The sequence below is a fragment of the Glycine soja genome, chromosome 13, assembly GCF_004193775.1.
Source record: "Glycine soja cultivar W05 chromosome 13, ASM419377v2, whole genome shotgun sequence".
Lineage (NCBI taxonomy): Eukaryota > Viridiplantae > Streptophyta > Magnoliopsida > Fabales > Fabaceae > Glycine > Glycine soja.
Window position 1 is genome coordinate 30,315,609 of NC_041014.1, and position 60,695 is coordinate 30,376,303.

A 60,695-nucleotide genomic window follows, 5' to 3' on the forward strand; every position below is an offset into this window, starting at 1 on the left:
AAAATACTAAAAGTGTATTTTAGATGAATTTTACTCTATTTATAATTAAATGAACAAAACACTTTAAAATATTAATAAATTATTTTTTAATTGAGTTAAATGAGTCAATTTAACTCACCACGGGTTCAATCCAATTGAACCGGATCATAAATAACTCAGATTAAATTTTAGATGCAATTGTAAAAATCTTCCTTTTTAAATTCCACTCAACCCAAATCTGTGATGACTTGAATTTACCCATTAGTTTAGATTCATTTTAACAGGTCCAACAAAGGATACAATATACAATAAATTGCCGTCGAGAGGATGAATGAGAGAATTGCACCCATTAACCAATGCCAAGACATTCGCACGCGACACTTTTTGACAACTGCGATCGCTGTATAAAGCTGTTCCCAACCATCCTTCTTTCCCTTTCAACATTATTTTTCTTATTTTTAATTCGGAACACAATTAAGCTTATCGGGAGAAGCACCCAATAACGTGCCACCACCTGTCACACAAACGGCACGGCACTAGTCGTCGTTTTTTCCACTAATTAACAGTCCTCCAAATTTTTTAAATATAAACCAAAACCGTTGGTTAATTATTACCAACATTCAAATCATTCACTGATTTCACTCCCAAACAAACAAAGAAGAAGTTAGATTTGAAATTGAAAGAGAAACAAACTTGGGATATAAGAAGAATGGCTAGTGGAGGAGGCTATGGAGACGCGAACCAGAAGGTAGATTACGTGTTCAAGGTGGTGCTAATTGGTGATTCAGCGGTGGGGAAGTCGCAGATACTTGCACGCTTCGCGAGAAACGAGTTCAGTTTGGATTCAAAGGCCACAATCGGCGTCGAGTTCCAAACGCGCACTTTGGTCATTCAGCACAAGAGCGTAAAGGCTCAGATCTGGGACACTGCCGGCCAAGAACGGTTGCTTCTAACTTCTCTTACAACTACATATACACTATCCTCCCTTATTTTCTGCATCTTTCATTCGTTTTGCTGTTTTTTTTTTTCTTCAATTTTTTGTAGATCTTTGTCTTCTTCTGTCTTCGCTTCGTATTGTATCTGTGTGCGTTGCTGTGCTTGATAATGATATGTCTTTGATTTGAACTTTATTTAGTTACTGATTAGTTCGAAAGGTTAACTTTGAGTTAGATGTTAGATTTGTTTGCTTAGTTGATCTACTCGTCTCATCGTGGATTCGTGGTTTGCGGAAGAAAACATACTCGGTTCAGTGTTTAGTATAGTTCAGATTCGTATTTTCGGTCAACGTCGTTATTAGTAGTATTAAATGGTCAAACCTAGTTTGACTTATAATGTTTTGCATATGGAGTTTAATTTTTCCTTGTGAAAAATTTGTTGTGCATTCTACTAATTGCATGTTGACATATCCTTGAAACAGCTTAACTGATGACAACAAGAGGTCAAAATTAAGACCTAATTTTTATTTTTTTTTAATCCGTGGGGTTTTCAACAACTCATGTACCTTTGCTTAACCAACTGAGTTAGACCCCCTTAACAATTAAGACCTAATTTGATATCATGCCACCAACCTGGATAACCTTTTTCTTACACAGCATTAGTGTCTCCGGTTTTGTCAAGGTTTTCTTTCAAATGATGAGTGTTGATGTGCACTGTGATTAATGAGAAATTATTACATGGTCCAAGACACTCTTTAAATGACACATAACCAAGTTTTATTAACTTTTCCACGTAAATTGAAAAATCCAGTTACATTTCACATGGAGATTAGGAAAGACCATAGACTCTTGATACTCCTGGACCATGTAATAATTTCTGGTAATTAACGCAGATCTAAAGCATGAAAAGAAATAAGAGATGGTTGCTACATATCAATCTAGCATGCTACTTAGCAGACTTAGATTACCTGGGAATAAAGAGAATTCTGTAGAATGTTATTCACGTGTAAAAATGTGTGGTGCCAGATTGCCCTTTTACAGTTTGCACAACTTTTTATAGGACATATTAAGAACTTCACTGCCAAGTAAACATTCTTTTAGAACTTTCCTAGTCCATATAGTGTGCCAATAGAACTTTGGTACTATAATAATCGGATTAAATTATCTACAATAACCTAATAAAATCCTTTAAAATGATTCCTCTGTAGTTTTTTCTGATAAAATCATCAAGTTTCAAATCAAATCATCATTATAGTTTACCAAACTGTTGTCGTGCACTGCATCATTTTATACTGGTTCCATGTCCAATGCATACAGCTTGACTAAACATAAGGAAAATGTATTGACAAATTTCCCATTTCGTAATTTGTGAACTGAAATAATGGCAGATGCTATGTTATATTCCAAATGAGATACAAATGTCATATTTGTGTCACTTCAACTTTATATTTTGCATTTACCTGATGGAAAGCCACATGGTTGGATGTGTCCATCATCCTTTATAAGCTTATTCTTGCTTGGAAGTTTCTTATCATTGTCATTGTTGGGTGTGTTTGAAACTTGAAAGTATGTAGTACTCAATAACTCTTTGTCATAGCTATTGACAAATCTAATTCCTTTATTACTGTGCTGTACTGTTAATGTTTATCATTGTCATTGTTGGGTGTGTTTGAAACTTGAAAGTATGTAGTACTCAATAACTCTTTGTCATAGCTATTGACAAATCTAATTCCTTTATTACTGTGCTGTACTGTTAATGTGTGTTTATCTTTAGATTGAGTCTATACTTCATTCTTTACACTGAATACTGATTGCAGTCTGCCCTAATAATATATAATTGGTTTATTCTACAGATACAGAGCAGTTACAAGTGCATACTACAGGGGTGCTGTTGGGGCAATGTTGGTTTATGACATAACCAAACGCCAAAGCTTTGATCACATACCTCGTTGGTTAGAAGAATTGCGTAACCATGCCGATAAGAATATAGTCATCATTCTTATAGGAAACAAAAGTGATCTTGAGAACCAGCGCCAAGTACCCACAGAGGATGCAAAAGAATTTGCCGAGAAAGAAGGCTTATTTTTCCTAGAGACCTCAGCACTGGAAGCAACTAATGTTGAAACGGCTTTCATGACTGTTTTGACAGAAATATTCAACATTGTCAACAAGAAGAACCTAGCTGCTGGTGATAATCAGGGAAATGGCAACGCAGCATCTCTGTCTGGCAAGCAGATAATTGTTCCTGGTACTGCACAAGAAATCCCCAAGAGGAGCATGTGTTGTCAGTAATCCTGACTTTATTTATAATTTGTTTAAATTTACTAGATTTCCATGGTTCTGTGTTCCTATCACCAATTTTTAATGATTTGGTGCATTTCATTTTGTATATTTTTACATTATTTGAAATTATTTTGCATGAGTTGCTGATTAAGGACCAGCAGAGGGAAGTAATTACAATTTCCTTGGTACAACGTAGGAGACAAAAACTTAAGTGTGTTTTAGATATTTTTGGTGCTATTTTTTAATTAAAATTTAAGTTTTATCTCATTAATCAATAATCAATGCTGAAAATAAAAATCCAACTTTGTTTGATATGAAATAGAGTTGATTATATAATGTCATGCCCAATGCTTAATATAGCTTGGTACCTTGATTCCTGCTGCGACCCTATTGCAGATCTGAACTTGCAGTAATAGTTAAAGTTTCAAGTCATTTTTCATTATTTTTCATTGATAATAATGCTTTCTTCTTTAAAGAAAAAAAGGAGTATACAAAACCTATCGAAAGATTATTAACTTTTCGAATAATTATTTTAAAATAATTTAAATGATAATTTAAGATTAGATGATAATATAAAATTATTTTACACCACCAAGTATATAGATATTAAATTCTTAAAAAAATTATTATTAAGATTGTTATATGTTTTGTGCTAGGAAAAAAACAAAAATGATGTATTGCATTAATCAAGCTTCATCAATCTTTGGCATTATTTTTTGTTACATATTACAGGATTCATCAATCTTGTTGCATTGATATACATAAGGAAAATGTCCTTTATCGAGGACGGTATATTTAGATTAATTAGTATGTTTAATCCCTGTAAAGGTACAAGATAAATATTTTTTTGTATATAATTATTTCATTATATAAATTAAAACTATTTTATTATATTTGTTTAATGATTTAAATTAATATAAAAATATAGAAACCTTTAATGTGATTCAAATGTAAAAATAGCAGCGATTGCAATTATAATATATAATAATATTTTTAAGATAATAGAAATCCATAGAACTTAAGTAAAACAAGATTTAACTTGTTTAAAAATAATAACATACTGGTAACGATTAAAACCATTTAATTTAAACTTAAAAATAATAGTAATCATTAAAAAATGACTAAGTTTAAACGCAAATATATGATAATAATTTAAATTTAAATTTAAATTTGAAAGAGTATATAATTTTAAAAAATCAATTCCACTTTCATAAATAGTATAAAATCACTATGCAAGAAAGAGAAAATATAAAAAAATTAATTGAAAGAGTGGGTAGGGTTAATGAAAATCTTCCCCAAGATGAGAATTCTCAAATTTTATAACAATCTTAGGCTGTGTTCAGCTAACGTCCTGCCCATGAAAATTATGGACAACCTGTATGCAACTCGAACTCTAATATTGAAAATGTCATGTTGATGCTGCTGGTTTCAGTAGAATGAGACGCATCTCTCGTGTTTAAGCAATTCTGCTAAACTTACTAGAAGCTTTGGATATTGATACAAATTTGAGCAAAGCCTGCTAACTTGGATACAAAGATTGGACGAACAAAAAATTGGAGAGAAAAAAAAACAAACTCAAAAACTTTCACGGGTGGAGCAAAAGCCTTAAATTTCTCTAAATGTTCTTATAAGGATGGGAGTTAGGAGTGGGAACCATGACTAAAATGTAATATAAATATACGTTAATTATTAATTTTTAACAACCAGTAATTTCAACATCTTCATTTTTACCGTTTGATTCATGTGCTTCATCTACCTTGTTATCATGCATGGAGGAGTCCTTTTCTGTTACTGTGTCTAGACACATTAAAAGCCTTTCGAGCAGCTCTTGGCATTCCAATGCACCAACCATGATAGTCAAACTTGCTCTACCCTTCCAGCATCCAATGGCTATTGTTGAATCATCCACTTGGAGGGGCCCTGTAGCAGCTCTGCTTCCTGCAGAAAAATGAGAAGACACGTGTAAAGAGTCAATTTAATGGGCATTTACTCTACATCATGGTGGTGCATACTGCATACCTTCACCCAGAACTACAACACAACAACCAGGCATTAGGTTTGCAGCCTTTTCACCAAATTCGGCATCCACAAAATCTGCAAATTTTACAGTTCTATACTGCAGAAGATGCTTGAAGTCTATAGCAGATGCACTAAGAATCTGTTTGGAGATGTGAGGGAGAATAAGGGGCAATCCTTCAGAAGTGATCCGGAAAGCACATGGTGCAGACCTACCTTCACATGATGTCTGTCTTTCCTGTATGATGAGGGCAAGTCTATCACTTATTTGCAAGAAAAAAAACTAGTCAAAGAACTCATTTCTTGCTGACAGTCAAGGGCTGACCAATAAACTATCTAGATATTATATTACAATAATCCTATATCAATTATATCATGTCAAAATGAAATCACACAGTACAGTAGTTTACCATGATTCATATCCCATAAAATTCAATATGAATTCCAAACTGAGACAAGAAAACCAGAAATAGAAACAGTTAACTCCACTCAAAAGTCATGCGTACTACTTCAATATCTATAGTCTATACACTATAATTTTGTTAATATAACACAGTCTGACTAAATTTATTTTTGTATATTAGATGGTAACCTTTACCCCCACAAGTCTCAACTTGATCTGTCCTTAAAGGTTATTGTTCTCTCTACTGCATCAGATTTATTTAAAAGGATTTCACTCCTCTGAAAAGAGAAAGTAAAGGTGTATCCATCTTTTCATTTGAATTAAACTAAATTACCTATTGAATTTAACTCATTTTAAATTAACGACAAATACACTATTACTTTCCCACTTTACGCATGTTCTCACTTTAAAGGAGTCAACTTTTATTTAAAATAAGGAACCAGTCAGCCAGAATTATAAATAAATCAACTACAAAAGTTATAATAACAACAACACTTTAATTCAGAAGAAAATAACTTACAAAAATCTTCAGGCCAACAGAAGTTATTTTAAGTTGCTGCCCAACTGAGAAGTTCAACTCCAGAGCATCTTTGACTGACTTGGAGATATAGTAAATTCTTTTCACGTGACTTGTATCACTGTTTCTTGTTACAAGGTGACCATTGAATGGAAACTGCTCATCAATACCATAAAATACCTTTATGCTGTTAATAACTACTTCATCTTTGAAGAAGACTACAGGGTCAATGCCTCTCCATTTGCCTTGAATCTGTAGTTTTCTTTTGCCTGGAGTATTCTTTGTCATGTTTTCCACATTGCAGGGATCTTGGGCTTCCTTCAAATTCACTTCTTCACATGTAACAGAACTAACTTTCAAATCTGTCTTGGGTCTATTGTCATTTATATTAGCCTCTGAAATTTCTTCAGGTGTACTTTCCAATGGATTAACCTGCAATTCTTGTGCATCCTCATTGCCCTGGTTTGCTGTGTCATCATGTTTATCAACTTCTTTTCTAGGTTTTACCTGAGTTGCTGCAACTATGGCAGGAAAAAGCACGTGTCAGAATACACATAAATGTAAAATGACTACTTGAAGGAGTTATTCCCAGTATTCACTAGAATTCCTTGACTATCTTTGTCAGGATTTGATAGAGAGAAACAACTGAAAACATATAAGAGATTACCTGGCAGAGGAGAAACTTTCTGCAATACAGCAATAAAGAAGGCTCCGGTATTCTGATCATGAGGCACCAACCTCATGCACCGCTCTAGTGGGAAATCAGAAACTTCCTCAGTAAATTCATGCATCACAGGATTCTCCACTGCTTGAACATCATCTTCAGAATTTCCATAAACATCATCTATAATAATATCATCTCCAATGCTGATATTACAATCACTATCATCCTTATAGTTTCCACCATTTGGAAACATGCTGGGAAAAACTACATTTCTACGAAGCTTGGGAACATCTTTGCAACAGAAAAACCACTTGCCCTTGTCACATACCTGCACATCCAAACTCACACCTTCAGATGCAAATGCATACTGCTGCATAACAACCTTAAACCCTTCTAGACTACTACATTTGAATTAATTAAACAATAATCAAACAACTGCAGGAAATGCAAGTTCGAGTTGGGTAAACATAATAATCTTCTATTCGGAAAGTTTGAAATTCAATGTTTTACCATGAATGCGAACATGGGTATAACTTGATGGACATCTCAATAATCAATTACAAAGAATTAACAACCAAAACACAAATAAAAAATAAGCCAACCAGCACAATAACAGTCCAAGTCCATCAATTGACAAGGAATAACACCTTTTACTAATGAAGTATAACATTGGTTATCACTTGGGGGGTGGGGCACAGACAAAACATAGACAACCCCACTCTCAGCTTTCCTTCTATACCCTTCCAGATGACACAACAAAATTGAAATAGTTTAATTCATAATAATAAGTGATGAAGGCATTATCTCCTCCTAAACTCCAGAAAGATGAGTCATGCTTGATGTCGCCACGTGTAAGCCAATATATCCATTTCTAGACATTACATGTTTTATCTTCAAAACTCTACAACACAAGGGAATAAATAGTCACAGAAAACACAAACCTTCCATCTCTTAAGACCTGGTCGGCGAATAAGTTGGGGAAGCTCACTAGAGACATCTACAAGTTCAATGGACCCTCCACCCCTCCGCAAAACCTGCAATTGGTAAGTAAGGGGGAAAATTAAATTAAGCCCAACCCCTCACTGTATAAAATACTGAAAGGGCTACAAGCAGCAAACATAAACCTTTTTTTTTACATAAGGAAAAACTCTGACAGTCTGACCATTTGTCAAATAAAAAGAAAACTCATAGTGTTGAATAAATAAAAAGAAAATTTTATGTTATATATTAATTGTAAAGTGGCAATGTCTCAGGTGGAGTTTGTCCTTCATAATCACAAGCTACAACCACAACTGCAGAAAGCTTTGTAGTAATAACAAAGAATGGACATCAATTAGTAAACAAGAAATAGGAATGAGGCAAATGCCAGTAGAAGATAGATACAAACACAAGTAAATTATTGATAGCTAGCTCCAGTTAGCTTCCATTAATTAAATTACACATTGTTATCAAATACTGTCTTCAAATCAAGGTCCATGTTTCATAAAAAGTTAAAAACATGTTACCTATCAGATATCTAAGAAAGTTACCAATTGATCCCTGATACAACTAAACTTAGTATTTAGACAGTGCAGGGGCTGCATCAATGGAAGAAACAAAATTACATATAAAAGCATGAAATTATTTACTTGAAGTTATGAAAATAAAGCACTTTGATTAAAAAGCCCACAACTGGACAAACTAGATAGCATGGCAGGCACCAAATATAATCACAGAGCTTTCAAGGATGATTACCTCTGCAACAACAGCTTCATTCTCAATAGGATTCATTGAGCAGGTTGAATAGATCATTTTTCCACCAACTTTAAGTAAAGATACACCTGATAACATCAAAAGAGCAATTGAGTTTGCCAGAACTATCTTACAAGCTAAGTCTCATGCACCCTAGTTCATGTATATTCAGCTATGATAATAAATAGCAGTAGCTTGATCCTTGTACCATCTAAAAAAATTTGAGCCAGGGAAACAAGAGGCCATCAGTTTAAACTACAAAATACAAAATGATTTGGTTGTGTAAAGATTATGCTTTACCCACCTTATTTGTCTTACATCAATCACATCTTAACAGAAAACATCAAAACCAGCCTAAAAGAACTACACCCTGAAATCAGGTAGAAAATAATCAAAATGCAGTAATGTACCTCGCATAGCAATTAGAACTTGTAGGTTATGAAGCCCATTCCCTGTCCCTGCGTTCCTTTATACAAGAAAATCAGTCTTAAGCAGTAAAAAGAAAAAAGGTGGTTGAAGGGAAAAAAATAAAAGGCGAAGAATGGGAACAAGGAAGGAATGAAAATTACCATTTCCTCCAGAGATCAGGTGCCTTTCGAAGGGTGCCATCTCCGCTGCATGGGACATCACACAGAACACGATCAAATAATAGCTGATCTTGCTGATCTGGCTCCATTTTATCATAGTTCCTGTTTAAAAGACATCCTGGGAAGTGTTGAGCTTCGTGATTGGTGACGATTAGGTTGGCTGTGCACATCCGTTTTGTTTGGTGAATGAGAAGATTGCATCTTTGGATATCTAGATCATTTGCTATAACCTACGTATCAAACAAATACAAATCAATAAAGTGTATGAAACTACATGAGGACAGGTAATATTTCAAAACTATTAAGCCTGAAAAACCAAATAAGGTTTAGATAATAACATTATATAAAGACACGAACCATTCCATCAGGAAGAGATCCAGCTTTAGTTAATTTGTGTAAAATCTCGAGCAATTGGAATGTTTTTGAACCTGGTGCTGCACACACTGAATAAAAGCAATGAAAAAGGAAAATCACTAGAAGCACTGAAATTTGCATTGCAAGCAAACAAAATAGCACAACAGATGGTAAAATTTAAAAATGATAAAATGTACTTCAGTACAGCACAAGTTGCTTACTATCAAGTACAAAATGATTTGAATGTACATCCAAGAACAGAGGAGGTGCCTGTACAGCAAACAAACATTTGTGTGCACAAGTTAAATTCTTGAATGGTAAGTTCCTAAACTAAAATACATTCACTAAGCCATCCAACTTTCTAGAACAAATGGTAATCATTTTGTATGAGCATGAAAGACAGTGTGTAAACTGGCCCACCATGCTGACAACTTCCTGTCTTGTAATATTTCCAATTTCATTTTCCAGCTTTAAGAATTCATGAAACCTGAGATTAACATAACCAAAAGCAGGAATTGACATATTAGTACTAAGAACCAACTTATATGCATAATTAATTTCAATTAATTAATTGTTTGACAGCAACATGCATTCTGATATAAGGCAAAATCATAATTAAATGTGACTAATCAGTCCTGCAAGACTCATAAGCATATGGTCATATCACAGTTAGCTAGTTAACCAAACATCATGTGATAACAATAATTTATCAGCATAAACTGTTACTTAGACTTAGAACTACATAATCTAACACCAAACAAGATGAGCATCAAAACTTATTTACCTCCCAAGTGTTTGATTCTTCCTGAGCTGCTTACGGGAGAAATTCGAATGCCAAGCAAGATTCTCGGGATACCATGGCAAAGGTATAATAGCCTCCGTATCTTCCCCTTCCGCAACCTATACATAACAATTCAGGACCAAAATACAAAGACCGATATACTATGACGCAAAAAATCAACAGCAGAAGCATAATTATGATGAAATTTCTGTTGATGACTTACCTCGGCCTGAAGAGAATGCACAAAATCATTCTCCAGTTGGGACCGAATATCTGCAGAAAATCGGCTACTGGAAATCACCAAATAAAAAGAAATTAAGAAGCCGAAGCAAGCATCAATGTAATTTAGAATTGGACGAACGAGTCTAGATTCAAACGGATTTGAACATCGTTACTACGCACGTGCAATTATTTTTGTATTTTTTTGAAATTCTGCTACAGATTTACAGTGAGTTAAATTAATTAGTTTCGTATTGAAGTTCGTTAGTAGTAGATAATTGAGCGGATGACTCACACAAGGTCAAAATCGAAAAGCAGTTAAAATAAAAATAGATAAAGAAATACGTGGAATTGATTCTGAATGCTGCGGGCAAAGGAGTTCTGAGAACTTGCACGAATGCATCCCATTCTTCTGAGGAAACGATTCCCTGCTCCTGAAAAATTCGAAAAGAAAAGAAATGAGCAAATGAAAGAGAAGGAGGAGATAGGAGGAATAATAATAATAAAAAAGTGTGGAAATAGTAAGTTGGAAGCGTTTGGTTTGCCTTGTAATAGTGATCGAAAGCGAGGTTTTGAGTGGCGTAGGGATTGCAGATAGGAATAGGATTTTCGGAGGAAGGATCTGATTTAGAGCGTTTGGAAGATGTCCAAACATTCTCTCTGTTCTGCTGGAAATGCTTTCTTTGAGTGCGACTCTTCCCTCTTTTTCCTCTCCCCATCGCGTTGCTGTTGCTGTTGCAGTTTCAGAGCACTACACCACTGGTAGTAGTGGTAGCCGATTATTCATCCAGGGTCAATGAGCGGCTAACACTGAATGGGCTTGGACCTTTCTCCTTCAAACTCTTATTAAGTTATAACTTCGTCTTTTTTTTTTCGGCACTTGCTATTTACATCATAATTACCCATTATAATGTTATTCCAGGAAGACATTTTCAAAAAGGAAAGGGATTCAAGGGCGTACTCTTTAAGGAAAAAAGATAAAAGATAGAATGGACAATTAAATTAGATGTAGATTTAGAAAGGGGATATGGCAGTGTAGTTAGATAAAATGGGCCAGTAAATAGCAAGTGCTTTTTTTTTAAGGCTAAATTATAAATTTGGTTCCCCTAGTCTAGATTTTGATTTCCTTATAATTATTTTAATTCACAAATTTAATCTCTAATTTTTTTCAATCCCGTTATTTCAATTTCCAATCCTGAGAAGTTAATTGCTTACATTAACCGTCACGACTTTTATTGGATGTTGACCGTCATTTGTCATATTAAAGTTAATTTCATGCACTTAATTAACATTACCATCCAATAAAATCATGACATGTGTCACGTTTTTAAGGAAGCGAACAAAATTTGATGGTATTCAATTATGATTTTTTATAACTTATAAAAAGTCTTTTGGTATTTAAAAATATACAAATTTTAATTGATTATTTTTAAAAAAGATTTCGATGAGTATTATTTGATTTTTTAATATAAAACATCTATAAAACAATTTCATCCAATCAGATTTTGGTAGATTTTTTTCTTTCTTTTTCTATTAGTTACCAAACTTTCTTTTATTTCATCACGCATACCATCTCTTCTCTTTAATATTCTTCCATATGTGTGTCATATATATTTCTTCTATTCTTTTAGAATAAAAAATGTCAAATATATTTCCCCCTCTTCACTTTTTCCTTTATTTTTTAAATTAAATTAATGTTTATCTTATGTGCTAAGACTAATTATGTTTTCCTTATACAGGTTATATCCATCACCTCTTGACATAATGTTTTTGTGGTTCTTATCTTTAATTTTGTCATTCACATAACTCAATAATCTTCTTACTAATTTTTCACTCTCACTACGCCCTTCTAATATATGCTTATTATTACATTCATTTAAATATATCATTTATTTATCATGAAATAATTGTAGTAATAAAAAAAATCAGAAAACCAATGTATAATTTTAAATTTGTTGTTAAAATCCAAAAGTGAAAATGAGAAGATATTATTATAAAAAAAGTTAGTATATTAGGACATTTAGAATCAATATAACTATTAAAAATTTGAAAAACTTTTACATTTTTTTATCCAAATTTAAAAAAAGTATTTTTAAAATTTTAAATAATTCTTTCAAATCTTATATTTTTAAAATTTCAAAAAACTCTTTCAAATCTTATAAATCTATAAGTCTTTTCACGTCCTTATGATATACATCTATTAAAATTTCTACTATCATAAGATGTTTTATACAGAAATATGATAAATCATAATATTCTTAGGTAATCTTAGAATTTTTTCATACTAAAACAATCTTTTAAAATCATAATTCAATATACCCCTTAATTTATCATGCATTTATTTTAAGTTTTTAAGTTTTTCCTTTATTTCTTTCATTTGAGAGCCTTTTATTTACAATTTTCAATCTTTAACAAAATCCTATATCCTCTTTTTGTTACGTTCACCTACACCAAACTCTTTAAGTTATAACTTAAACCCATAGTCAAAAAGCAAAATTCCTTTTCTTAGTACAAGACGTCTGATTATCATTCTGAAATAATGTGCTAGTCGAAAACCCAATTCGGCCAGTTCCAAATTTTCTCACGGCATCTTGTTTATTATAAAAGAAGATTATTTTATAAAAGCATTTTTTGTTTATGGGTGTGTAGAACATTACTCGCGGTGCCTATTATGTTTATTTAATTAAAAGTGCAAGGTGAATCTTTTTATCTGATCAAAGATTAGATTATATTGTAAGGCAGTCAGAGTGTCAAATACAATATATCATCTAAATTATTTACAGTAGCAGAACCTCATGGCTCGTGTTTTGCTATAATCAAGTCGAGAGATGATATATAGGATCTTATATATCATATAATCCTTGAAACACCTATTATTTTTCTTTTCTTTTCACCAAGATCATATCACTTATGATTGGTGTCTACCTAACATTTTCCATCTCTACTGGAACCATCTATAGTTCATAACCTGGGAACCTAGAGCTGTCGGGTGCAAGTAGATCAAACCAGAGGCATACTGTCCCAGCAAGTCCTTGGGAAAGTGAATAGCCATTGGCAGAAGCCAGAGATTTTGCATTATCATACATGAAGGAAGCGAATGACTTTGCTCTCTCTTCGTATATGCTCTCTTTAGTGAGTCTGTAGAGGGAAAGGAAGGCATAGGCATTTCCAGATACCCCATCTGCAAGTCCCACCTTCTTCACCAATCCACTCTTCCATACAACTTCTCCTGCTTCTATTGCAGCATCTCGTAGTTCTCTGTCATTTGGAAATACCTGCAAAGCACACATACATAACCAAGTTGGTGTCATTTTTCAACCATTCACATTGATACTTGAAGCACTAGTTCTGCAATGTGTCTGTCTAATGAAAATTGGAAAAAGCAACAAGTTGTCTTTTTAGCATTTTTTGCATTTTTTGCATTTCTCCTCTCCTTTTGGAGAACTGATAATGTTGTTTCTTATAGAAAAAACTTGGTACAATTATTTAAGAGCCAAAACTTAAATATAGTTTTTTAAGTGCTTTTAATATTATTTTCTAATCAGTAATAGAATTTCACCTTAATAACCTATGTTAATTTTTAATGTAAACTCTTATTGTACACATAATTGAAGTAACAAAAAATCACCATTAAGCACTAGTTATCTGGGTAAAATTTTGCAAAGGTGGTGATTAAGTACTAATTATTCAAGTAAAATTATAATTTCAATTAAAAAAACTACACATACACACAAGCAATGAACCAAAGTTTTGTCCTTTTTTTAACCTTTTAAGACACATGAATAATGAAGCATATTGGAATAATTTGTTCTGGAAAGTAATTAACCTGTGCTGCTTTAGACAATGTGATGGCCATGCCAGTTGCACCATGACCCCATTGCACTAACTTATCCCTCGGATTCCCTTCACTGGAGGGGTAGTTTCCACTGTGAGGGAAACGCTTACTCATGAGGTACCTCAAAGTTCCCTTGACATCCTCAGCATCCTCTCTAGGAAGTGGAAAATGTAGCAGCACATGAAGGATACCAGCAAGGCCATTTGCTGCACCCAAGTACCTAGTTCCATGCCATCTATACATCAATGGACAGTCTTCAACATCAGATGCTCCTGCTCTACCACCCGCCAACACTGCATCAATAATAGGCATCAAAATGTCTTTGGGCACTGCATCATCTCCTAGGTGCTTGTTCACAAACAATGCACCCCATAAGAATCCAGCTCGTCCATACAGAAGATCATATGACATTCCAAAACCACCTTCCTCTGGTCCAACTGGTAGGGCTCTCTCTTTTGCCACCTACACATTAATCCCATCATAAATGGTAATGAATATTGTTGTTGTTAGGGGATGTAAGACAGAGTGTGAATGCTCAGATTTTTGTAGATGAAAAAAAACTTCGAAAAAATCCTAGTATAGGCCCCTACTAGTTCAACATCCGTTTGCCTGATCTTAAGATTCCAACAAATTTGAAAGCGCTCGTCTTTCGCTTGTAGCTTTTTTATGTGAACAAATTTGAACCACGAATCACTTAAAGCAGGCCCCATGAAATGTATAAACAAATTTGTCAAAAGAAAACAACGGTTCAAGTGAATGCCTTTGATTTTCAAACATGTGCTCACACAAGAGGAAAGAGAATAGACAGCACAAAAAATACAAACAACAGAAAATAAAATATACACGGACATTCCTAATATATATGCAGTTATGCACGGTGTAACCTTTACAAACCTTTACAAATCAAGTTTGTTAGTTTTTATCTTAAAAGTTATACAAAATATTTTTAGATTTAGAATACATAAACAATTAAATTTCATATAAAAGTGAAAAACTAACTATGACAATTAAAATTCGAATTTTTCTTTCATTCCATTTTCTTATTTAAATTTCAATTTTTTTTTAGCCTTTCATAAGTTTTGAAATCCTAAATCTCAATGTTATAAAGAGTGCAAAACTCACATCAGAAGTTTATAACTGTTTCATTAAAAAAGAAAATCAATAACAAACGCAAAAGGCTGCGGTGGGGATTATCCAGACAGAGACTGCTGAAGCAGAAGGAAAATCTTCAATGTTATTCAATGCAAAATTAATTACTTGCATACTAAGACTGTGACAATATATATAGACTATAGAGTCAGCAGATTATGATGGGGAGCCAAAATGTGGCCACATGGTTCATTAAGAAAACAGAGCCAAAACATCTATAAATATTACCTCAAAGAATAGACCCAAAAACAGGTCACGCTTTGGAAGGTCCTCCATGTAATTGGCAACGACAGCACCAAGCGCATAAACGCCTCCTCTACCACACAAAAAAGTCACGTGCCTGCTACAAACATTATATCTTCAGGTTAGAGTATGTGACTTGAAGATTATGTTTTTTAAGAAACTGTATGTCTTTGATTCGAACAAAGGAACGCTAACCAACAAAAAATGTATGAAACTACTACAGCACGAGTTTAGTGAGTGTTTGTGTTAACAATGAGATGCCCCTCCAACGTACTTTTGCAAAAGAATCCCTTTGTTATTTATGTGTTGAATATGCATTCGAATACACGTAACCACAATTTAACTTAATTTGCACACAATCACTGAGTTTAAAATTAGACGAGCTATTTTTCTTAATCTCTCTGTGTATGTGTCGACTACTATTATAGAAACACCTTATAATACGAAAAAAAAAAGTTATAACTTATAAGTATCTGTTTGTGCAAGAGAAAAACAAAAGGAGTGATATAAGAATAAAAGAAAAGCATGAAAATTTGGATCTTTTCAATATTTGGAATGATTTAATAAAATAAATAAAAGATAAAGCAAGTTATTTTCCATTTTTTTCCTTTTACTTTCACTTCTTTTCTTTCACTTTCTTTTCTAAACCAAAAATATCACAAATAAAGATAATTCAATTATACATGGATAGTAATGAAGATTATATATTAATTAGTAGACACAAAGCAACTTAAAAAGATAATATGTAAAAAAATATAATCTTAATTCATCACAATAAAAGTGTTCCCGTACGAATTACTAAAAACATAATTAAGTTAACGCATATGCTACAAATTCATGAGTTACCCATACAAAGTTACTCATGTATTTTATTTTTTCAATTTAAAGGTTTTAAGAATTAATTTAATATAAAACAATCAAATATTTCGTATGATAATAATATCCGTTTCATGTTTGAAATGCTAATAACATATTTTCAATATATTTATATTATTTTACTAAATGAGTACTATACGTGACATAGACTCATCAAAAATAAAAAAACTTAAAGCTTATTAAACCCATTATTAATTTAATAAAGTTTATAATAAATGCATATTAAAAAGTTCAGCGAGAATTTCTTCTGTTGGCATCACATATCATCACCCTAAAATGACTAGCTAGCTGTTTTTACCAAACTAGACTGTGACTAAAGAGCGACCCATATTCTCATATCTAATCGAATCAGCATGACAAAATACGAATCTCGCAAAATTTCCTGAAAAGAACGCCATGCCATCGTAATCTCTCACGCTCTCAAACTCAAATCGAAATATCAATTAATCAAAATAAAGTCTGAAACTACAACCATCCGTAGTCATATGGAAAAATAAAACTTACTAAAATGAATGAATTTTAATAAATTTCAGCTAATAGTGTTAGAGAAACAATTGCTACTATTATTTAGCAACATTTCTCAGAGCTAAATTACTAAAAACAAAGGTTAAACAAAATATTTGAATTATCTGATCCGTTTTTTTTTTATCATTCAGAAATTAACAAAGACAAACTAGGCAGCAAATAATTAGATGTATTTTTGTTTAGAAAAATATTACTAGTAACTAGTAATGTAAGATAAATATCTGGATTTTTTTAAAAACTTATTGAAGATACCTGAGGGAGGCACGTGCAGCGGTGACACACGTGTCAATGATATCGCTGCATAATATCAAGTCGTTCCGGCAACCGGTAACCTGGTACGACCGCAAGCAAGTGAAGGCGGTGCCCAACAGACCCGTGTACACCGTCGGATCAACCACTTGATCTCTCCGGTTCCAAGTCTCCTCCACCACCTGTACCAATAATTTCACTACTTTTAATTTTAAAAGGTTTATGTTCAACACTACAATGCCTTCTAGATCTATCTATAATAGTAAATGTTACAGTGTTACACATATATAAAATGCAAAGAAAAAAAAGAAGAAAAAATGAAACGAACCTTGTCCTTGAGGGAAATTGCTGCGCTCAAGAATGTTTCAGTTTCACTGGGAAGTGAAAGGTTTGGAGACGGCAGATTCATGGTTTCCGTGATGAAATCCGAGGGTTCGTGTTTCCCCTCGTCGCGTCCACCTTCAACCACTGAAGACGTCATTGTCCCTCTAAAACTCTCAAATGAAAAAAAAAAAAAAAACCAGAAGTGAAGTGTTTGTTGTTGGCAACAAATTACAAGAAGCAGAAGAATGAATATAGAGAGAGGAGGCACCAGCACGATGATGCTATTTATTATGGATTTGCTTGCTTACAACTTACAAGTTACAACTATTCCTCAGCTTAATGAAGGCGCAAACGTGTCGATCAGTGGTTCTATGTGGTGGCGGTGTATGGAGAGACCGTACGCCAGCTAGCCACGTTTGCAATTTTTGTTGTGATGGAGTGTGCCTAGAAGAACATGTGAATCACATGGCGTTCTGGGTAAGATTTTTCTCCCATAATATGGGCGTGGGCCGAGAAAGCAGAGAAACCGAGTCCATGCCCAATAGTACTTTTTTTTTTTGTTATTGAAAAGTTTACTTGAATTGAGTACCGTGTGACTCTCAAGAGACGGAACAAGTCTCAAGAGTAACAGAATAGTTATAAAAATTCTTATATATGATGTTCCCGACACAAAACAAATGAATCAGGTATTCGTCCATCTACCAAAAGATCTTTTATTGTGTCGGAAGGTCTTTAGAGTCGAAGGATTATCTGTTTGTTGTTTCTTGCTGAGAACTTGAATGCGTGAGTATCCAATAGATTGAAGGGGAGGATACCTGCAAAAGTTACTTCGATACTTAAGTGAGGGTTTAGCTCAAATCTATTAATGATATATAATGAGTAGGTGAGAATGACTTTGTCCATTAACTGGAGGGATTTATCCCTTTTTATACTAATATTGTTGGGCCTGAGATCTATGGGTTTCTCACATCATGTTTACCAGTTGAGTAATACTCCTCCTAATCATACTTAGCTACTTCTATTGGTCTACGAATTTAATGATGATAATCATTACCGAATGGTGCTCATTGCTCGAACATGCTGAAGGTCAAGATGTATTGTTCGAGAGATGTGGATAAGTGGCCAAATGTTGTATTCGGTTTGGGCGTGTCAAGTGCCCCTTTGTCTTGGTCGGGTACTTTATCTAGTATACTAGCCCCTTTTTGGCATCGACTGAAAAAAGGGGCTTTATTACATGTAAGGACGGTTACCTTCCTTAGCAGTTACGTGCTTTTATTGAAATGAATTGAGCATTGTATCGTGGACGTAACAATTATTACCCACGCCTATTCACCTTCCCACATTGGACATCCAAAAGTCGCGTGTTCTCAGCTGTAGATTTGTTTTGATCAAACGGTGGGGAAACTTCCTTGTTTTAGGCCCCACTCCTATAAGTAGGGGGAGGTCCCCCCCCCCCCCCTCCCCTCTCACTCTTTGCTCCTAATATATGCTTCTTTACTATGAGTCAAATAATGCTTTTTCGCTTTTAGTCGAGTAATGTAACCAATTTTTTTGTGAGGTATGTAATAATGGTGTCAGTTGAAGCTTCATCATCAAAGGAGTCAGTTGGAAGCGAGTCTGAGGTTCGAGGGTTTCGCGACGAGGTTTTTGATGTGTCGTCCAACTCTCACTCCCTAAGATTGGCTTCTTCTAGTTCTGTTGACCTTTCAACAACCTAGGGGTCTAGCGACCTGTCAGTTTTTTTAAGTCAGCTGCCACCCAATGCGGTTGAAAAGGTGAGTGAAAGCATCACAACCCTAGTGGTTGTCACCACCTCCAGTGTTGAAGGAGAAGTGTCTGTCTCCTCCCATCATGCATCCAGAGTATATGTGGGTTGACGAAGAGGTAGGTACCTACTTCTCGTGTTACAACCACGAATTGGACTTGATCAACGTCATTAGTTGGTTGTTGATCAATGACATGACGGACCTAGAGACGTGCTCGATCACACTTTGCATGGTCCGGTCAAACGCTACTTTGCTCGCGGAATTCGTGTTGATGAATCGTGACTTCTTCTACATGTATGATTGTCTATTTCGTGATTTGCATGTGAAGGTCCCCTTTGATGATTTTACTATGGGTGTCCTCTGGATACTCAATGTTGCACCAACACAATTGCATTGAAACAAGTGAGCAGCCATGCAGGCGCTCCAAGCATTTTGCTTGTATAGCTCTATGCCAGCAATGCCCAGACTTTTCCTGCAACACTTTTGTAGTTGTCCGTAGGATAAGGTTCGGTGGATATCACTGATTTGGCTGCCAAAGCGTCCTTTATTTCATCCTTTCATTTCTTCTTATAAGAGTTTTAAAACCGGTTGCTTCAAAGTAACCATACGGCCACTCACCGGGAAAGACTATTTCTATGACTCGGCACGGAACCTATTGTTCCCTTTCTACTAGCAATAATGTCCTTAGCGGTACAACAAGCACCCAAAGGAGCTGTTGAGTGTTAATGAACACCGAGACCTCAAATTCCTCGAATCGCTCCCTCGACAACTACTTGCTTGGTCGCTATGAAGCATTGACACCGACACGGACACCGGACACGACACGGACATGGACACGTGAACACCTGTAATGTCCAAAATATAGAACGTAGTACGGGTGTCGTGTCGGTGTCGAACACTGACACGGACGCGTGTCGGACACCGGACATGGCAAGGGACTAGAGTGTCCGTGCTTCATAGCTTGGTCGCCTTGTGGCCCTTTTGCTATATTTGGATCCTGTTCGGGACCTTGAAGGTTAGTTTTTATTTCCTTTTTGATTGTTTTTCATTTCTTGTTGTAACTTAAAAATTTTTCACTTATGTTATTTTGTAGGAATTATGACGCAGGTTGATGCCAACATGAATGCCTTCTGTCAGGCCAGGCGGGATTATGAATGCCTATGTATAATACTTAAATTTAAAACCTTATTGAAATAAAATTGAGTTTCTTACCCCTAAGCAACAGGTAGTAATATAATTCAGCTCATCATAAACCTGAATTATAAAACAAATTCCTTAGTCTATTCAATATTTCGAGAGAATAATAACAGGGTCCCTATTTAACCAGAAACATAATAAAATAAAAATGGTCCCTATATTTGCTTCCAACAAGTTTTCCTATATTCCCTATAAAACTTGCTTTTCTTTGTTCACTTCGACACATCATGCATTGAAGAGTTTCATAAACCAGTAAAATGCGGATAAAATGCGGAAAAAAAAGGTGTTTGCGTACAGGATATATAAATTATTTGAAAAAACTAATCCCTATCATCCATCTACTATTCAAACCACATGGAAATTTCAGAGGATCTAAAGGACAAAACAAAGGTCTAACAGGCATTTTCCTGTACTGTATTTTATACCAAAGTTGCTGCATTGCAAATTCAATATTACGGGGTGCTGCTCATGTAAGCAACATGAAGCATAAATATTTATAATAACCTTGCGTATCCTGGCATTTAAACACTGTCGTGTACGCTTAGTTAGTCATTTTGTTTTAATAATTATGTTGTTGGTATGGAATATTATACTATACGCCACTCTTCACAAACAAAAAAAACGAAAGAGAGCACCAAAAACATGGTTCTCAAAATAGGCGTATAAAACTTGAGTCTAAATTAACAATTGCAAAGCAAAACATTATAAACACAACATCAGTCTAATAAATTAACGTATGAATTATGAATCCTTATAGCTAGGGACTTTTTTATATATATGTCACGTTTGTAAATGTTCCTCGTTGGATGGTTCCTTTCGGTGATTATGGTAACCTCTTCTCCGTATAAGGTCTCCAAATCTTCTCAGCAAAGCTCTTCGTTTCCTCGAGTTGCTATCACTCTGAGGATCATCAAAATGTGACTCATCAAGATGATCAAAATCATCAGGGATTCCCATGTCTACATCAGGACAAGATTCTGAATCCGATGATGAATCCACTTCATCAAAAATCGAACCCCTTAATGTGTCATCATTATCAATGTCTTTGTTATTGTTATTGACCTCTTCATTATTCCCCCCAACTTTGCTTATGTGTTGCTGCTGTTTATGGTTATGTGGCGTTATCATTTCCTTTAGATTAAAACTAAAAGTTTTGTTCATACTCTTAGAATCCTTGTGATCTATTGAGTTATTATGTGCCTTTGCTTTTCTCCCTGATTCCTTATTGTTATTACTATTATCCTGATCTTTGCTACCTTGATCTTTTGTAGATGGCTTCTCCATAATATCCTCATTTTTGAACTCCTTCATTGATGATTCTGATAGCATGCGTTTCAACTCTCTAATGTTTTCAAATGAAGCAGCTTCGTGGATTTTCAGCATCTCATTCTCATGGAATAGTAGGTTGAGACTATCTTGAAGTCTAGCATTTTCAGCCTTTGCAATCTCAGCAGCTTCTTTAGCAACATTGGATTCATTCAAGGCTTGTTTGAGTATATCTCGCAACTTTTGATTCTCTTCCTTTGAAACCCTTGTCTTGTTCTCTGCCTCCTTGAACAAATCAAGGACTCTGGTGCTTTCTTGTGTCGCAAGCAACCTTTCCTCTTCGGCTCTTCTAATGCAATTCACAAACTCGGTTTCCTTGTCATTCCATGCAGAAAGGAACTCTTCAGCTTCCAATCTTAACCTCTCGGCTGTGTTTTTGTACCTTTCAGATGCTTTCCTTGTTGTTTCTAGAATCTCCTTGTACCTCTCTTCTGTGGTTCCTAACATTGCTCTCCAACGCTCTGCATCACATTTGGTTTGCTCTAGTTCTACTTGGCTTAAGGTCAGTTTTGCCTTCACTTGGTTGGCTTCTGTTGCCACTTCTTTCAATGCAAATGCCAAATCATCCATGGCCTTCTTACTGTTCTCTTCTGCCTCAGTTGCTGACTTCAATTCATTTTTAAGCATGTTCAGTTCTTCAAGCATGGTTTTGGCCTCCTCCTTGGTTAGTTCCTCCTCGTCACCCAACAGCTCTTTTTCTAGCTCAGCTTCAATTTCCATATTCTCTTCTACACTTTCTTTTGTGGTAAACCCATAATCATCCGTCCCTACAGAAAAATCAAAGAACAAATTTAGTGAAAAAATATATATAGTTTTCATCACTAATAATACTGGAATCATAAGGATTTTAGTGGAGAATTTTTTATAAAAAAAAAACACATTTTATTATTTGTTAAAGTTTATTGAAATCTACGAAAGAGACTCATTAAATAAGTAACGAGGATCAAATTCATAATATATTTTAGTATGTTTAAAAGAATGTGTTAAAAAGTGTGTTTTCATCATTTTTTTAAGGCTTAAACATATTTAAAATCCCTAATAAACAATCGAATTTTGTTTTGAGTTTCTAATAATTTATTTTAATGTTTTAAGTTCATTGAAATTTTTGTTTTGAGTCTTTATCATCAGAATGTTGTGATGATGTCATGTTTCAACGGATGACAAAGACTTAAAATATAAATTTAATATATCATGGATTCAAAACAATAAAAAAATTATTAGGAATCTATAATAAAATTCAATCATTTATCAACATCTTAATCATATTTTAAGTCTTTTTCTAAAGTAATTATTGACCAATTTTGGATACAACTTAATCTTGTTGCCAGACTGAGAATCAGACTCACCAGGGGTTTGGGTGGCGCTTATTACTTGAAGTGGCTTTAATTTTTCTTCAAGAGAAGTGATCTCCAGCTTTGACTCTTCAAGCAAAATCTTATTCTGCTCCAGCTGCTTTGTTTGCATTACCAATGTGTCAAACAAATTTGCTTCTGATTCTCTTCGCTTGTCCAGTTCAGCCTCCAATTCTTGGATTCTCCTTTTATAGTCAGACAACAAGGCCGTTGCATTATCCTCGGATGATCGAAGACTATCCATCTCGTTCCTCATGCTGTCCAACAAAGCATCTTTCTCGGACAAACAACGTTGCTTTGAATTTGATGATTCCTTGTTGCTGTCTTTAATACCCATTAATTGTTGCTCTATTATACGTGGGTTTGAAATTAATCTCTTGGAGGCTAATGATTTATCAACCATGACATTAGTCTCCTCAGCAACCCTTTTCATTTGCTTGAGATCATTGAAGGCTCGACCTCTCTCACGCTCAACTTTTCTCATCTGCTCCTCCATTTGGTTCAGCTTCTCATCATAATTCTGCTGCTGCTGTTGCATCTTCCAAACCTTGCCAATTTATTAGCTATTCCTTCAAAAGCAACAACCATATTTAGAAGAAATCAAAATAATAAGCATTATAGTAGGAGAAAGCAAATTTTGAGAGAAAAAAGTATTGATAATTACAATAATATCTCTATAGTATTGATAATTTAAACTCTCAATAGTATCTCTGAAACTTTTACGTAGTTAATCTCACCTAGTGGGATAAGACTTTGTTGGTGTAGTATCGATAACTACAATCATGAATCAAGAGGTAGTGGAGTTGTTCCAAATTTGAAGATGAATTCAGTGCATAAAACAATGTTTCCAAAAAGGAAAAGAGGAGGATTAGAAAATATCCTTTAATAGCTAGCAATGGAAACAGGACATGTAGGATATCGTAGGTGAATGTTTGATGGTAGATAAGTCTGCTGCATATAGGAAGCTTCTAATATTAGGTTATGGGAAGAATAATAACACGGGAAAATCGCAACAAAAGAGCAGAAAAAGGGGTTTAGTTAGAAATTTTCCGAGGTTGACGGGGGTTCCATAGGAACCTAAGGCTTCAACGTCAATGACTCAACGTTGGTTCCTTAGGCAAATGAAATGAATAAATTGTGTTTGTTTGTTTTGTTCTACGCTGAATGAAGACGAGAGGGAGCTTTGGAATTGGATAAAAGTAGTTCGGTCGACATAGGACGTAATCTACGTCCAACCAATCAATGTTAATCTTCGTCTTTATTAAGATATGAAAATCAAATTTCATAAAATAATTTTCTTCAATTGCAGCCCTCAACGGGCACATAGTCTTGGATAATTAACGATATATTGTTGCATGTAAGCAAAACATATTGATTACTAAAACGGGGACATATTCAGCATATCAGAAAAGTAAATAAAAAGAAACAAAATCTCCTTAAAAATAGAAGAATAGTAAAAAACATGGAACGACTTGGCAATTTTTAATAATATTATTTTTTACTCAACTTAATATATATACAATTATACAATACATCATTTGTAAGAAAATGTTAAAACCTTGTATTGATATAAACTACAATCAATGTTAAAAAGAAACTACTTAGTTTGCAGATTGCTATAACTGCACTGGTTTTTAGCACTATTCTATATATATTGAGTTAGCCATAGCCCATATTAATAATACAAGAGCAGAGAGATAAGTCAGTTTTATTTTATTTTTTCATGCTCTGAATTTCTGAATCGAGATTCCTTACAAGTGTTCAAACTTGAGTGAAACTTCGTAATGATGAAATGCTATATGAACCCATCAATGTCACTAGAAAAACCTAATTGACGTCAATTGAAAAATCCTAACAGGTATCTATTCAAAAGTAAGTCATGACCAATGCCAGTAGAAAAAATTTAGTCAATGTCGACCAAAAAAATCATTGGTCAACATCAACTAAAAAAGCCTGGATGACAACGACAAAAAAAATCATTAGTCAACGCTAGTAAAAATTTCTCATGACTGACGTCAGTGAGAAAATAACCCTAATCAACATCATCTAAAAAAAATCTTGGCCGATATCGATAAAAAATAACTTTGGTTGACATAATACAAAAAAATTCTGACAAAAAAAACTTCGGTCAACATCAGTGAAAAACAACTTATGTCGATATTAGTCGTAAAAACTTTGGTCACCTGCGAGTATTGAGCGAGAAAGAATCGCGAGCAAGAACGTGAGTTAAAGTGAATATCTCCGAAAAAAGAATTTCAAATTCTATATTTTTTGAGAAAATTTGAAATCTCACTATTTTAGTCAATCAAAATGATTCATAAAAATACCAAAAACAAAATCTTCTTTCAAATACTCTATCCAAACAAGTTATTTTATCATGAATCATTTTAATTTCTTGAAAAAATAAATTCTCCTATTAAATTGCTCCATTCAAACACACTACTAGCCAATTTGGAAAATATGCCATCAAGCTGAAGTAGGAGAGCTCTATCAATCATAGATGCCATGTGGTGCAAAAGGAGTGATAGTAGTTCCTATTCAATAAACTCTAGGTGGAAAATTTGTTTAAAAGCTAATTCAAAAAATCATACATTACAAATAGATTCAAATTAAAGTCACACTCAAGTACAGAAGATATATATATATCCTGTCTACCTTTCTTCCAAAATGTAACAGGTAGTGAAAATGTGAAATAATGTTAATGTCATCTTGCAATACAAGTCTTGAATATATTAGAAGATAAGTCAATTTAGTGCCTTTTACTATCTACTTTTGTTTTTAATTAACCTAAAATGAATTTTTTTTTCTGTAAGTTAAATTGGGTGACTTTGTTTAAACTTAAAAAAGACAATTTTAAAAAAGTGTTTTTAAGAAGCAAATAGGGATTTGCTTCTTTAAATAAGAAAAAAATTGTTTTTTAAGCATAAATAATTTACACAAACACACCAAAAAATATAAAATTGTTTATTTTATTAAAATAAGGGCTTATGTTAAGTCAAGTTATTTTATATCTTTAGACAAATCATGACTCCTAATTATTTTGATTAGATACAAATAAATACAAATGATAAAACGACGTCTAATACGTCATCAAATTTTGATTAGATATGCATTTGAGATTTAAAACGATAACAAGCATAAGCCATAATCTCATGAGATATGAAGAATAAATGAAGTTCAAAATTTGATAGTGTTAATCTCCATCAAAAGACATGTTTGCTATGCAAACCTCACATATAAGAGGTGACTATTTAATACAATGCACAAAACCCAAGTCCATAAGCATGGACTCTTTGTATGAAGAAGGAATGTGCATTCAATGCAAGCATTAAGCTCCCAATGACCATTATCATCAGATGAAGGTCAAGTGGAGAATCCAACTATTTTAAGATAACAGATACTTGAAAATGAAGGTTAAAAGCACCAGAAGCTTTGAAGAAGAAGAAGAAAATACGAACTTTATGCACATACATTTTGTTCATTCTTTCTCTTAAAGAAAAATTTTATGTATAATAAAACTCAAAAGCTCTCAAAATACTTTGAACTTATTGAGAAAAAATATTCTATGTAAGACATTCATAGTTTTAGTCACTAAGCAAACTCGAACAACAAATCTAATTTAATTTGTTTAAAGTCGACAATGACTTAGTAGGACAAAAAATATTAGGTTGTCGTCTTGTGTTTTTCCAAAACGTTTTTCCATTGTATGGTATTGTTGTTGAAAATTTATTATCTGTCAATTACAAAGATCTAACCAACAAAAAAACTTTGTTTTGATTTCAAAAGTATTTAAAATTTTTAAAATCACATTTTAACCCATTTCTTGTAATATTTATCTTTACAACTTATTCCAATAAATAAGTTTAAACAATTTGACCTATAATTTTATGTAAAAGTTAAAATTAGATTTTTAGACAAGTTAAAAAAATATTTATTAGTTAATTTTAATTTATAAGAAAAATTATTCTATTTTAATTTATAAGAAAAAAATATTTATGTTTGTAGTTCTTATATTTTTACTTTTTTTTTAACTTTAGTTCCTAAAATTTTATATCATCCAATTTAGTCTTTATTTTATTAAAAATGTGTTTTTAGTTCTTACACACATATTTGTTAAGACAACGTTAATTTCATCTACCTCATTCCTATCTTTGTTTTCCCTTTCATTTTTCAGCCATTCGTGTTGCAGATCTATGAATTCACATGATTCTTCATCAATATTTGTACCTATGGATTGTGATGTTGTGGTTTGAAATCCTGATCTTGTTCTTCACAACCATATGAAAAGAATGTGTGTAAAAAAAATAATTATTGAAAGCAAGAACCAACAACAACTCATTATTCAAGAATTAACGCCATAAAAAATATGTGGGAAAGGACTAAATATTTTTTATAAAATACAGAGATTGGATTAAACAATATAAAACTTAAAGGACTAAAAACAAATAAAATAAAAATATATGTATCTCAAAATCTTAAGAACATTAGTCTGTTTTAAATAAAAAATACCAGTGCTTCCTTTTCAATTTAGAAGAGCCAAATGAGCATAACTGACAAATGAAGTGTTTGGATGGAGGGATAGCTAGGAGAGAAAAAAGAATTATTTTTTATCGTTAACATTTAGGAGGGGAGTAAAATTCCTCTTCATCTAGGTTATATGATTCCCCAAGTTATGATTCCCCCTAGTATGAAAATTAAAACATTTCAACTGACATTCGTTACTTTTTTCAAGGTTTCCGGGTGAAAAACACAAGCAACCAAGAAGTGGACACCGACAAACAATTGATGTTTTTTTTATCAGAACGAACTATATTCTCAGACAAACACGGCAAAGCAAATTGACCAAAGGGAATTTCTCTTAAAAACTTATTCTCAAAATGAATCTGTTTTAAAATATATTACGAAAGTGGTCACGTGACAGCGGATAAAAACTTATTCTCAAAATGAATCTGTTTTAAAATATATTACAAAAGTGGTCACGTGACAGCGTGACAGCGGACAATGAGTTTCATGAAATACTTTTGCTGTATAAAAAATATAAGCTTCAAAAGGTTTTAACTTTTGATAAAAATATGTCAAAATGATCAAAATTGAAGAAGAAATCCCCTAGCAAATTTCCAATTTGATCAACTCATTTTTCCAAAAAAATGAATTTAAGATTTAACCACCCATTTTTTTAATCTTAAATCTTATTTTTGAGCTACTTAAAGACATCTTTTAAAAAAATGAGTTGACTACGGATTTACTAGAGAAATCATCCTTCAATTTCAAACGTTTTAACATATTATAATCTCAAATATACATTTCTATCAAAAATTACAACCATTTAAAGTTTATAAATTCCCTACAACCAAAAATATTTCGATAAGACTTGCAAAATACACATCATGTGTAATATTTCGATAAGACTTGCAAAATACACATCATGTGTCCTGTTTCGCCTCCCCAACGGACTGACAAAATCCACTATCTACCGTCACAAGTCCCGCCAACAAGACTGACAAAATGCTTACATAAAAGAAATCATCTGTAATATATTTCAAAACAATCTCCCTTTGGAAATAAGTTTCTAAAATAAAAACCCTCCTTTTTGATCAATTTGTCACACGGCAAACTATCCTCTACTAGCCTTTTGTATGATTCTAGTCCATTCAGAATTCAATCAAGTCAATGCGAACTAATCAAGCCGCCACAAACTGATCAAAACACTGACGAACATTTAGACTCGAGAGGAGGCTGGTTGATAAATGTAGATTAATAAAAAAGTTAATCAAATGCAATACAAATCCCAAAAGCATCCTATACTTGATTTATCAAAGTATCATTCTACCTGAAACATGACACTAATTATCATTGAGCTTTCTGACAATCCTTCACCAGATCATCTTTCTAACTTTTTCTTCATGCACATATTTCTTCCTCTGCCTATATACACAATCATAACTAGAAACTTAGATTTAAACTAAAAATTATATTAACTTTTAAATCTGACAGCTTCGATTAACGCTCTTTTCTTTTATGGAGGTAATCCATAAATAATGTACAGTGAACAATAAATAAGAAACCCAGTAACCAAACTGGGATGGAAATCCCGAGTAAGAACGAGGCAAGCCAACAAACTAACTTAAACGAGATTAGATGGCAACTGAATGTTGTCCAATACAGTTTCTAAAGTGGCTGCAACATCCCGCAGGTAAAAACTAAAACAGAAGCATTCTAACACATACATATGTCCAAAAATCAATTACAAGCCAATTTTCTTAAAGGAAGAAAACACAGTCACGGACACTCGGCAGTATTTGCCTATATCCCAATTAATGCTACTACCAGCAGAAAACCTACCCTCCCTAACAACCCCATCTATTGAATAAAAAAAGGAATCTGAAAAACAAAAACACCAACCGCAGCCACCAATCATCTTCATCTTTCCAACCACCAACTCAAGCACGCTCACCACGAATCCTTCTTGCCAGCTGAATATCCTTGGGCATAATGGTTACACGCTTGGCGTGAATGGCACACAGGTTAGTGTCCTCAAAGAGCCCAACAAGGTATGCCTCAGCAGCTTCTTGCAATGCAAGCACGGCGTGGCTCTGGAAACGCAGATCAGTCTGCAACAAAAGCACAGCAAAATTCCCTTGTTAACAAGTTCAACAACAAAACACACAAACATTAAACAATAATACACATTACAATACCTTGAAGTCCTGAGCAATTTCACGAACCAGCCTCTGGAAGGGGAGCTTCCGGATCAAAAGCTCGGTACTCTTCTGGTATTTCCTAATCTCACTGATTTCCATAATTAAACCATATTATTATCAGAGATCACAACCAACTACATACAACGAACACAAAACAAGTAAAATCCTGGAAAACACTCACCGAAGAGCAACGGTACCAGGACGATAACGGTGGGGCTTCTTCACACCACCAGTAGTTGGTGCAGACTTACGTGCAGCCTAAAATTAAAACAAAGGAATTAAACTCTCGGATAAAATTTCAAAACATATCAAAATGACCAAAGATTAATTAATTGTTGTTGTGATTATAGAAGAGACCTTGGTTGCAAGCTGCTTCCTAGGAGCCTTTCCTCCTGTGGACTTACGAGCGGTTTGCTTCGTACGAGCCATCTGTGTCTACGCCCAAAAAGTAATTTCAGAAACATCAATTACAAACAAACAACAATAGAACCTTCCTTGCCCCTTTCTATTGCATATCCTAATCTTCAAAACTTTATATATTTATATTTATCCATAATCTCAGTTTAATTAATAAATTAAAGACATATGATACGTTGGCCAGATGAAACTATCGACTAATTCTCCATAACAAAACATCGATTTGGAAATCAGAACGTTATGACTAGGGAAGAATAAAAATTCAACTGGCCTATCTAAGATACAAGATTTGGAAATCAGCAGAAACTAAAGAAGATAAGTGAAAATCGATTTAATCATGCTCAAACCCTAAACTATGCTCAAACCCTAAACCATGCTTAAGACAAGTTTCGAACTAGAAGCAGAATCATATATTCAAATATTCAAAAGCGCAAAACAGATCACTAAACCTCGAAGGACTACTTTGGTACCTGCTTCCGAAACGCAGTACCTGAATCTTGAAGAATAGAATACAAAGGATCAAATTGTAAGGAATGATAGGGATATATATAGCGTGCTGATGGAGGCGTTGGAGATTGATCGGACGGATACAAATCAGTATCCGTGTGTTTTTGGCCGTTACAAATCGGACGGCACCTGATGCTTCGAACTGTGTTTTCTAAATTTGAATAAGCGGCTGAGATGCAATTTAGGACTGGAGACACGGATCGTGAAATCCAATTGCCTGTTTTCTATTGGTTGCTTTCACTGACTAGTTTGTAACCACTTAGGAGACGAGGTATGAAAGTTTTCTCATATTGTTCAATCTTTCAAGTGAAAGATTCAGATTTTTTTATTATTTATTTACTTTTTTATTTTCTTTATTTTTGGGATTGTTCCGTTCCTTTATATCCTCTATGGAGGCTACACCTCTATCGTTTCAAGTACATTAGGTATTTTTTATTTGTATTTTTATTTTTTGTTTTTATTTTTAAAAAATTATTTTCATTTTTAAAAGATTATAATTCTAAAAATATGTTTAGTTTAACTTCTTATTTTCAGTTTTCAAGAAATAAAAACACTAAAAATACGTTTTTAAAAGAGTTAGACTTTTTCGTGAAAAATCATGGTCTGAGTAAATTGATGACGCAAGAACGCTAAAGTAATGTTAAATAGAGAAAAACCTATTAGCACAACAAGAGAAAGTTCACTAAAATACTCTCCGACGTTTTTATTTTGATATTAATTTCGTTCCACAACTTTGGGTTCATTTTGTCATTTGTTTAAGTAGCCGAATTAACTAAAGAAAATTAAATCATTAATGAGTTCTTTGTTTTTATTTCCAAAGTTAAAAATGTTTACATACTAAATATACGGCATCTAAGTAAAACAAATTTCATGTGGACACGATATTCGGACTTACCATTTTAAATACTACTTGTGCAAATTGGTATACTTACCAATAGGTTAAAAGTGCTCAGCTACCAATAGGTTAAAAGTCTCTTATTTTTGTGGCGTAGCGTCCCCGTGGTTGCTTCATAACCACTTTATAGCGGCGGTGGTGGCACTAGGTTGGACGGTGATGGCGATGGTTTTCATTGGAGGAGGAGAAGAAGGAGATGACATGACAATGAGTAGGCCAGCTGATGTGGTACTTTGTATGTCACATCATTACTTAACATAATGAGACTCACAACAGGTACTATGATGAAACAAAAAAAATTCAAGTACTTGATTAATAAATAATGAATTTTATGTTGTATCTTCGCTTCACTGCCACATCTTCAAGTCTAGCTTCGTGGCTCCATCAGCATAACATTGTGATTCCTTCGTTGTGACTCTGATGTCGTATCTTCGCTCCATTGCCACAACTTCAATGTCGCATCTCTAACTTCGTAAATATGCTCTAAACCCTCACCAACATCCTTGTGATGAACCAGGTCAACATCTTCTAGCCAAAGCAAATATGCTTCCTTAGATCTATTGCGGATCTCCGACTTCGAGGTCCAAATGTAAGGTGGTGGGTGGTAATGAGTGAGTAGTGACAAAAGTATAACGATGGCAGAAAAAATGAACAAGCTTTTGCTGTAGCCAGTTTTTTTAAAAAACAGTCTTGAACAAAACACTAAATAAAATAATGTTGAACAATATTACAAAATACTAAAAAAATATTTTAAGTGAGTTTTACTCTATTTCTAGTCAAATGAATAAAACATTTTAAAGTCTTAAAAAACATTACAAAATACTAATAGATTATTTTTTTCGATGGATTAGGTAGGTCAACCCGACCCCCCGGGGTTTAGCCTGAGTGGATTGAGTCATAAGTGAGTCGATTCAAGTTTACTTATATAGATCTACAAAATTAAAAATGAACCAAGGTGATGCAAAGGTGAGTTATCATTAGAGGTGATTTTTAATGATAGTTTTCATCCTTATATTTTCCTTCTTCCTTTTTCATCCTTATATATATATATATATATATATATATATATATATATATATATATATATATATATATATCTAGAGAGAGAGAGAGAGAGATCATACTTGGTTTAAGATATTATCGGAAGAAAAAGGAAGAAGGAAAATATAAGGATGAAAACTATCATTAAAAATCACCTCTAATGATAACACGAGACAAAGCACGAAGATGATTTTTTCTTAATATATGCACCACTATACTTCAATTTTAATATATATATATATATATATGTGTGTGCGCGCGCGCGCCATTTACCACTACCTTAGTCATTATTTGAAAAAAGTAGTATAGTCCAAAGAATAAATAAAAGAGATAAAAAAAATCCTAAAAATAAGATAAGTTACAATTGAGTTTAACATTTAATTGTTTTAAAATAAAAGATTATAATTTAATTTGATATAAAAGTTGGTCTTTAAAGTAATGTGAAACTAAGAACAATTTTTCCAGATGCTTTTTATAACTTGTAATCTTATTGATAAATTTTGTGCACACTTTTTTTTAAAGAAAAATAAACTATAAAAAAATACTAATTAGAATCTTAATTGATGGTAAATCGTGTTGGAAGAAAAATACGTATCTTTTATGTGTATTTTAGATAAAAATTAGTTTATTCATCAACTATATATTATTAGTCATGACAAGTATTCATATCTTAAAACCAATCAGAGTTGATACAACGGGTAACGATTTGTATGAAGAATGTGAATTTATTTGATAAAATATTCTTTCTTTGATAGTAAATAAAATAATACAAAGACATACATTTTAAGTTTGTTTTTACATAAAAAAGTTTTTAATTTTTTAAACAATTTAATTAATTATAAATAATTTTATCAATAACTTATAATTATCCATTAAGTTTTTATTTATTTATTTATTTAAGAGTTTAACATATTAGCCTATTGTACTCTCAAAGTCACAACTACTTAGATTTCATTATTGATATAAATTATTTAATCTATCTCTTTCATTTTTATTTTTAAATTGAATTGAATTTCTATCTTTATTTCTAAATTAAATTTCAATTTATAGAAAAATATAAAATATGAAATCATTTATTATAAACTTTATTTATGTAAAATGAACATTTTTCTTGTACACTGTACTCACTAAATCGCTAGTTAGATAAAAATTAAAAAATATAATATAATTCAACAATATAGCTTAAATGTATTTTTCCTGTTAAAAACGACTCTTCACCTTTGTTTTTATCTAAAAAAGTAAAATTAGAGAATGAAAATCAATTATTTTAAGGTAACACATTTTTATTTTGTTATGCTTATGAGAACACATTTTTTACATAACTTTAAAAAAGGTAGAAAAAAAAAACAACATTTCACTGTTTCAGACATGAACCAGGGTATACCGGGAGGGAGAAGCACTTTTAGCACAAGCGAAAGAAAGAAATCGTGGTGCGTTTCTCGCCGGACTTAGAGTAGCCAATGGGAATAGGACAATTAGACTTGGCGATCCGGATTTGGTGTCCCAGATGGCATCGTAGCCGTTTATTAAATTTGAGAAAACACAACTCGACACCTAATGAACCGTACGATTCAAACGGAAAAAACACACGGATAATGAATCGTATCCGTTCGATCACTGACAAACGCTTCCAAGAGTATGCTATATATAGGGCTTTACTTCCTTTACTTTAAGAATTTTTGATTCTTTTCCCCTAGATTCAGCCACAGTTTCGGAGGAGAAGAAAATAGTCGTTCGAGGTTAGTTTTTCTTCTGAGATTTGGGAATTTAGGGTTTATATCTTTGTCTTTTTGGTTTCTGTTGATTTCCAAATCGCGTATCTTAGATAAGACAGTTGAATTTTTATTCTTCTCTAGTCACAACGTTCTGATTCTTACGCCTCCGAGTCAATATTTTCGGTTAGTAATTTCTAGGGTTTCAGATGTTTTGTTTTGGAGAATTAGTCGATAATTTCATCCGGCCAACGTATGTGTCTTTAATTTCTTAATTAAACAAAGATTATGGATAAATATAAGTTTTGAAGATTAGGTTATGCGATAGAAGGGGGTAAGAAAGGTTCTATTGTTGTTTGTTTGAAATTGATGTTTCTGAAATTACTTTTTGGGCGTCGACACAGATGGCCCGTACGAAGCAAACTGCTCGTAAGTCCACAGGAGGAAAGGCTCCTAGGAAGCAGCTTGCAACCAAGGTCTCTTCTATAATCACAACAACAATTAATTAATCATTGTTCATATTGATTTGTTTTGATTTTATCTGAGAGCTTAATTCCTTTGTTTTACTTTTAGGCTGCACGTAAGTCTGCACCAACTACTGGTGGTGTGAAGAAGCCACATCGTTACCGTCCTGGTACCGTTGCTCTTCGGTGAGTGTTTTCCGGGTTGTTTTGTGTTCGTTGTATTTCGTCGGTTGTGATCTTTAATAATAATATAATTTGATTCTGGAAAACAGTGAGATTAGGAAATACCAGAAGAGTACCGAGCTTTTGATCAGGAAGCTCCCCTTCCAGAGGCTGGTTCGTGAAATTGCTCAGGACTTCAAGGTATTGTACTATGCTATTGTTGTTGTTGTTTAATGTTTGTGTGATTTGTTGTTGAATTTATTAACAAGGAAGTTTTGCTGTGTTTTTTTGCTGCAGACTGATCTGCGTTTCCAGAGCCACGCCGTGCTTGCATTGCAAGAAGCTGCTGAGGCATACCTTGTTGGGCTCTTTGAGGACACTAACCTGTGTGCCATTCACGCTAAGCGGGTAACCATTATGCCCAAGGATATCCAGCTGGCAAGAAGGATTCGCGGTGAACGTGCTTGAGGTGGTGGTTGTGAAGATGAAGATGAAGATGGGTTGCTGCGGGTGGTGTTTTTGTTGTTCAGATTCCTTTTTTTTTTTTTTCAATGGATAGGGTTGTTAGGGAGTGTAGGTGTTTTACGGTATTACCCATTAATTGTGATACAGGCAAATACTGCCAAGTGTCCGTGACTGTGTTTTCTTCCTTTTAGAAAATTGGCTTGTAATTGATTTTTGGACATGTGTGTCATAATGTTTCTGTTTTTAGTTTTTACCTACGGGATGTAGTCACTTTGGAATTGTATTGGACAACATTCAGTTGCCATCTAATCTCGTTTAAGCTAAGTTTGTTGTGCTAATTAAACTGACCTCCCTTCTTGGTTTTGAAATGAGAGGATTTGAATATAGTATTACAGAACTGGCAGAAAATCTACTCAATTTGCTCATAAATACTTAATTACCTATGTTGGTTTTGGCTTCAAATTTTGTTGAATTTCATCTCACTTGTGTTACCTGTCTCGATTAGGTTTCTTGCATAATATGATCATGCATGGGTGGCTCCACATTCTTCTTCCTTTTCTGAATATGGAATATTTTGGTTAGAGCTTGTCATTCAGAATAGATGATGGTGCTTTGCAGAAATTTTATGGAAATGCATCTTAAGGAATCAAGTTGAGAAAGGCTTGGCTGTTATACTCGGTATCATGTCTGTACCAATTCTTTTGGCTTAGGCAACTCTTCTGTGTAGAATTGATCTATCGCTTTTCTCCATTCTTGTAAAATCGGAACAGAGTGATCTATTATACGAGTAGAGTGATTTACGAAATTTGTGAATAGTCTTCAGAGATAAAAGTCACTTTTGATCAAATATTCAAAGTTCAGATGCTTCTTACTTCAAATACTCAAGTTCAGATCACGTAAACACCTCAAAGAGAGGTCCATTTTTGTATGCTCATGTTGATAATGGCTGTTCATACACTAATAGGTTTGTGAATTTGTTCTGAAGTTGCTTTGTCTCTAATTTGGAATGTAGTCACTCCAACAACGCACCCTCATGCGATAATTAACTGTTACGAAGATCATGAAAGAAGGTCCTGACTCCGGAATCTGTTTGCTTAAAAAATCAGTATATACTAATAACACCAATAGGTTTTATAATTAGGTCTTTCATTGTCTTTTTAAGTGTTTAGTGTATTGTCACGGTTTTATTTAGTAAAAGACATTTAGGTGGGTTGAAAAGAAAATATATTTATAACCGATTCTTGATCTCGATTCGTGAATGATATTAGACTTTATGATTATGAGAACATTCAAAAAATAATTGCTAAAAAGGAAGGATAAGTTCCCTATATATGTATCAACTCTAGTCTTATGGCCTGTCTTTGTGAGGCATTATGATGAGATTGTGTGCAAAACTGTGATTTTTAATCAAACTGTGACCAAACAAAACAAGCATATTATGCTGCATTATATGAATGACTAAAACCTATTAGTGTTATTTTTAAGCAAACTGATTCAGGACCTTCTTTCATCTTCAACTGGACGTGATCTTCATGCATAGTGGTTGGCCAAATCTGGTGTTAATGCTCATCTTGTCATGTCTCTCTGGTTTGCATGCCCTATGCAGCTTTCGCATGTTTTGTCAGCTGATGCCTTGGGTACTGTTTTCCCAAGGGCTAGCTATTTTTATTTCTTTCTGTTGTTTGCCTCTATATATCTTTCTTAATGATAAAAAAACCCTTATGTATTGCTCGTGCAACTTGGAATTCTAGTTGTATATAATTATTTGTTTGTTAACAGTATCATGAAATTATTTTTTTTTATTCAAGAAAATCGAAGATAATGTAAAAAAAATTATAACAATTCATATATCTTTACTTAACTAATTGAATTAAACCTTTCTATCATAAAATGATTGAAATATTTAATAATAATTCACTTTGTCTTATAAGTGATTAATAATATTGTGAGATTATCAAGTAATTAAGAATAAATTAGCATAATTATATATAATTATATGATTTATGTTTAAATGTTTTCATTCTTAAAAGTTAATAATAAAACTATGATTTTTATAATTCAAAACAAAAACTATTTAAAATTACTTTAACTTAAAATTAATATTAAATTCAAAATCAATTCTTTAGTATGAAACCAATAACATAAAAAATAAAAATAATCTTTAAAATCAATTCCTCACACCATACACACATTTTAATAAATCCACGGTTGAAATTTAACACATATCTAACTACATTTAACGGTTCAAAATCAATTCTACTCAACTTTAAAAGACACTTAAGAAAATAACTAAGACACACAAAAGTTAAGAGCTTAGTGCATGACTTGCAGTTTGCTACACATAAGCATGATGCAAGCAATACAATTAACTAAATGAAAAACTGAATTCTGCAAAAATGGGAGGATCACAGTTACATGGTGTTCTTGACATTCTCTACACTATTTAACAATGTTACCCTAATCTGCATAGTCACATCGATAAGAACGCGAATGGTGCATCTGGCTATGTCGCCAAAAGCTAAATATACTGGTTGAGATATAGACTTTACTGAACATTCAATCCATTGATTTCTGGAATACACGACTTTTCTTCTCCTCAATACCAGATTGGGAAAATCTCAGACGAAGAACCTGCAAAACATCTTCTATTTTGACACCTTTCTTTGCCAACAGAGCCATGGAATGATAGAGTACATCAGCCATCTCTGAAGCAGTACGTGACTCGCCCTCATTGTTCTCTAGATTTGACACAACTCGTTTGCCTCTTCTCTGCAGGTAGAAAGATACAGTTACAGTCTGGGATCTTAAGAAAACAATCTTTAAATCCAAATTTGCAACAAATGCTAAGAAAATTCACAAATAACACAAAGCGTGAATGTTCTTGTTAGAACAACATATTAGCAATAACCATAAAAAAGTAAAAGAATTTGAGGACTTGATCCCATGGAACAAAACTGCCACCCAATTTAAACCCAGATATATAAATCTAAACTTACATCCACAATTTAATGAGAAGTGAAACACATCACCAAGTGTAAGTTCACATAAAAAACTGTACTGTTTTCACATATAAAACCACATAAGGAGAATGTGCAATCCAATCAACTTGGCAAATCAAGTTTTAAAAAACTATCCACAACCACAATTTTGGCCATAATGTCAAGGTTGTAGGACTGTCCACGACCACAATTGTGGCCACATTGGTCCAATATATCAAGGAATACGACAAATCCAAAACCGCGACCGCCACGACAATTTAAACTTTGGCGAATACACAAACTCAGTTCCTTGTTTATTTACACCAGTAACCATTTCTTCAAGCAACCAAATTCTAGAAACCACACTAGTTAGTTAGTTAGTTGACACAAAAGTACCTTAGGGTCTGGTGTGTGCATAGAAGCAAAAACTAAACAGTGGTTCCTTCTTGCCTTGTAAATGCAATTAGGATAGGAGAGTTACCCTTGTGGAAAGCCCTGTTACGTTGAAGCATGTGAACATACGAAACAGCCATTGATTTGAAGTAAGCCTGCACCTGCAACAACAACAACCAATTTCTCAGTGACTCACTGATCCAAAATATTGGTAATACAAAATATGTTCGAGTCTACAATTCATACCCATTGAGTAAAAGTAAAAAAGTTTAGCACTATATAAAATATAAGTGAGGAGAAGACTCATGAACCTGAGCCTTAAGATCAAGTTTCCTTATGTGGTTGTTCGTGACTCATTACTCACATATTATGCTTGTTTTAACTTATATTTATTTTCCTATTTTTATTTTTTCAAGTGTTTGTTATAATGTTATGCTTGGAACAATAGTTGTTTCAATGAAGATTGAAATTTTTTAACTATTTACACACAACACAAATGCATTTTTCTATTTGCCTTGCTGCTACTGCACGGAGAAGGGAGCGTCATGCGCAGGGGAGGGCTCGTAGATAGGGGAGCGTTGTGAAGGTGGGATGTTGGAGTATAAGTGTGAGGTAAAGTCTTACATTGAGTAGAAGTGAAAAAGTTTAACACCATATAAAATATAAGTGACGAGAATATTATGCTTGTTATTATGTTTGTTCTAACTTATGTTTACTTTTTTATTTTTTAAGTGTTTGTTGTAATATTATGCTTGCAACAATTAAAAAGGAGGAAGAAAGTTATTTTGGATAAATAGTTATTTTTGTTCTTGAATGTGTAGAACACTGAAAAATTCGTCCATGAATATGTCACTAGACTATTTCATTAACGGTAACGGACGAAAGTCAACGGATGGATGAATTTGTCGCACTTTTTTCACTTTCAGGGACTAAAATTTAAATTTCCATCTTTGAGTGACGAATTTGTCAGTGTTCTACACATTCTAAGACAAAAATGACTATTTACCCTGAAAAAAGGCCGAGGAAGAGATCGGGTGTTGGGAGGGGGGACGTGTACAAGGAACAATAGTTGTTTCAGTCAATGTTGATTGAATTTTTCAACTATTTACACACAACACAAATGCATTTTTCTATTTTTAAATTAATTTTTTTGTAATTAAAAATTATATAATCAATTATTTTAAAATAAATTATAAATAAATATTAAAAAGTCGATCCTTTGTGGAACTTGTAAAAAATGGTTTAAGATCTTAAAATATGATCTATCATTAAAGTAGAAAAATTGAAGAGATTTTGAGAGTGATGTGACACTACAAAGTCTACCAAAAAAGTAGCTAAGTCCTTAAAATGAGATTTTTCATGGGAAGAGCATCTCCAATTGAGGGTTTCGTGGATGAAGAAATTGTTTCTTCACCCATGCAGCACACTAATGTGACACACAAAATTTCTTCAAAGCAACATATGTTTCTTCACCATGAAACCATTTCATCACTATTAAAAAATATTAATTTACACATACAAGTACAATCAACCAACAATCCAAGAAAGAGGAAAAAACTAAAATGGAAGGAGGAGAAGAACAACACAAAGCACCTCTCTCAACGGTTGCCTTGCTGCTGCATCGCACCGTGTCATCACACCTCACCTTGTCGTTGTGTGGTCACACCTAGCCTTGATGCCGCACCTTCATCACACCTAGCCTTGTTGTCGCATTGTGCCGTCGCTGGTCTGTCAAACCTAGCCTTGCTACCACACCTCTGTCGCACCTTTGTTGTACCTCACACGAGATTTGATTTTGAGGAAGAGATTTGGGGAAACCACATGCACCGTGGGAGATCATATTTTTATATGCAATAATGAAAAAATTGAATTAATTATTTTATTTCAATCATAATCAAGTGAAAGTAAAAAAAATATATATATAAAAGTATGACTTTCTTAAAATTTCTTGAAGTTTCTTATAGGATCTCCAATTGGGGGTTCTTAAAGGGGTTTTTAAGTGAAGAAACTGTTTCCTAGAGTTTCTTTCCTATTGGAACAAATCTACGTGGCAGGAAGAATTTCTTAAAAATAAGATTTATATCTTATGTAAAAAACTGTTTTTTAACAATAAAAAATAATATTTATCTAACACATAACAACATCATAATTAAGTAAAAATAAAAAATATAAAAGTGTGAGTTTTTAAAGTTTCTTATCAATGGAACAAAATTGTGTATCAATTTCTTACAATGATATGACATTGTGGGACCATAAAAAATACTATGAGGACCACAAAAAATAACTTAAGAAACCCACTCTAGAAATTTCCATTAGAGATACTCTTATTATTGGAACAAAATTGAGTATGAATTTCTTATGAATGACATGATATTCCAAGAATCACAAAAAATAAATTAAGAAACTCATTAAAAAAACTCTCACCGGAGATACTCTTAGAGCATTTCTAATGATTTTTTTTAGGGTTTCTTAAGAGAAGAAACAATATCTCACAATTTCTTCTCAATTGGAGCAAATCTACATAATAGGAAGAGTTCCTAAGATTAATTTCTTATATAGGGAACCATTTCCTTAGCAATAAAAAATTAATTTTTTACACCAAAAAGTATCAGCAACCCATAAAAGAGGAAAAATAACGAAATTGAAGAAGAAAAACATCAACAGAGAAGAATCATCATTCAACAACAACCATAACATCAATGTAGAAGAACATTCTCCAATTAAACCACTTTCACACTCGATCATTTCCCTTTGTCGTCACACCTCGCCTCCATGTTGAGCAACATGCAGTGTGTTTTTGTCCTTTGCACATTTGTTATCACACCACTCCAAGCATCAAACTCCAAACACAAAATGTCACAAACACAAAAAAATTGAGATTGAGGGAGGTGAGAGTGAGATGACAAGATTGAGGGATATGAGAAGAATCGTTGAAGTAGATGAGAATGAAGAAGATTTAGGAAAAAATTTGTTGATAAAAAAGTAAATTATTTTAATGAAAAAATAAATGAAATTAAAATCAAAATCTTTGAGACACTTGTTAGTGATTGAGAATCATCAACATATTATTGTTCCGAAATAATATCATCTTTTAAATTAATTAGTTTATTTCAATTATAGTTAAATGAAATTAAAAAAAACATAAAAAAGAATTTTTTAAAGTTTCTTGAAATTTTTTTTATCATTAGAATAAAATTGTGTATAAGTTTAATTTCTTAAGAATAACATAAGAATCGTAAAAAATATTATAAAAGCAAAATAAAACAAAAGTTAAGAAATCCACTTAATCGATCATCATCGAGACCTGTAGGTAGATAGTACTGGGCCAAGTTGGAAGCCAGATGAGGATTGTGCATTACGGAGTAATCATTTAAAAAGGTAAAAAAAAATTCAGTGTTTGAGACATGAATCAGGGTATACCGGGAGGGAGAAGCACTTTTAGCATAAGCGAAAGAAAGAAATCGTGGTGCGTTTCTCGCCGGAGAGGAATGTGGTTTTGCTAACCTTCCTAACTTAACCCCACACAGGCAGAGGCTCCTTCCAACCCAAGAAAACCACTAAACGACGACGCTTTAAGGCTATTGCTGCAGCTGCTACCTACATACACATACACTTTAGCTGACAAAGAAAAGTCAGTGTAGCTCTGCGATTCCAAATTCGCAAATCGCAACCGATTTATGATCCATCTCTCCGATTCCACATAGAGAGAGAGAGAGAGAGAGAGATGTGGGTGTTTTACCTGATCTCGCTCCCTCTAACCACGGGCATGGTGCTTTTCACGCTTAGGTACTTCGCCGGTCCCTATGTGCCTCGCTACGTGCTCTTCACCGTTGGATATACCTGGTTCTGTTCTCTCTCCATCATCATCCTCGTCCCCGCTGACATTTGGGCGGTAATCTCTCCTTTCTAACCGTTCAATCTGTGCTCTCCAATTTTATTTAGTTGTTGTTGTTTATCAATTCATGTTATTAGATTTCGATTTCTGTTCTTCTTTCTTATAAACTGCAATCGTTCTGCTATGATTTGTTGTGTGGAATGTAGATTTGTTCGATTCGGCGTCGTAAGGTTGCCTAAACGGACGCTTTTAGGATTGTTTTGCCTACCATACCTTTTGAACTGGTCCATACGCGTTTTACCAGTGTTGCTGCTGCTTTTAAATTGTGGTGCCGTCACGTTTTCGTCACAATCCTTGACGTTGCAGGAAATTGCGGACTGTTTTTCAAAACCTCAGGGACTGCCAGAGAAACAATGTTTAGTTGGACGTGTGAATGTGTGATTATTATAGGAAGTTAGAAACAAAACCGAAAACAATTTACAAATACGGGAGATGGTTGCCTTACAAATTACAGTTAGAGGAACAAATGCATAGGTTATATGGTAGCTTTGTAGTCATAAGGTAATTCCTAGATGCTGATAAATGTACATAAATAAATAAATGCAAGTGAAAAATGCATGGATTATAATTAACACTGTCCAAACACAAGTGTTCATCTTAGACTAGAGGAACTGAGGAAGCCTTAACTTTTGAAAAGGACTTGGATATGGAAGTTCTGAACTACTGGGTTTTAAAATCAGTAACTGGAAGAAAGATTTACAGTTATAAGTTTCAGAAACATTTACTTTGCATTGGTGTGATAGTGTCTATAGTTTTGACAAAAATATTGTGCTACCTCCATGTTGTTGTGGACAGGGCAGCTTTATGACTTCTTATTCTGTATTTAAGCTTGTGTCAATTAAATTAAGGTTGTTATTGCCTCTTTTTTCCTAATTAGTTCAACTTGATAATTCTTCTGCTACTAGATAGGCTCCCCCCCCCCTTTTCCTTTGAAAGGAAGGTTTTTGGAACTTTATATTATTAAAAGTTGAAAAGAATTGTGGTTAATTGAAGAACTATATGTGCAATGGTTTCATTAATAACAGTGTTTCTATGACACATGCAGACAATGTCTTCTAACCAAGTTAATGGAGCTATTTCTTTCTTCTGGAGCTGGTCATATTGGAGTACGTTTTTACTTACTTGGTATGCTTCAATGCTATATGTTTGCATCACTTTCACATCCTTTTGTGTACTTCAAAGTTCAAACATATTGTGTTTAGAAAGGCAATCAAATTTTACTTCAAATATACATTTTTTTGGTTAATGGTCCAAAGCTTTTTAAAATTGTTTGGTTTACTGTGATAAAGCTGCTTTGCTCTCTCATTGTCTTGTCTGTCAGTGAAACATTCCTCCAGGAGCCTTTTTTTGATTCAGTGTACTATGTGGACTACGTACTTTGTTATGCATTTGATATGTGTAATGTAATGTAATATGTTATAGGATCAAGCTGAAGTAACTTTTTAATGTGAATGCCTTTGGTCTTTACAACATTGACACATGTTTGATTATATTAGTTTTATTTTCTTTTGGTTCAAACCATCTCTTGGATCTCAAATGTTAAATTTCCCGTTTTGTAATAGTGTGTTTGGTTTGATGGTAGAAAACCATGGTGAGTTCACCACAAAAGAAACTATTTGTTGCTTTCAAAAATCATGTTGAGTTCAACTCCCCACCAGTCCAAACACACAGTAAGACATGTGTGCATTTGACATTTTTTTCTGCTACAGAACAGACTTTGACCCATATTGGCAATCGCAATGAATCACACAATGTGATATAGTTATTATGCAAAGTATAAACTTTAAGCAATTTTGTATATTTGCTATCTTATATTTTTGCCTACATAGTAAGCATGATTTTTGCAAGGAAATATTTAAATGGCTTTTTACTTATCAGAGATGCCAATTTCCTCATATGTTTCAATTATTTATTCTAAGCAGGGCTGTGGTGCTCCTTATTCAGGGTTTTGAAGATGCTGGGGATTTTACTGTATCAGAAAGATTAAAGACTAGTGTACATGTTAACTTGATCTTCTATCTAATTGTTGGATCCATTGGCCTTTTTGGACTCATTCTTCTCATTTTGACGCACAACAAATGGTTGGTTCTCATTCTCATAAACTTGTTTTATTTATTTAGGTTTTTAGTAGTTAGATGTTAGCTCACAGTTATTGCTGTCTTGAACCTTTTTTTCCAGTTAAGATTATTGTTTGCACTTTCGAACTTCATCTGGTTTCCTCAAAGAAACTTGCACCACACCTAATTTCTTCTTGATTATTTACTGTCATATATGGACATGATCTGTTTGTAATGTATGGCTGTGTGTTTTGTTATGAATGACTGGTGTATTTGTGAAATTTGAGCCTGTACAGACATCAAACTTGTTTGCGTGTTTATGTGGATAATAAAAGTCCCATGAACCACTTTTTAAGGGACTTCTGTAAAACACTACTCTACCTGATAAAGCTGTGTTTTTGCAAGTTCAGAAATCAAACTTGTATAGTCCTTTTGACATCTGTGCTCTTACTCCCAGAGACTAATACAATGCCTCTGTTTGTGAGGACATTTCAAGAATATTCTATATATCATCTTGTACATCTTTACAAGATGTTGGATATTTTATAATATAGATAAATCACATGCTGAAAAGTTGTGAGGACATTTGAAATCAATTGCAGTTTTTTTCTTTCTTTTTATTGTTGTATTTTGGATACTAGTTCCTGGTAGGGCCTATGGATTCCACTAATGGGTTCAAGGAGGGAGCGGGAGTGTTGAACCCACCCTCTGTCCGAAACTTGCAAGCAAATGTCCCAACAGAGATATATAGGCTCATGGGACAAAAAAATACAACTTTAAATTGTACATGTGGGTCATGGCTTTTCAATTATCAATATCTTGTATGATTTTTCAAGTCATGGACTTGCAATTATCTTTTGTCTGGCCAATTATGTCTATTTTTTGACATGATGGTTGACAAGTTAGCATGCGATACGGTCTTTTTCATTTGTATGTGTGTGTTTATTTTTGAGTTTTAAATGATACACTAGTTTTCTTTTTGGAATGATTTTAGTTGGTTCCTGCATCTGTAAACAGGAAGGGAAGTCTTTTGGGATTTGCCATGGCCTGCTCAAATACTTTTGGACTTGTTACTGGTGCATTTCTTCTTGGCTTTGGTTTAAGTGAAATTCCTAAAAGCATTTGGAGAAATGCTGACTGGACTATCCGCCAGAAAGTTCTTACGCACAAAATTGCCCAAATGGCTGTCAAACTGGATGATGCTCACCAAGAACTTTCAAATGCTATTGTTGTAAGTGGTTCATTCAAGTTTTCAGCAAAAAATATTTTTATAATTTTACTCTTTAAAACAGTATTACTATAAATTGGTTTATTGAAAATTTTGGTTTTTGGATAAAGCTTAATATAGTAATTTTTTGGTGCATGTAGCCAAGCCCATCTAGAGGGGTAAGGCTTGATATTGCTTAGAGGAAAATGCTTAAGTGTTAACCAACACTCAACTACAACTTTTCATTTATATCAAAAAGGTCAAACTAAGTACACTGAGATAAGAAAAGTGCAGTCTGTGCCACCTATGGCAGACGACTCCAATCAGAATAGAAGAGAGAAAACAGCCTTTGTGCAGTGACTAAGGCAAAAGAGGACAGCTAATCAACATGAATTTTAAAAGAAATTTTGTTAATTTTCACTTTCAAGCAAGATAGAGCTAACTTTTCTTGCGAGTGTGTGGGAGACGTATCAATTGAGTGGGACTATTTTTATTTGAGAGTGAGAGGAGCAAATATGGGATCATTTGATCCATGTGGCTAGCCTCACCTCATTTGGATAAGGCTTGATTGTCATTATTCATTATTGTAGTGAGAGAAACAAATATTGACCATGTAGCTAACCTCACCTTATTTGAGCTAATATTAAGTCAACTTTTTATGCAGTTTATTTTTGTTTTTCATATAGACCACATGTATCATCCACTAGAGATAATTTTGCTCGAGCCAGATAGGACCATTATGGGCGGCAAAACTTATGTAGTTTTTTTTTTAATTCAACTGATTTTTTTATATGTATATAATTGATTTATTTTGATGACCATTATGTGAATTCCATTATTTGCCTATGATGCTATCCACTATATAATTAATATACCGGATTTTTGGCTTTCAACCATTTTCTGTGATCTGTTATTGATAATGATAACACTGATGTGACCTTTTAAGTAACTTTACTCGTGGCCATTTATGTAATGGTTATATGATCAAAGATTTTTTAAATACTAAGTTCCACCCTCCACCAAAAAACAATATTGGAGTTTAATGATTGTTTATTTCTGTAGGTAGCTCAAGCAACATCCAAGCAAATGTCCAAGCGTGATCCTTTGAGACCTTATATGAATGTCATTGATGATATGCTAACTCAAATGGTATTGAGTTTACATTATTTGATTACAAAACTTGGGTTATTTTCTTTATTTAGATGTAACCTTCAAACTTTCAGTTTAGGGAAGATCCTTCCTTCAAACCACAAGGTGGCCGATTAGGGGAAGATGATATGGATTATGATACAGATGAGAAGTCAATGGCAACACTAAGGCGCCATCTTCGGGGAGCTCGTGAGGAGTATTACAGATATAAAAGGTAAAAAATGTTTGGTTTGGGTCTTGGGGTTTCAGGAAAGAAAGGCTTAGGGTTGTGATATTTGGGCCATAGGGCCCAAACACTTTTTTTTGTTTTTTCCCCTTTTTTTGTTTTAGTTTGTTGGGCCTCTATTTTGAGTCTAGTTTAACCTCTCTTTTTTGTCTGTTTTTAAATAACCATTGTGTATAATATAAAATTAATAGACTAAATAATATCTGATAAAAAATAAACTAAATAATATTAGTATTGAAAAATACAATAAACTATTTAAAGCATAACATATAATATAAAAGTAACTAATAATAGTAATGAAAATATAATAAACTATTTAAAGCATAACATATAATATAATAAACTAACTAATAATAGTAATGAAAATATAAACTATTTAAAGCATAACATATAACATAAAAAACTAAATAAAACATAACATAATATAATATATCATAAATTATACATAATAGTAATATATAATAAACTAAACAATAATAGTAATAAAAATGTAATACACTATTTAATGCATAATATAATATAATAAAATAAATTATAATAGTAATAATAAAAATTCAAAATAGCGGCCATCTTGCTATAGCAGTTTTTGGGCCAGCAGCTATGCTATGCTATGCTCCGCTATCCAAGATTTAAAACATTAGTAACTAGATATATGTGGTAGATTGATAATTTAGTTGTAGCTCTTCTGTCAACTAAGGTTTCTTAGAATTTTCCTAAATTCTCACTAATACCCAAACATTTTGTGATTTTGTTGCTGGTGCAGTGGATATATGACTTATGTATTGGAGGCACTTGAATTGGAAGATACTATAAAGAATTTTGATCGCCGCAACTCAACTGGATGGTGTGCTTCTAATTTCATTTTCTTTTCTTTTCCACTTCAACATCCTTCTACAATACATTACCAGTTCTTCCAGATCACCTTACACAATTTTTTATGCTGTAATTTCAGGGAATATAATTCAAGCATTAGACCTGCTCGGACTGGCAAGTTGGGGTCCCTATTTGATACTTTAGGTAATAATGAGAATTATTGGTGAACCCATTTGTTCCTAACGTCACTTAATATTTCTTTGCTGCATCTAGAATGGCATTGGCTAATTTTAGTTTATAATTCTGTTTCTATTAGTTTTCTCTGATGCTCACTAACATTTTACTCTTTCTATGTATTAAGATATCATTGAAAAGATAATGCTCTGTATCCTACTTGCTTAGTTGTGCTTTCGTCCTATGTAAATGAAACCTCCTATATGATAATTCTATTTTTCATAATTTTCTTGTGGTAAGAAATTATATATACATACAGTGCTAATTAAACTGACCTCCCTTGGTTTTGAAATGAGAGGATTTGAATATAGTATTGACAGAACTGGCGGTAAGTTAATCCAATTTGCTCATACATACCTAATTACCTATGCTGTTTTTGGCTTCAAAGTTTGTTGAATTTCATCTCACTTTTGTCTTACCTTTCTCAATTAGGTTTCTTGCATTATATAATCATGCATGGATGACTCCACATTCTTCTTCCTTTTCTGAGTATCAAATATTTTGGTTAGAGCTTGTCATTCTGAATAAATGATGGTGCTTCTTTGCAGAATTTTTATGGAAATGCATTTTAAGGAAACAAGTTGAGAAAGGCTTGGCTGTTATACTCGGTATCATGTCTGTAGCAATTCTTTTAGCTGAGGCAACTCTTCTGCCTAGCATTGATCTATCGCTTTTTTCCATTCTTATAAAATCGGTTGGAACAGAGGAGGTCCTTGTGCAGGTATATCGAATTCTGGAATTTTGGAAATCACAACATTTTAAACGAAATTAAAGTCTATCATATCTAATATATGAACATTTTTGTGATTGAGTAAGCTGTGCTTTTGTTTGTGTATTGGTCTATGGCATATATTGTTTTCTTTTAGTGAGTGGTTCTTTCTGGGTTTTTTTTAAAAAGAATTTGAAAGTAAACTTTCACCCCTTTTGGTTTAAGGCTGTACATAAATGAGACCCCATGCACGAGGCTTTCACCTAGTGGGGTTTGGGGAGTTTAGATGTATGCAACCTTGCCCCTGCAAGCGGAGAGACTGTACATAATGCACACATTGCTTATTAAATATCACATAATGTGTCTTTGCGTTGATAAAATGCTTTTATTTCTCCTTGGCTACTATATTATTTAAAATAAGGACAAGCTTCTTTTTGAATCGCACCTCACTTTTGTAGCCATCTGTTCTAGCATCAGACTAAGCTACACCATTCATGTTAATTTAGTATTTAGTATGGCTAGTGTCCCAATATTGTAAAAAATATTAACATATTTATAACAATGTGAATCATGCATTATTTATATTTTTTATTTACTCTCTGATGAAGGGTTGTGGAAAATCACTTACCTTCAATTTCTTGTCCAGGTGTTTGCTTTTGTTCCTCTCATGTACATGTGCATCTGCACATACTATTCATTGTTCAAAATTGGAATGCTGATGTTTTACTCACTGACACCCAGACAGACTAGCTCAGTTAACTTGCTTATGATATGCTCGTAAGCTTTTATTCATTTACTGCAACAACTGCATATTTTTATTATGACTAATTTTTGTTTCTTGAATTGCCTATGCTGTTGAATGAATACTAGTTTCAATCAATCCTTGTTCCCAGGATGGTTGCTCGTTATGCTCCTCCTGTCTCGTACAACTTTCTCAATCTCATTCGCCTTGGCAAGAATAAAACAACTTTATTTGAACAGGTATTCCTCTCATCTTATGAATGCATTGACTGTCAATTCACTTTAAAGTGTTATTTTTCTTGCCCAAGACAACAAAATTGTGGGCACTGGACAGGGTTCCGTGTGCTGTCTACTGTGATACTTCTTTTTCTTGCTTGTCTTTTTTCGCTTATATATCAAATCACTTCCAAATAATCCTACAAATTGTCATTCAGAGTCATAATATTGTAACTTCTAAGAAAAAGACATGTTACACTCAACTATTTTCTTCATTAAGTTCATTGACCCAAATTTATTTTCTTTCTTTTTATTCTTTTCTTGTCCTGGATAAAATAACCTATGTTTCTAAGGATGTATGGTTTGTTGTCTTGTATTTTGTTTTACACACCTTTTATGGTTTTCAAAGATAATTTTTCTTTGGTTAAGCTAGTAACTGCTAAATTATCTGAACTTCTGCATCAGAGCATATTTGCTCCCTTACCTTAGTAGTATTTATTTTATTTTAATTGGTGAACGGTGTGGCTATGACTGCAGCGAATGGGGAACATTGACAACGCTGTTCCTTTCTTTGGGGATGAATTTAACAAAATCTATCCACTTATTATGGTTATATACACCCTTTTGGTTGCAAGCAACTTCTTTGATAAAGTATTTGATTTTCTGGGAAGTTGGAAGAGATATATTTTCAAAACTGAAGCTGAAGACATGGATGGTTTTGATCCATCAGGATTAATTATTTTACAAAAAGGTATGAAATAAAAATTCACATTGTTGTTAAAACTTTAGTTCATGTTACTAAATCATATTGTAATGTGTGAATACTGACTTTGTGATACTCATGCTTGATGATTGATTCTGTATTATTTATAGAGCGGTCTTGGCTTGAGCAAGGATGCAAAGTAGGGGAGCAAGTTGTTCCACTTGCAAGAAATTTCAATAACATTGATATTGAATCGGGCAACAATTTTATGGTATGCTGACATACCTCCCACAAAAAGTTGGACCAATCTTGTATGACTTGTTTCATGTCTTGCAACTTATCCAATTTTAACATGTGGTTTCAACAGCTGCAATATGACCTTTGTGACTACTAATTTCTTTTGGTAATACAGTTTTCTCACCTTTTATTTATTCAGGAAAGGAATGGTGCTGAAATGAAGCCAACTTCCAGTTTAATTACTGATGAAGTAAAAGGAAGTCTGTCCAAAACATCAAAGGAAGACACAAGCAGAAGCAGGGAAGCCATCACCAAGAAGTATGCTGTGATTAGAGAGCAGGGTGGGCCAGCATCTAAGTTGAAGTCAGAAGAGAAAAACGTAGCCTCTGCTGATTCCTTGTTCGACGAAGGCAATACTAATTCTAGCAATTCATCTGGAGGACCATCTTCAGGTTTAACTTCGACTTGGCAATCGATGAAAACTGGCTTTCAGAGTTTCAAGACAAACATAGGGGCCAAAAAGTTCTTGCCTTTACGGCAAATACAAGAAAATAAGGGCCCTAGTGATTCCTCGTCTGAGTCCCTTGATGATATATTTCAAAGACTCAAACGACCAACTTTACACCAATCTATTTACAATGACGACGATTAGGATGGAGGCCAATACTTTTGGTTCTTGTAGGTGATATCCATAATTTGGAAATGACTTGCAAGTGTAAAAGCGTTCTAGGATTGGGAATGCAGGTCCATATTATCATGTACAGTAATGGGAAAGTTTAAATGCTGTACTTAGAAAATGACAATTATACTTAAATCCCTCAAGGCAGACCAAAGAGGGAAAGATAGTGTGCTATACGGAAACTCCTATACGTTTGCAAATCAATCTAACACAAAAGCCTGCTTATCCTTAGAAAGAATACTTAAAATTGTACCAGTGGACGGTGTCACCGACTTTTAAAATGTTTTGCCTGGTTTCAATTTATAATTTTAATTTCATTCCATAGATGACTACTTGGATCAAATTGCATTAGTTTTGCCCACGGATTTATTCCTTGCTCATTTTTTTATTTATTGTAGATTATATAAAATCCTTATGCCGGGATTTTTTTGTTGAGACGTGATGTGTTTGTATAACGTTTAAAGCAAAAATGAGTTGGTGCAGTGCAGCAGTGATAGCATCTCTACGTTCAAAATTGCTTCTAGTTATTAAGCAGTAGTCAATTTGAGTATTAATTTTTTTATGTACTGTAAAAGTTAAGCTAAGCACAATAGTCAACTTGACTATTAATTTTTTATATAATGTAAAAATAAAGCCAAGCAATAGTCAATTTGACTATTAACTTTTTTTATATAATGTAAAAATTATGTTAAGCAATAGTTACTTTGGCAATTAATTTTTTTTATATAATTTAAAAATTAAGCTAAGAAATAGTCGATAATTTTAAAAATTATCATGTCAGTGTATAAAAAAATTTAAATCCTTTATTAATATATTAAATCGGATCAGAATCACTTGCAATCACTAAGCTACTATAGTTTCCTACAATGTCTTAAAAACCTTTTAGTTGGTCTTATTAAATTTTTAATATATAAAAATTTAAATCAATGGTTGAGATTTTATAAAAACTCTGACTGCTATCAAATTCCACACCCAAATTAAATCTTTTCTCCTTTTCGTTTTCTCTGAATTTTTTAATGTGAAAAATCATGACGATTTTTAAAAAATTAAAATATTTAAAAAGCATAATAAACTATATATTATATAAAAATAATTTTAAAATTATAATAAGTGTACTAAGAATATTTATTAACATTTTTATTCTGAAATTAGTTATTTATTACAGTATTTATTAAGAAAATGATTCAAAACTTTATACCAGAGTAACGGGTGAGCTAATAAAGGTGTAATGTTATGATCTCTTTATATCTTTAAAACTTTTCTATTAATTCAGAAAAGTTAGATCTTCACCTCTTCTAGAGAAATAATTTTGTAAAAAAAAATGACAATTTTTTTCTAAGAAACTATATTTTTCCAATTTTTTCATTTTAAATTACATACTAAACATGCAAATTAATTAACATCCGCAACTTTAAATTTCTGAAAAATTATAATCCCCTACCAAGTGCTGCTTAAATTATTATGACTATTTATGTCAGTTCCGACATCATCATTTATTTATTATTATGATTAATTTATTTTAAGCATGTAATAGTTTTTTTTGGACTGTGATAATTAACCTACTGGGGGTTGGTCTAGCGCTGAGAAGTTTGGAACTTTAGATAATGTATATACGCAATATCTAGGTTCTAACTTTGTTGTATTTCTCAGCAAAAAAAGCTTGGGTCGCGGTCGCTTTGTGAATCATTTTAAAAAATAGTAGTAGTAGTATTTTCTACGTAATCATCTTCACACGTTCGATTTACCAATTAATGAATAATTAATTTCACCACCAACAAAATTGTAAACAGTTTTAATTAAGAAACTGATTAAGTGGGCGGGGTAAGTACGTGATATCGTATTCCATATTGTGGGCAGTTAGAATGATGACTTCGTCAATTTTTCTCTTATTCTTTCTATTTTTTTTAAAAAAATTTGTAATGCTTGTATAATCTGATCAATTTGTTGAAGCAATTAGCTATAAGAATTTTGGTTTGAGTTAATGATCAGATTAATCGCTATAGTTGACTTGTTAATGAGTACTATAGAACCAAAATAAGCGCATACATATAATAGCAACAAGTGATAACAATTTGATCTTCTAAACAAAAATAATTAATAACAAGTAAATAAATTTTACTTGTAACATTAAGAGTTGAAAAATTACTCGTAAATCACTGTTTCGAATTTGACAATAAGCACCACAATGTTCTTGAGGTTACTAACTTCTTTTTTTGCTCAATCTCGAGGATACTAACTAATCAAACCTAAAAACAATAATAAAAATTAAAAATGAAAGTCTTCAACCATAATATATAACAAATTCTCACGTTCACGTAAAAGACTGCCAACAAATTTCCATATAGATGGTATGTTTGCACGTCGTTTTCAATTACAGATTGCATCAATATATTAGCACTTAATAGCCATTAGCCAACATCGAGAAGATGGATTACATTGAACGCAGTCAAACACAACAATCTCGCTCTCATTTATAGAATAATTAATTAATTAATACTAACGACAAAAATTGTTAACATATTTTCCTTATGAGAATAATATTTAAGAGCAACCATAGGAGAAACAGGAACTTTCGAGGTAAAAGATTACACATATCCGTGCACGTGTTATGCATTAGTATATTACCATACATTGCATCTTTGACCACCGAATTTTCCTTATATATAATAGTTTCGCTCAAGAACGTAACGTAGGTATCCACCACTATCCAATTCGAAGGAAAAAGAAAAATGATGAAAAGATGTGAATTGGTGTTTGAAGCTTCAACAAGAGGAGGGTGTGAGGAGCACCCATATGATAAGCAATCACCAGGTGTTTGCTCCTCTTGCTTAAGGGAAAAGCTATCTCAGCTATACAACACAAACCCTATTATCGATCCTCGTTGTTTTTCTTCTCCTTCTTCTCCTTCTTCGCCTCATCAATCTTTTTTTTCTTCGAAGCACGGTTCTTCCGGTCACCGGAGACCGCGCTTTCGGAGGAACGCTTCGCAAGCGGCGGAATCTGCCTCGTGCATGCTGAGCTTGAACTTGAAGAAGAGCAAGTCGCTGGCGTTTGCTTCGAGGAATAGGGAGAGGGATGTGATGATGAGTGGAAGGAAGAAAGATGGGTTTTGGACAAAGGTGCTCAAACTCAAGAGAAAGGATACACGGGCCTAAAGGGAAGGAAGAAACCGTGTTCAATTTTTTTTTTCTTTTTCTTTCTTGTCCCAAAGGTGATCATGTTTAGCTGTATCATAATTGAAGGATGTTTCTGTTGTGGGTCGTTTCAGGAATTTCAGAGTTCATCTAATTTGTATTTCGATTATGATAATTATGCATCGTATTATTGTTTCACCCCCTCAATGTTGATTGGATAATTCTTGTATTCTTTCTTTGGAATGAACCAATTAATAATATGTGCAAATAAAATTGGAGTTTTTCTTTTTTTTTTATCTGTATTACAACACTCACACTGTCACACCCCAGCTCAACCAAACTAAACTCCCTTTGGAGTTGAGGAAATAGAGATGGACATTTTTTAGTGAATTCAGTTTATTATTTCTATATATTAGAGGGGTTAAATCAAGTGATGTTTGTTAACAAATATTTTTTCGTATATCAAATTTTTGATGACATGTTTAAGGAGTTTTTTTGTTTTTTTTAGACAATAATTGTATTGAAATTAGAACTTATGATCACGTATGTATACTGGCTCTATTACAGAGTTGCCTGTCATCCATTACACAACATGTTAGTTAGGGATTGACAATTATATATATATATATATGGCGACTGCTTCATGCTGGGATATGATCAATCAAGGCTTGAGTCGTTTTAATTCTTACTTTTACACTTCATCTCATCACCTAGCGTTAAATCTCCTTTGTGCCATAACAAAAGAAAATGGTAGTCCAAAGATTTCATTTCCATTTATTTTTATATAATCTGCAATAAAAAAAAATGAACAAAGAGTAAATCAATGAACTTGAGAATTCAAACCAGGCAATGCGTCGGTAGCGCTGTCCATTGGTACAGTAACCTTTTTGTATCTTAATTTTCCTCATGCTGCACTGGGGTATCATCTAGAAGCTAGCTCCTCCTCGCTGTAAAATTTTTCTTAAGTTGTTTTCACATAGCCACTTCCTTTGTTATTGAGAGAAAGCTATTATTGATCTTTCCCCTCAATATTGGTTAGAATCAACTTCTTAAATATCCAATTTAATAAAACTATAAATATGATTAAGTAGTTGTTGATTCATAATATGATTTCAAACTACAAATAACCACCGATTTCGTTCCGTAATTTATTCAAAGGACAGGGTGAAGGGTCATCATGATCACGACCCATGGTTGTTCTGTTGGAGCAGAAATTGGCAAGGATTGAGTATGAGGATGGCAATCCTATAAAACCGAAGGTTCATATAGCAGACTCTATTTTCGAAGGATTATGTGCCGGGTGGCAACAAGCTTTGGTGATCAAACTTTTGGGGAAGTCGATCCATTGGATATAATGTTATGAGGGAGCGTTTATCACGTATGTGGAAACTACAGGCAGGCTTTGAGATTCTTGACATTGGCAATGGATACTTCATGGTCAAATTCGATAAGGATGATGATCGTAAAAAAAGGTAATTGATGAAGGGCTCTTGATGATCTTTGATTATTATTTAACTGTTAGAACATGGTCATTGGACTTCATTTCTCCGACACCAAAGATTGATAAAACCATGGTATGGATTCGTTTTCCTGGACTGAATTTGATATACTATGAGGAAAAAAGTATCGTACTGGCTTTAGCTTCAGCAGTGGGAAGGCCAATCAAGGTGGACAACAACACTATAAGGACGTAATTAAGGAGATGCAGATTTGCTTTCCTTCTAATAAAAAAAAAGTCTTTATTACTAATTAAGTTATCAAGAATTCAATCCTTACTTTTGTAAATAAAAGTACAATTTCTATCCAAGCTTAAGTGAGTTTGTTTCTGTATTTTGGATAGTACTTTTAGCTGCAGTTTAGTACTTCTTTCACCATGCCCAAAAAGCCTTGTCAATTGATTCATAGGGATTAATGCCCCAGGATTCTGGACATGCAACCACGTACATGTAACTTTCTAGGTACAAACGATTGTACGGACCCTGAGATAGTGTTTTTCCATTTCCACCAATGTTATTAGACTGGAATTGGCCATGTACCTGTACTCATTTAGGACATTGGAATTGGTTCTGCTTCTCTCTATATCCCCCAACACCACATCAGGTTTGGTAGATGTAATTTTAACTTCCACAATGATATTTATACATACAGTTTATAGTACACCTTATTTTTTTTTTCTTTATTTCACTAGTTCTGTCTTTTTTCTTTATCACATTATCAATCAAGTTTTTTATTCTTTCTTTTCTCTTCTTATCTGTGTACATAAACCTCCTAAGATAAGACACGTACAACATTCCCTTCTATAATGTAACATGCCCTTTATATCTTACCACGATAGAACATCAAAGGTGAATTGCACATGTATCGTCTGACAAAAATAGTTTAGGCAAAACCGTGGCTTTTCTACAAATTAAAGTTTTATCATGACATATGCTGTGCGTCAGAATAGAGAAGAACGTACGCCCAATTTAAATAGCACATCTAATGATATTTCAATGCCAACAAGAGAACTTTAGGTATTATTGCTCAAAATAAATCTATAAGATTGTCAAGGTCTGAATTTTTTTGCTTTGTTAACCAGTTCTGTTGCACTGCAAAGTGCAAACGCTAATAAAACCAAGATTCAGATTAACGGAAGAGGTGGCAGAGGAAACAACTCAAACAAGTAGGACACATTATTGATTATTGATTTGACTCTTATAAAGTAAAAGCATTGTATATTAGACTCCGCTGGAGAGGACGTTTATTTGGTTGAATTTGGGCCCAATGGGCTGTTACAATTCGAGCCTGTTAAGTTATGACCCAATAAAATATTGAAAATTAAAATGATAAAGCGCAGAGAAATCTCGGACCCAAAAAAAGGCGTGCAAATACCTATAGGGTGCAGTTGGGGCACATTTTCATGTGTACCGAAGAAGATAATACGGAAATCCTTACACTCCAATAAAATGCAGTTTATTTTGATATTTTAATCTCATTCTTTTTACTTGCATGACAAATATAAATATAAAATTATGGAATTTAATTTTTATCTACTATTAATATAAAAAAATTTATATCATCCATCAATTATAAAAATCAATAAATTTATTATACATAATAATTTATGTTTGAAAGATAATATAATTTTTTTTACATTGTGAATACACACAATATTTATTCTAAAATTATTTATAAGTGTACATGATATGATTTGATAATTGGTAACATAAACTTGCTTCCAAAATATTTGTGTATATACATGACAAATGCACTTACTAACTTAATACCGGCATGAATAAATATTTGAAAAAACATTAATAGATTTTTGGTGTAATTAATGTTAATAGATAAATATTTCCTAAAGGTCCAATTGTTAAAAATTATGTTAATTGATATAACAAGAAAAACAACACAAGATAAATACACAAGTTATAGGGTATTTTTTTATTTTGTACATTATTTAATGAATAATGAATATCACAAGTAAAATAATATAAAATTTATTAAAAATTTAATATTAATTATCTTAATACAATTTATATCAAAGTTAATGTATTTATTGAAATAAAAAAAAAGAAAGATTAGAATAAAAAATATAATGTTTTCTTTTTAAAATGTCTATGTTTACTTTTTTTCGATTATTAAAGAGATAAAAATAAAAATTTATTTATCTTTGTAATAATTTGTATTTGGAATAAAAAATTGTCTAATGATTTTTGAGTAAAAAAACAAAAATTAAAGATTTTTTTATTAACTCAACTATTTGATGTGTCGTCGATCCTTTTTCAATTCAAAAATAAAACAAAAATATTTATTATATCCAGTGCAATAATAATTTTTAACAAATCAAACCACCATAATATTTTGTCGTGGAACATGGAAGATAAGTTTGGGTTAGAAGAAGAAGCACCTCCTCTCACCCAGAAAAACAAAAACTTTTTGGAAGAAGAATATGGAATAAAAATAAGATTTAATTAGTTTTTTTTTCTAATTTATTATTTATATTTGATTTAGTTTTCTAATTTTTTTTATTTAATTTGATGATCTAATTTTTAAAATTAATTCAACTTAATCATATTATCTAAATTAAACTGACACAGTTAGAAAATATATAATTTGTGACGGTTTAAAATTATTTTAGTTGTGATTTAAAACTATTATAAAATATGATTTTTTAATATTGTTGATTTAATTTAGACATTAAGACCAAATTGAACTGATGATAAAATTAAAATAAAATTAGAAAATTAAATTAAATCTAAAAAGTAAATTAGAGGATAACAAATTAATTTGACCTAAAAATAGTTAAAATACATTAATAACATGAAAAATTACACTGTATTTTAATCCTAAAATATTATATATGATAAAAATTTATGTTAATTATTTTAAAAGATGAGTAAATTATAAAAATATTTTCTGAAATTTGGTGTGATTACACATGTATTTTTTTAATCATTACATTTATCTCTCTTGTAGAAGATGTTAGTATAAGATTTGAAAAAATATTAAGGGTGTAGTGTAATATTTTCAAACATATAAAATGTTAAGTCATATTTTCAAACAAAAAGGAAGATTAATGTAAGAAAATAAAAAACAATGAAATTATGTGTAATTTGATAATAATTCAGCAGTGTTGCTCTAATTTCCTCTATAAAAAAATATGAGGTAAATTTAATAATTTATTTGACACCCTGAAAGCGATTTAGGAGCACCACAAGATTTTGGAAACCATGGATTGGTTAAAAATTCAGAAGCTTTCTTTTCTTGCTTTTAGCTTTCACGTTGCTCTCATGACGTGACTCTTAGATGCTCTCTCTCTCTCTCTCGTGCGTCTACTTCCCACCAACCATGTCCATCACCCTCCTTCCTTGCTCTAACTCAACCTTGTCTTAATTAATTACGCTTCTTAACTCACCTTCGTAATTTAATCAGCACAATTAATGAACCCAATAAAGTGCACTTCTATCTTAAAACATTACAATCTATTGCATCCCTCCCGAGTCTTTCTAATTAAGTGAGATATATTTTATTAATGATTAATTTTTGTTAAAAAATCTAATTAATTACTTGAAATAAATATTTCTTTTCAATTACAATTTTCTTTTTAACTTTGATGGGTTCTTACATGCACAACTTGAATAGGTCTTGTATCTTGTTAAAACTAATCTGGGCCGTTAGATCTAGTGCTGCTTTAGGATTTTCGTTTACTGTTTCGAATCTGCTCTAGTATTTCCGGCGGTGTGTGCTTCCCCGATCCGACGCTTCTCTCTACCACTCTACACTACGAACACGCTTGGGAGATTAGGATTTTTAAAACAAATTGTGTTTCGTTTTTTCTTCGATTATTGTTTCAATTTTGCTGGGTGTGAATTTGGATAGGTTTGGTGTTGAACTAGGTGTGAGTACCATGTGTTTGTGAATATGCGTGCAAGAGAAAGAGAGAATTAATTGATAGATTGGTGGTGTAGTAAACATGCCACGGTTCTTTGAAGTCAGTATCATTCGTATGAATTAAAGAGATGGAGTTGGATTTAGAATGGTTCGGTTCAGTGGATTTTGCTTGTGGAATGAAGAAAATCTGGGGTTGAATTTATTTATGTTTTTCGTGTTTCAATAGGGAGAATTTCCAAATCAAAACAACTGCCTCGAAAAGAAATACAGGCATCA

General features: G+C 33.0%; 7 protein-coding genes and 1 long non-coding RNA gene across 14 annotated transcripts; 3 read left to right on the forward strand and 5 right to left on the reverse strand.

Annotated features, from left to right (window-relative positions):
* Positions 1-2,624: 2,624 nt before the first annotated feature.
* On the reverse strand, positions 2,625-11,342 carry LOC114382634 (tRNA (cytosine(34)-C(5))-methyltransferase-like). 2 transcript variants are annotated; one of them, XM_028342189.1, is made up of 16 exons: positions 11,015-11,342; positions 10,815-10,903; positions 10,474-10,540; positions 10,254-10,369; positions 9,890-9,956; positions 9,691-9,739; positions 9,473-9,558; positions 9,098-9,345; positions 8,939-8,994; positions 8,532-8,617; positions 7,739-7,831; positions 6,801-7,125; positions 6,137-6,648; positions 5,217-5,451; positions 4,954-5,135; positions 2,625-3,165 (listed from the first exon to the last, which is right to left on the reverse strand). In XM_028342189.1, the coding sequence occupies exons 1-16, from the start codon at positions 11,186-11,188 to the stop codon at positions 3,079-3,081; spliced, it is 2,472 nt and encodes an 823-aa protein (XP_028197990.1). In that variant the 5' UTR covers positions 11,189-11,342; the 3' UTR covers positions 2,625-3,078. The 2 variants fall into 2 exon arrangements, with proteins under 2 accessions (XP_028197990.1, XP_028197989.1); XM_028342188.1 differs by having other exon boundaries at positions 6,137-6,654.
* A 1,838-nt stretch (positions 11,343-13,180) lies between these two features.
* On the reverse strand, positions 13,181-18,198 carry LOC114380880 (lanC-like protein GCL1). Of its 4 annotated transcripts, none has more exons than XM_028339991.1 (6): positions 17,986-18,198; positions 17,675-17,834; positions 17,350-17,528; positions 15,682-15,796; positions 14,296-14,766; positions 13,181-13,744 (listed from the first exon to the last, which is right to left on the reverse strand). In XM_028339991.1, the coding sequence occupies exons 2-6, from the start codon at positions 17,825-17,827 to the stop codon at positions 13,424-13,426; spliced, it is 1,239 nt and encodes a 412-aa protein (XP_028195792.1). In that variant the 5' UTR covers positions 17,828-17,834; positions 17,986-18,198; the 3' UTR covers positions 13,181-13,423. The 4 variants fall into 4 exon arrangements, with proteins under 4 accessions (XP_028195792.1, XP_028195793.1, XP_028195794.1 ...); XM_028339992.1 differs by having other exon boundaries at positions 17,675-17,842; XM_028339993.1 differs by having other exon boundaries at positions 15,682-15,793; positions 17,939-18,192.
* Positions 18,199-21,276: 3,078 nt separating this feature from the next.
* On the reverse strand, positions 21,277-24,456 carry LOC114382113 (flagellar attachment zone protein 1-like). The gene is made up of 3 exons (XM_028341351.1): positions 24,049-24,456; positions 23,306-23,880; positions 21,277-22,726 (listed from the first exon to the last, which is right to left on the reverse strand). The coding sequence occupies exons 2-3, from the start codon at positions 23,847-23,849 to the stop codon at positions 21,414-21,416; spliced, it is 1,857 nt and encodes a 618-aa protein (XP_028197152.1). The 5' UTR covers positions 23,850-23,880; positions 24,049-24,456; the 3' UTR covers positions 21,277-21,413.
* A 4,912-nt stretch (positions 24,457-29,368) lies between these two features.
* LOC114382513 (histone H3.3) lies at positions 29,369-31,049 on the reverse strand. Its single transcript, XM_028341989.1, has 5 exons — positions 30,900-31,049; positions 30,370-30,447; positions 30,194-30,270; positions 30,010-30,100; positions 29,369-29,922 (listed from the first exon to the last, which is right to left on the reverse strand). The coding sequence occupies exons 2-5, from the start codon at positions 30,439-30,441 to the stop codon at positions 29,752-29,754; spliced, it is 411 nt and encodes a 136-aa protein (XP_028197790.1). The 5' UTR covers positions 30,442-30,447; positions 30,900-31,049; the 3' UTR covers positions 29,369-29,751.
* Positions 31,050-34,478: 3,429 nt separating this feature from the next.
* LOC114382514 (histone H3.3) lies at positions 34,479-36,059 on the forward strand. Its single transcript, XM_028341990.1, has 5 exons — positions 34,479-34,611; positions 34,989-35,060; positions 35,158-35,234; positions 35,321-35,411; positions 35,508-36,059. The coding sequence occupies exons 2-5, from the start codon at positions 34,989-34,991 to the stop codon at positions 35,676-35,678; spliced, it is 411 nt and encodes a 136-aa protein (XP_028197791.1). The 5' UTR covers positions 34,479-34,611; the 3' UTR covers positions 35,679-36,059.
* Positions 36,060-37,852: 1,793 nt separating this feature from the next.
* On the reverse strand, positions 37,853-38,835 carry LOC114382096. Its single transcript, XR_003660178.1, has 2 exons — positions 38,672-38,835; positions 37,853-38,444 (listed from the first exon to the last, which is right to left on the reverse strand). It is a non-coding gene; the product is annotated as an uncharacterized LOC114382096 (long non-coding RNA).
* Positions 38,836-42,332: 3,497 nt separating this feature from the next.
* LOC114382386 (LMBR1 domain-containing protein 2 homolog A-like) lies at positions 42,333-52,238 on the forward strand. 3 transcript variants are annotated; one of them, XM_028341768.1, is made up of 15 exons: positions 42,818-42,938; positions 43,088-43,442; positions 43,987-44,066; positions 44,864-45,022; positions 46,016-46,229; positions 47,268-47,354; positions 47,429-47,568; positions 48,344-48,424; positions 48,533-48,597; positions 49,176-49,348; positions 49,983-50,113; positions 50,230-50,317; positions 50,831-51,044; positions 51,167-51,267; positions 51,433-52,238. In XM_028341768.1, the coding sequence occupies exons 3-15, from the start codon at positions 43,990-43,992 to the stop codon at positions 51,883-51,885; spliced, it is 1,983 nt and encodes a 660-aa protein (XP_028197569.1). In that variant the 5' UTR covers positions 42,818-42,938; positions 43,088-43,442; positions 43,987-43,989; the 3' UTR covers positions 51,886-52,238. The 3 variants fall into 3 exon arrangements, with proteins under 3 accessions (XP_028197567.1, XP_028197568.1, XP_028197569.1); XM_028341766.1 differs by lacking the exon at positions 43,088-43,442 and having other exon boundaries at positions 42,333-42,938; XM_028341767.1 differs by lacking the exon at positions 43,088-43,442 and having other exon boundaries at positions 42,333-42,938; positions 43,987-44,047; positions 44,886-45,022.
* Positions 52,239-54,583: 2,345 nt separating this feature from the next.
* On the forward strand, positions 54,584-55,337 carry LOC114381390. Its single transcript, XM_028340632.1, has one exon. The coding sequence runs from the start codon at positions 54,642-54,644 to the stop codon at positions 55,065-55,067; it is 426 nt and encodes a 141-aa protein (XP_028196433.1). The 5' UTR covers positions 54,584-54,641; the 3' UTR covers positions 55,068-55,337.
* The last annotated feature ends 5,358 nt before the right edge of the window (positions 55,338-60,695 follow it).

What these genes read in the sequence shown, in the direction of transcription:
- LOC114382386 (XM_028341766.1), top strand. Translation starts at nt 42,771, where the DNA reads ATGTGGGTGTTTTACCTGATCTCGCTCCCTCTAACCACGGGCATGGTG. An exon ending in ATGATATGCTAACTCAAATG is followed by an intron (nt 47,355 to 47,428) that starts GTATTGAGTTTA and finishes TCAAACTTTCAG; the next exon opens with TTTAGGGAAGATCCTTCCTT. An exon ending in AAACAACTTTATTTGAACAG is followed by an intron (nt 50,318 to 50,830) that starts GTATTCCTCTCA and finishes CTATGACTGCAG; the next exon opens with CGAATGGGGAACATTGACAA.
- LOC114382514 (XM_028341990.1), top strand. Translation starts at nt 34,989, where the DNA reads ATGGCCCGTACGAAGCAAACTGCTCGTAAGTCCACAGGAGGAAAGGCT. An exon ending in GGAAGCAGCTTGCAACCAAG is followed by an intron (nt 35,061 to 35,157) that starts GTCTCTTCTATA and finishes TTTTACTTTTAG; the next exon opens with GCTGCACGTAAGTCTGCACC. An exon ending in AAATTGCTCAGGACTTCAAG is followed by an intron (nt 35,412 to 35,507) that starts GTATTGTACTAT and finishes TTTTTGCTGCAG; the next exon opens with ACTGATCTGCGTTTCCAGAG.
- LOC114382634 (XM_028342188.1), bottom strand. Translation starts at nt 11,188, where the DNA reads ATGGGGAGAGGAAAAAGAGGGAAGAGTCGCACTCAAAGAAAGCATTTC. An exon ending in GCATTCAGAATCAATTCCAC is followed by an intron (nt 10,541 to 10,814) that starts GTATTTCTTTAT and finishes GGTGATTTCCAG; the next exon opens with TAGCCGATTTTCTGCAGATA. An exon ending in TGCATTCTCTTCAGGCCGAG is followed by an intron (nt 10,370 to 10,473) that starts GTAAGTCATCAA and finishes TGTTATGTATAG; the next exon opens with GTTGCGGAAGGGGAAGATAC.
- LOC114382113 (XM_028341351.1), bottom strand. Translation starts at nt 23,849, where the DNA reads ATGCAACAGCAGCAGCAGAATTATGATGAGAAGCTGAACCAAATGGAG. An exon ending in AAGCGCCACCCAAACCCCTG is followed by an intron (nt 22,727 to 23,305) that starts GTGAGTCTGATT and finishes ATTTTTCTGTAG; the next exon opens with GGACGGATGATTATGGGTTT.
- LOC114381390 (XM_028340632.1), top strand. Translation starts at nt 54,642, where the DNA reads ATGATGAAAAGATGTGAATTGGTGTTTGAAGCTTCAACAAGAGGAGGG.
- LOC114382513 (XM_028341989.1), bottom strand. Translation starts at nt 30,441, where the DNA reads ATGGCTCGTACGAAGCAAACCGCTCGTAAGTCCACAGGAGGAAAGGCT. An exon ending in CCTGGTACCGTTGCTCTTCG is followed by an intron (nt 30,101 to 30,193) that starts GTGAGTGTTTTC and finishes TATGGAAATCAG; the next exon opens with TGAGATTAGGAAATACCAGA. An exon ending in AAATTGCTCAGGACTTCAAG is followed by an intron (nt 29,923 to 30,009) that starts GTATTGTAATGT and finishes CTTTTGTTGCAG; the next exon opens with ACTGATCTGCGTTTCCAGAG.
- LOC114380880 (XM_028339991.1), bottom strand. Translation starts at nt 17,827, where the DNA reads ATGACGTCTTCAGTGGTTGAAGGTGGACGCGACGAGGGGAAACACGAA. An exon ending in CAATTTCCCTCAAGGACAAG is followed by an intron (nt 17,529 to 17,674) that starts GTTCGTTTCATT and finishes TTATTGGTACAG; the next exon opens with GTGGTGGAGGAGACTTGGAA. An exon ending in GCTGCACGTGCCTCCCTCAG is followed by an intron (nt 15,797 to 17,349) that starts GTATCTTCAATA and finishes TAATGTTTGTAG; the next exon opens with CAGGCACGTGACTTTTTTGT.